A 72,089-nucleotide genomic window follows, 5' to 3' on the forward strand; every position below is an offset into this window, starting at 1 on the left:
AAAATCTGGTATATATATATATATATATAAATTGTGAATAAAGAAAGTCATGATCATGCTATAAGATAATTTTAACTATAGAGAAGATAAATTCCACTAGTAATGGGGCCAGGAGGTAGTACAGTGTGTAAGGTTTAAGTTAGGCATTTGACAGTCCCAGAGTTAGCACTACATTATTGAGAACTATATGGTCCCTTAGTACTGCTATACGTGGTTCTAGTGGCCCTTTATCATAATTGGGATGGCCTAAGTAATCTTTGGCAACATACTGCCCAAATAGTATTGCATATTCATAGTAGTTGGCCGAGAAACTCAATGAGGTGCAGTCCTCTGCAATGCTTAAGGGTTTGCCTTCCCTAAAAATCCAATAATTCTAATAGATATATGGAAACCAAAGTTGATTATTTCCATGATTCATAGTATAATCAAGGCTTATTTTTTCCACTTACCTTTTTAGCATCTAGAAAAATCTTTCACTTATAATAATATTATAGGGAATTTTTTGAAAACAGAATAGTCAAAACATTTTATGATAATTTCTAAACACATTGCTAACGGCATTTTATTATTAATCATTTTAAGTATAAAAATATTTAGTATTCAACATAGTACCAATTACAAAGTAAGACTTGAAATATTTTATTTATCATTCTGATTTATTCGTTCATTATAAAACTACATATATATTTATTAGTATATAAATTGATGGGTAAGATGCAAATATATGATCAATATAGTTTCTAATAAACAAAATTTATTATTTATACTGCTTGTAGACTATATTTTATAGATGATTATATATTTGTATATTTACTTGTAACACATTTAATGCTTCTTATAAGTAGATGTTTTGGGTCCATATGTAATAATTAAAATACTAAATTATAATATATGTTTTATTAATTAAACAGAATATATTATTTTATTAAACCAATAGTCATTAATCAACTAATTATCTATATTAGTTGACATAAATATATTTAATATAAAATATGAATATTTAGTAAAGACAATAAAACTGTACCTGTAAGTTTTAAATGAAATTTTTCCATGCCTTTAATATTTAGAATATAATAAAATTATTATTATTTTTATAAGCATGCATGTTATTTTATATTTAAATGTTTTGTAATATTGACAAAAATAGCAAATATAATTTTAAGCAATTTATAATGTAATTATGAGACAAATTTCTTATAAGATATATATATAAATCTTATAGCCAGTAATTAACATTGTAGAACATTTTTATATTTCTCACTGTTAATTTTATATCATGCTTATAACATCAATAAATATACAGATATTTGAACTATGGTGAAGGAGTACAATTCTTACTATCGGAAAAATGAAAACCACTTTATATTGGTGTTGGGAATTAGTTTGCTAAAGCCAACTCAAATGCAAATGTTGTTAAATACTTGTAATGTTAAACAACTGACATCAACTCTCTAGTCACTACCAGTCACTTATTATTGAAATTTCTATTAAAAAGACATTTAAAGGAACATACATCATGATACTCTAACTACTTTGGTGTTAGGTTATTTCAAGCCTCATAAAATAAATCACAAAGGGTTCCTTCAGTTTCTACTTTAGGGAAATGATTTTAGGAATTGGTAATATAGTTCAAATTTTCAGTCATAAAGCACAACAATAGCACATAAATTAAGAAACTAGATAATAATTTCATAGTACTTCACCAGGAAACTTCTTTAATAGGTACATGAAAACATGAACAATTATTACTTATTTTCTGGTAAATTAAAGAAAAAAGACAATGACATATAGCCTCACACAGCAAGAACTAAAACAAGTAAAATATATCAGAAGTAAGAAGTAATTGTGTAAGTACTTGATAGAGATGTGGGAAAAAAAGGAATATTTCTAATCTCCACTCGTCTTCCCCTGTCTCTAGAGAAATGACAATGACATTTGTAATGCTATTGAGATATATGACAATTCCTTTTTTTTTTTTTTTTGGTGTTTGGGCCACACCTGATGATGCTCAGGGGTTCCTCCTGGCTATGCACTCAGAAATCTCTCCCTGGCTTGGGCGACCATATGGGATGCCCACTGCTCTGGTCCCAAGATATAACAATCCTTACAAATGACTCTTACTGATCTAAAGTTTGATAGTCTAATTGGCGTTGTGTGTCACAGCAACAAAAAAGTAAAATTGTTCCTGCAAGGGTGCAGTTTAGGGTAGTAGTTGGGAAAATGGGAATATTGGTGGCAAAGAGATTACACAGATGGTGGAACTGGTGTTTGAACATCAAATGCCTGAAACAACTGTAATAATACCAACCTGGTGAACTACAGTATTTTAATAATAATATCAAAAAACAATATTTGCATTGTAATATCTAACATTTCTTGACCCTTAAAATGTTTTACTATGTTTGTTTTTTAGGTGTATGTAAGTGAGCAACTTACATACAGTATAATAATTATTATGTAACAAGAAATTTTAAATTGATTTCTAGTCAAAACAATTTCCTCAGTTTTCTACTATGGTTTAATATGAACATTAAGAAACATTTAAATGTCAACATCTTACTATGTAATTTAAGATTGAATTATATAAAGAAGTGAGTGCAATTATTAATTTAGAAATGTGAATGAAAAACGATATCACTAAGAGTCACATGATTAAAATAAAGGAAATTAAAGCTTCTAAAATATGAGAATAAAGATAAGACATACATATTGGTGTACATAAGAAAAAACAAAATTATACATATATGTAGGTTTTAATAACAAGTTTAGAATTTTTTACTCAGAATCCAAAATACTCTTTTCTCTGAGGAGGCAGACTATCCCAAGAGTTCTCAGGAGATTTATGTCTTCTGCATAAAATATCTCTCTTGAGGGATTTTAGACAGGATGAATGTGATGCTCTTGGAGGCAGAATATTGTCTTTTAGCCAATGCAGAGTATGTAGTTTATGATTATGAACTTTTTCACAAGAAAACAACAGAAGTAGCTTAGAGATCAGCATTGAGAAGAATTTCTTGAACTCAAACAGGTAGTATCACATACAGACATAGAGAAAGGTGCCAATCTCCCTTAACTCAAGTACACTGACAGAGGAACCAACAAACAGGCATTATACGGGGTACTTCATTGTGGATATGAGCAGAGGTGAGTAACCAGAGTTCAGAAGCAAGGAAATCACGGTGGTAATCAGAATGACGAAAATAAAATAAAATAAAATGTTGTATCTTACTTTAAGCTTTGTATTATGAAAAGCAAAAGAATGATGGTGATGTTTTTTCATAATATATTTATCCTGTGTCCAATGATAAGATTCTATAAAGCTAAAGCACATATGTTTTGGGGGCCACACCCAGTGATGCTCCTGTCTATGTGCTCAGAAATTGCTCCTGGCTTAAAGGACCAACTTGAAAGTTGAAGATCGAACCCAGGTCTGTCCTGGATCAGCAGTATGCATGGCAAATGCCCTACCTCTGTACTATTGTTTGGCCCCCTAAAGCACATATGTTCAGTTTGTTATTAAAATGTGATCATTTGAGTTTCAGAATCTCACTTAGTTCAAACCAAACCAAATCAAACCCTCTAGTTGTTATTTGAAAATAAAAATAATTTATGTTTTTATACATAACAGTCTTTTACAAAATGATACCAAAAAGGAGTCCTGAAAGTTCAATAATATGTTTCATAGCTAAATGTACTCTGTTGTAATATACATATCCAAAGAAACTCTTAGAGAAATTTCAATTTAGACCACATGGCAGGAACTCAATTCACATGGATTGTTATGGAGCTATTTCTATGCTATTAATAATCAGCAGGATTTTATTAAGGAATAAAATATTAACACTACATATTATCAGTGACTAACACAACTGGAAAATCTTTACAGTATTTTTGCTATTATGTATTCAAGGCATTTTTAAAAGTACCACACAAAATGTCATTTGTGAGTTCTGGATTCATATAAATTTGATACTATTATCAGCTAAAAAACTTTAAGATAAATTTCACTGGGGGCTTGAGAGATAGTACATTAGTAGATAGCATGTTACTAATCCAGGATGGATCCTTGAAACCACGTAGAGTCCCCTGAGCATCATCAGGAGTGATACCTGAGCTAAGAGCCTGAAGTAGGACCTGAGTACAGCTAGGTGTGATCTCAAAATAAACAAGCAAACAAAAATCCTAAAAGTTTGACTTTTCCTAAATTTCTGAGTGATTAAAAATGTGTGCTTGTTTAGGTTTAAAGGATCTGGTCTGGAATACCAAACTTATTTTTAATCAGAGTAAACAGAAGGTTTTCATGTAGATTTAAGAAAAATACATGTTGAATATGACATAGAATGGGTAATAATGAGCAATAACAGTCTAAAAATATCAATTTCACTATAAAATCTTGTTTATTTAGATAAACTTACATTTTTACAACACTTAAAAAGAAAGGTGGTAATGATTCACTGGTAAAATTGACATCGCATTAATGTATAGAGAATATCATAATTGTTGAGAATTTGGACACTGAACCTACCCAACTACATATACAATTAATCCAATGAAATTTGTTGTGTTTAAAATTTGATGCAGGATGATTTTATGTTACATATGTAGTGTTAAATATATTTTAACCCTAAATTAGAGTGTTACATTAATTATCAGGATCAAAATAAGATATTAAAATGATAAATGGGACAGAAAGATATTACAATGAGTAGGGCATTTGCCCTTGCAGGTGGAAGACCACATGTTCAATCAAGGGCACTACATATGGTACACAGAGCCTGCAAGGAGTGATCCCTGAGCACAGAATCAGAAATTAGCCCTAAGGATCTTGGAGTGTGGCTTTAAAAAAAAATGATAGAGAGGAAGGGAGGGAGGGAGTAGGAAGGAGGGAGGGAGAAACAGAGAGAGAGAGAGAGAGAGAGAGAGAGAGAGAGAGAGAGAGAGAGAGAGAGAGAGAGAGAGAGAGAGAGAGAGAGAGAGAGAGAGAGAGAGAGAGAGAGAGAGATGCTTTTTCTTCTGAAGGTTAAAAGAATTTTTGGTCAGGCAGCCTCAAAAATTTCTGATATAGTTCTTAGTCTTTGAAAGTACTTTCAGTTATTGATTTCTTTCTTTCCTTTTTGTTTGTTTGTTTATTTGTTTGTTTTTGTTTGGGGGCCACACCCGATGACGCTCAGGAGTACTCCTGGATATGCTGTCAGAAATCATTACTCCTGGCTTGGGGACCATATGAACTCCGGGGACCAAATCGATGTCCATCCTAGGTCAGCCTCTTGCAAGGCAAATGCCCTACTGCTGTGCTATCGCTCCGGCCCTTGAAATTTTCTTTTTATTACAATATTGTCTTTGAGTTTATACTAGGTATTTGTTTATCAGATAGTATTATCAGCGCAATAGACAATTGGGGTGAGATGTAATTTTAGAGAAAATGTCATATTCTACCTTCTACTCTTTGTTTATTCATATTTATTTACTTACATATTATTTATTTAGGGGCCACACCTGCAGTGCTCAGAGCTTAAACCTGGCTTTGTACTCAGGCTTCACTCCTGGTGGGTTCGGACTAGTATTGGGGTGCCAGGGTTCACTCCTGGATCAGCTGCGTGCAAAGAAAGCACTCTACCTGCTGTGCTATATTTTAGTCCCACTTTCTACATTTTAGGTAAATAACTTATTAGCCAAAAATAGCTCCTTAAAATTCATTTATCTTTATTTTATGCACTCTACAAAAACAACAATGATGCATCTCCATTGTTCTAGTTGCCAAGCCTACTCAAATTCACAGACTTCCTCCTTGTCTCCTCTCTTCATGGTCTTGGAACCACACTTAGATGCCTACACTATTGTTCATTTGGTCATCTGTATTGAACTGTCAAACTCCTGTTCTAAAAGAACACAAAACAAACACACACACTTTTTAAGTACTGATAATTAAGTAACACAAAGTGTCATATAGGAAAATAATTTAAAAACATTATCAGTTCTATATTTTCCTAAACATATAAAATTATTTCATAACTTTATTATTCAATTATTAAATTTTTATTTTAAAAAGTTTTAATTTAGTAACCATGAATTTCATGTTTATTTATGACTTTCAGGCATATAATATTCAAACACCAATTCCTTCACCAATGACCACTTCTCTCCACCAATATCTCATTCTCCTCACACACACACATGCATCCATTAGGCACTTTTTTTTTTAAAACTAGGCATTGTGTTTCACAGCTCTACTACTAATAGGAGATTTTTTAGGGAGCAAAATATTTGGTAGTGATAGGTGGTCACACCTGGTTCTGTTCTTAGCACAGTTATGCCTGGCAATGTTTGGGATACCAGATGAGTTGTAGTATTTCAAATGAGCTTGTAGCTGCTAGGCACTTTAACTTTTGTATTATTTCTCCTGGCCTTTAAATGAAAGTAGTACTCTCCAAATAAAATTTTTAAAGGGAATATAAACTGATTTTTAAATTCTAATAGTCTAATTATGTTTATATTTTCATGATATACATTTCTTACGTCATCTGAACATTAGCTGTGATTGTTAATGTAGTATGATAATAGCATCTAATAAGTTTGAATATTTGTAAAGGAGTTAACATAATTTGTTATTTGAAGTTTATTTCAAAGCTAGCTTCATAGAAGTAAAGCAAAAAATATGTATCTGTGTTAAGGAATATTATCAGTTCTAAAGGCAATTTTCATTACTATATCTCCAGTTAATTTGACTTCTGGGTTTCTAAAATAAGCTTTGCATTTCAACAGAGAATAAGCAAAAAATGTTGAATGTGTTAAAAATATGATAAATTTTGTAAGAATAAATTTATTAAATTATTTACTAAATTAATCAAAATTTAAAGACATTTATGTAGAAGAAATGGTAGAACATTTTATAGGATAAAAGCCTAGTATGTTAGGTACAAAATTGTTACTATTAAAAAATAATTTTGATTACTCGTTAACTTGTTACAATATAAAGATATATACCATGGCTGATGTTTAACTTAGAAGTTTTGGTGAATGAATAAGAAGAAAGATCTTGACAATTAAAGTTAAATATGACTTAAAACAATAATCACTATAAAATATTTAGCCTTAACATTGTTATTTTGAATATGACAGCATAATATTAGTTATATTTTAGAAATTTTACCTTCCAGTATCACAAATTATTTAGCTCTCAAATTCAAATTTTTAAAATGCAAAAGGCATTGTATTTTAGATTGTAAAATGTTGGAGACATATTTCATCAATTTATATTTTATACCACATTTTATATGGTAAATTTGAATTAATTAACTTATCTATTTATTTGTTTGCTTGTTTTTTGGGTCACACTCAGCAGTGCTTAAGGCTTACTCCTGGCTCTCCATTTAGGAATCACTCTTTGCAAGATTGGGGAGGCATATATGATGATAAGAATTGAACCCAAGTACAAGGAAACTGCCCTACCTTCTGTACTATCTGGCCCGGTCACAGTGCATTTTCAATATATTCATTTTTGGCCTCCTACTTTGTCTTTTTGGATCACACCCAGTTGTACACAGGTGTTACTCTTGGTTCTGCTCTTAGGGATCACTCACAGTGGTGTCATGCGAGATCATAAGGGAAGCAGGGGAAGTAAAAGCCAGGTCAACTGTATGCAAAACGAATGCCCTACACACTGTATTCTGTCTCCAGCCCCCTAATTATATTAAAATATATTTTCAAATAAATCCTATAATTCATTTTTAATAATCATAATATTTTATTATCTCTAGACACACATTTGATTCTAAGACAATTTCTATATACTTAAATGTACATATTTCTACAGTTTTATATTATTATACTATAATACATTTTAATAACTAGTAGTGATTAGTAGCTCAGCATGAGGATTTTAGATTCATAGTTGATCATATCCTTCAATCCATATTTATTATCAGCAAAATTTAATCATGCAAACAATTCTAGACTTAACTAATCTCATCACTTGTTAAAATTAAAATTGTTACTTTGACACTATAACAATAATAAAGCACAAAATATTTTCTATACATTTTTGTGTTTACGAATGCTCTCATTTTTCTTGAATAAGTCCCTAAGACTCAGTTGTGAATAATTCAAGATAATTTGTTACTGACAATGTTTGGGTATGTTTAATATTGACCATTCGCAGTTTCAATGTCTATTTTTTGATATCTAATATTTTGAGAATATTAACATCATCTAATTATTTTCCTTTTTCAAGTGGCAGTTTAGGTTTTACTCTTTGCCATTGTTTTTCTTTTTTCTGTTTTCAGCAACTACAGCAATAAAACACAGTAGAAATAAAATATACAAATATATATTATATATGTGGAGATTACAAGCCTTCATGAGTAATTCCTAAGCATATAGCCAGGAGTAACCCCTAAGCACCAATGGATGTGACTCAGAAACAAATAATAGAGATATAAAAGAAAACTATATGAATATATAAAGCATAAATATTAAAATATGTTGTTGAAGAAAATTTATGAAAACAGAAAATAATGCCTAGAAAGAAGAATGAAGATGTCCTTCATAAAGATCTTCATTATCATATACAAAATTTTTTCCAATTCCAATTCCTTTCCCACTTTCTTTAATATTTTCCCCCTCAAGAAAACTTTATTAAAGACACGACATTTCCCTCCTCACTCACCAACTATTTCCCCAGTAAAGCAGAACCCAAGATTTGTCTTCATAATATAAAAGATAAAGTTTAAATCTTCATTTGGATCATTTTTTTTCTTTCTCTTTTTTTAAAAATAATTTTATTGTGACCAAAGTGAATTACAAACTTTTCACAGTAACAGTATTATTTAAGGTACATGGTGACAATGCATCAGGGCCATTCTCACCAACAGTGTTGTCCTCCCTCCACCCCTACTTCCATCATGCATCCCATATCTCTCTCTCTAGTCTACCCCCAGTCTGTTAGTGTTAACTGCTCCTCACTGTGTATAGCTTGTTGTAAATTGAGTATTGATTCTGTTGTCATTGACATTCCTTAATGTTTTTGAGAAGTAACCTTTAACTTTTTGACCAGCCATGTACAGTATCTTGAAATTATGAAACTCAGATTGGTTACTAGGATGATTTTCAATTGACACTATAGTACACTGATGAGTTAGTACATTTAAAAAAAATTGGAGGATTATTTATCATTATACCAAACTACAAAAAGAATTATGGGTTTGCCTTCTGTATTCTCTTATAGTATATTAAATATGAAAGATTATAATTTAAAAACATATTTTGTATAAAATATTTATAAATTTAAAATATATTTAAAATATTTTTATTTGCATAACAAAAACAAAATGTTAATGCTCTGAAAATTTACTTAAATTATATTTATAAAAATTTAATTTGTATTTTTATATATAATGATATCTGCCTGCTGTATATTCCTTTATGTTTCTACAGAAATACTGAAGACATTGTTTTACAGGAGAACTCATCAGGATGTCTTCTGTCAATGACACTGACTCATATCCTTCTTTCTTCCTTCTATTGGGCATACCTGGTCTGGAATCTTTCCATGTCTGGATTGCATTTCCTTTCTTTGTTGTTTATCTAATAGCAGTTGTGGGGAATATCACAATTCTTTTTGTGATCAAAACTGAGCAAAGTCTTCATCAGCCTATGTTCTATTTTCTGGCTCTTCTCTCCTTTATTGATCTAGGACTCTCTACTTCTACCATACCCAAGATGCTTGGAATATTCTGGTTCAACCTTAGGGAGATAAGTTTTGAAGGATGCCTCATCCAAATGTTCTTTATCCACACCTACACTGGCATGGAATCTGTTGTACTCCTGGCCATGGCAATTGATCGCTTTGTAGCCATCTGTTACCCACTGAGATATACTACTATTCTCACCAACAAAGTTGTAGCCCTCATTACCTCTTTTGTAGTGGGGAGGCCTGTGCTTCTTGTTATTCCCTTTTGCCCTCTTCTAAAACGACTGCCTTTCTGTGGACATTATATTATACCACATACCTACTGTGAACATATGGGAATTGCCCGACTTGCCTGTGCCAGCATAAGAGTCAACATCATCTATGGTTTATTTACCATTGCTGCTCTCATCTTTGACTTAATCCTTATTGCCCTTTCCTATGCTCAGATACTCCGAGCTGTTTTCCGACTTCCTTCCAGAGATGCCAGACTCAAAGCACTTAGTACTTGTGGTTCGCATGTCTGTGTTATTTTAGCTTTTTATACACCTGCATTTTTTTCCTTTATGACTCACCGGTTTGGTAAAAATGTCCCTCGCTATATTCACATCCTTCTTGCCAATTTGTATGTGGTTATTCCTCCTTCTTTAAATCCAGTTATTTATGGGGTGCGAACAAAGCAAATACGGGACCGAGTTGTGAGGATATTGATTAAAAAAGAATGAATCTAGTGTATTCAGAATCTGATGCAGTTTATCAGAATAAACTTTAGATTTTAAGTTCTCAGGGTGAACAAAGCTTAGGTTACATAAAATATACCTAGGCACGATTTCAACCATTTGTAGAATCTAAACTCACATATCAGTGATTCATTTATATAATTTCCTACTTGGCGCACACATAGTTGATACTACCTGTTTTTGCTAAAGATTGAAGAAGTTTGTGGGACTGAGTAAAATATATAATGGAATTCTGAATGAGTAGGGACAAGGATATTCTCCCTATCAACAAGAAAAAATATGTACAGGAAGATTCTGAGGGCTAGGGTACAGCAATAGCAGTCAGGGTGCTTGCTTTGCGCACAACTGACAGGCTCAAACATAACCTCCCCCTATGGTCACCTGTTCTCTGCAAGGAGTATATTGCAAGGAGTAATCCTTGAGCATATCTGGATGCCTAAAGGTATTTCAAAAATTCCAAAAAGAAAAATTCTGATGATATGGAAATTTTCAGGAATTGGCTCATGCACTATATTTTGGAATCTATTCTCTTTGTTTATTAGTACAATTTTATGTAAATAATAATTTCAAATTTTATTCAGATTGTTGCTGCATGTTGCTATATTACTAATTTATCTATGAAAAATTGGGGTTGGAGCGGTGGTGTAGTTGTAGGGTGTTTACCTAGCATGGTAGTTCTCAAATAGTGGGACACGCTCCCCCTAAAGGGGGTGCGTTTGACCTCAGCAAACATGGTCATAAAAAGCTAAGCCCCGTGTTTATGTCTCTATATGTCTCTGGAGCTGAGAGTTGCTGTGTCCTGCTTCAAACCCCGCTTTGAAAAGCTATGCATTGCAAAATGTGCTCAGTGTAGCCATTAATCCAGACATCACCTCTGATTAAAAAATCAGCTCAAATTATTTTATATATTTTTATTTTGCAGGTTAAAGTTTCTTTTAATAAAGATAATATTTACAGTCATGTGGGAGGGGCACGAAAAATGTTTTCTTCTTCCTGGGGGTCATGACAGAAAATAATTGAGAAGCACTGACCTAGCATGAGGCTGACCTAGGACAGACTGCAGTTCGATCCCCCTGTTTCTAATATGGTTCCCCAAGCCAGGAGCTATTTCTGAGCGCATAGCCAGGAGTACCCCCTGAGCGTCACTGGGTGTGGCCCAAAAATCAAAAAACCAAAAGTTAATTTTGGTCCATGTTGCTAGTTTCATAATATTAATGCCATAGATGGGTAGCCATGAATTTAAGGTTTGTTATTAAATTCCCTCAAAACTCAGTAATGTAAGCACTAACAAGAGAAAATATATATACATCATACACTTCATGAACATATTTTTAATTAAAATGTTGCAATAGGCTTATGCTTAATTTACATATATGCTAAACAAAAAAAAACCTCTATCAGTGGGGCTGGAGTGATAGCACAGATGTAGGGCATTTGACTTGCACACGACGACATGGGACAGACCCAGGTTCAATCCCTGGCATCCCATATGGTCCCCCAAGCCTGCCAGGAGCAATTTCTCAGCACGGAGCTATTAGTAACCTCTGAGCACCACTGTGTGTGGCCTAAAAACCAATTTAAAAGAAAAGAAAAGAAAACTCAATCCATAAGAGTGGACAATACATTTTAATGATTTTTTACAAAAATATATATACAGATTAAAAATAACTTATTAACATTTTCAGTGCTCCTAGTAATTAGAAAATATACATTTACATTTCAAACATAATCAGAAAATTATGAGGTTCAGATGAGATGATAGAGCATCTTTATTCTTAACTATTTTAAAAATATTTTATTTATCAAAGCAGTTTTAAAGTGGAAACTATAGAAAATCTTTTACATCTAGCACTCTCCAGATAGTTTCCCCATTCTCCACATCCCCTTTTAGAGTGACATTTTGTTATAACTGATGAAACATTTTTGACAAATCTTTGTCACATAATGTAAATTTTTAAATTCTACATTGAGTACTCCATGAATTTGTACCAGTGTATCAGCTATTTTTACAACAAGACAATTGTCTTACTTACAATGACTTGCTATTATATTAGTAAGTACTGAAGTTGCATCAGTTCTAAAATATTGGTCTTAGCCTTAAACATTTTATAAGTCATTTGAAATGTTTTCTCTTTACATATAAACTCAAACATTATTTTAAAATATTACAAAACCTTCTGGGATTTTGATTTGTAAATATGGAGTATATGCATTTTTAAAAATCTAACATCTTGACAAAATTCTTCTCAGTGAGTATGAAGCAATTAGTTACATTCTTTGATAACTTTTTAAATATAGTTTTGTGCAAGCAACATGTTTTTTAAATAATATTTGGGCATTTATATTACTACTATAAACTGCATTTCTTTTAATATGTGTCCCACTTTTACATTATTTATTTCATATTTCTTTGTATGTTTATTCATCAGTATCTTGGAACATTAAAATTAATTATCTCAAACTAATATATCACTTATGTGATATACTATAATCACATAATTAATTAACTAATTAATTATAAATTCAAATTATGATCACAGAAAATCTTGTACATAAATATGTATTGCTGTAACAATCACCTACCCAAGATTATTTGATAGACATATGAATGTCCATATGACTCTTATTTGATTTAAAAAAATAAGCTGTTCAATGCATACCATATGCAGATGAAACTTAAAATGATATACTTTTTTTTGGGGGGGGGTTCAGCCACACCGGTTTGATGCTCAGGGGTTACTCCTGGCTAAGCGCTCAGAAATTGCCCCTGGCTTGCGGGGACCACATGGGACGCGGGGGGGGGGGGGGGATCGAATCACGGTCTGAGGTCCTTCCTTGGCTAGCGCTTGCAAGGCAGACACCTTACCTCTAGCACCAACTCGCCGGCCCCTAAAATGATATACTTAATAAAAGAAGCCTGAACCAGAAGGAAGGATTATAAAGGGCTAATGCATCTATACAAATTCCAGGGGAAAAATACTGATAAAACAGAATAAAGAGAAAAGAGAACTAAAATATTTTTATAGATATGTAGAAAAATTATATTTTTATCATGTCAATTTTCCCAATTTAATATGTAAAACAGACTATTTAAAACTGTGCACTTAAATTTGTTTAGTTTGCTTACATAAAGTTTTAAATATATTTTAAAATAATTCCCTAAGTATTTTTTTCCTAACTGTTAAAATAAGGCAAATATATAGAATTGCCTGGTGTTCTACATGACATAGCTTTGAAATATTTTTCCATATTGTGACTCTAAACTCCTTATCTGAGGGACTGACCAGTTGGTTGGTCATGTTCAAGTCAGCAGAGTTGCCATGATCATTCTCTATGTCTGGCGCTAGCCTGCGTTGTTTCCCCATTGTCACACTTCTATTGTGGGTTTTTCTACGTGTTGTGGTTGTATTCATTGGCTAAATGATGTGCATGGCTGGGAAGCAAAGCGGAGCGCTGCGCTCCTCTGGCTTCTTCCCTTTTGGGCGTGTAAATTCACTTCCAGGGAAGGCTCTAGGGAAGTCGAGCCATCTGCAGATGAGCCACACACAGGATGAAATCAGGCCAAAAATGCAGCACAGCACAGAAGACAGGCAGATAGGGGTGCTGGCTTCTGAGTTCCCAGAAATCCTTTAGAACTTTAATCCTAGTCTGAAATGGGTAATCCCCTCAGATGGTTGGGGCTTCTCATCCTCTTACTGACAAAGGTGAAAGAGCTTGAAGCCTCCAAAACCTTCACTGTGGTCTCCAGGGTCACCCAGAAAATTGACATTCACCTCTGAAGCAGGCAGGATCACTGGCAGGAACGATGATGAAATCCAGTCTCAGGCAGCTGAAAACAGCATGACCCAAGATGGCTTCTGCACCCTTCTGACTCCTGGCAGAAACCAGCAGGAATCAGTGTGTTTATGTCCCGACCCACCTCTGAAGCAGGCAGGATCACCAACAGGAAAGCTGATGAAATCCAGTCTCGGCACCTGGAAATCTTGTGGCCCAAGATGGCTTCTGAGCCCTTCTGACTACCAGCAGAAATCCTATCAAATTATTCTTAACATAGCATTGTCAAACAATTTGAATTTCTTTATTTCTTTCTGATTTTATAAACATGGAAATTTCAGGCACTTTTTTTCTCCCTAGGTCCTCTGCCTAAAATACTTTAATCAGGCATTGCCTTGTTATGCCTTATTTTTCTCCTCAAATATTTATTAATATATTATTAGTAAAGTAAAATTTTTCACAAAAATCCTTACTGAAAACATTTTATATGTAAGCAATTCTTGCATTTTCCATCAACTTTTCAGAATAGCACTGACTCTGTTATACAATATTGTGCATAAATCTTTAAATTAATAACTGTACTTCTTGCCAAACTACAATGAATCTATTATAGCCAAAATCTCCTGTAGATTAAAACTAAACTCTGTAAAAAATAAATTAATAGCTAATTTAGGATTGCATAAAATTAGAAAATTAACCAAGTAAAATAGAAAACAAATATTTAAAGAACATTTGTATCAAAAGTGTTTCATATTGCCTTTCCCTGTGTTCTTTGTTTTACTTGATTAGATTGTAAGCAACAAGGAAAAATATATAAGGTTTTGAATTCAACAAGACATTTAAGATTGTCCCCTTATTTTTTCAGTAAGAAGATAGATAAAGAGAAAGGTCACTATGAGGAGAAAAACAACAGGATGATCCTTCATTATTTCTAGATTTGACTGGATTTTATGATTCACTCAGGGAATAACACAAGTAACTAAAACTTCAAAACAGTTTAATTTTTCTGCAAGTTGCTGAGAAAAAGCAATATATACAATGACAGAGATAAACAGAAAATATAGAAACAGAAAATAAAATCTCACACACAGCACACCCTCATATGCACATGTGCACTCATTTCACACACTTGCAGATTACTTTCTTTCTCCCCAATTCCTACTTGGATCAAAGCCACGAATAGAACCAATGATGAAACTTCAGATACATGGTTACAATGAAGCAACACTGCTTTCTGACCATGGAGGTGTAAAATATAACTCAAGCTTAAGAGAACCTTCTTGAAGATCTTGATTAATTATTCATCTTGATATATGAATTAAGTCTATATATTAACTGATATGAATCATGAATTTATTATAAATTCACCTATGTGAATTCATACCTATGTTATTATGTAACTGAATAAACTTCAGAAAACAAGCAAAATCATGGAGAACTTTACTACAATACAAATGTCTCAATATCCTCAAATAGGTGACATAAATGTTGAGCAGATTCAAAGTTTCTATTACAACTACAACAGGAAGCAAGTAACTTCTAGCCTGAAGTTAGTTATTTACTAAATTGTCTGCAAAAATAACAGAAAACCAGATTATATTTATTAAATAATATAAATAGGTTCAAATTCAAGTGCTAATGATACACTTAAAATATAAAAGCAAGCATATTAGACAATGTCACAATAAATATGCAAATATTAAGGGAAAGGATGATGTACACCTCTCAATTTAAAGATCACTCAGATATCAAAATATTACATAAAGTTTTACAGAGTTCTTTTCCATTACTTGAGAATAAACATTATTGGAATTTGTGCAAAAGAGTCATCAACAGAGAAATAGAGAGTACAAAAGATGACCATTCTACAACTTAGTCTTAACATAAGAAATATATTTGATTAATCAAGGGCAGAGGAAGAAAAAATTATCAACTTTAAAAACGTGCTCATGAGGCAGTCTGGAATGGTAGATGAGGGAAAGTGGAGAAAACCTTAAAATATTGATGGACATTTTGACACTGATCCTGACCTGATGTTAGATAACTGTAATTCTGAAACTACTATGAATAACTTTAAAAATAATGCTATTTGGGGGCCAGCGTGGTGGCACTAGATGTAAGATGTCTGCCTTGCCAGTGGTAGCCTAGGACAGACCGAGGTTCGATCACCCGGTGTCCCATATGGTCCCCCAAACCAGAAGCAACTTCTGAGCGCATAGCCAGGAGTAACCCCTGAGCGTTACCTGATGTGGCCCCAAAACAAAAGAAACAAAAAAATGCTATTTTGATAAAAAAAAGAAAAATTATACAATCTGAAGAACTCAAGAAACAATAAAATGTTTTAATGTTTTTATGAAATAAGAAATATCAAATAGTGTCAGGAATATGGAGTTTAGATAAAAATCTCTAATGCTTATGAAACTGGATTACATAAGGATAAAATAATGTTATGTATGGCAACCTTGATTTTATTTCTGGCACCATATATGGTTCCTTGAACACCATCAGAAAAGATCCCTCAGCATAGAGGTAGGAGTAAGTCCTGAGTACTGTCAGATGTGACCTCAAACTAGAAGAACTAAAAAACAATTAAAAAATAATATTGAGTAGAAAAATATCTTTGATGAAACAATAATAAGGTGTTTTCAAATTAGTTAGAAGAAGCAATTTTAGAGATTTGTATTTTTGTGTGTATTGCTTGTAGCAAAATGTAACATGCTTATATGTATATGTGTATATATGTACATATACCTATGTCTCTTAGATTTTCTGCAAAGATTTGATATTTTATAACAGTGATGTTTAAATAATATTAGAATGTAAAAATAGTAAAATTGGATGAGTGTATCTTTTTCATATTTTATTTGAGTTGTAACAACTTTCACTGAAATCAATGACCTATAATAAAATACATGCCTCTTACTAAAATTTTAAATTAAGTTAAAATTTTAAACTATCATTAAAATTAATAAAAATAAAAGTGAAAAGTTTTAAACTAGAGAAATATTCTACAATACTCATACAGCTATTTTATATTATAAGCAAGAATTTGAAGATTAAATGAGAACGAGTATGTTGTGTATGTAAATATTTTAGGGGATTACTATGTTACTCACCCTAACCTGATTGGTGATTGTGCCCTACCCTAGGGTGTGACCTGGCATTCTGCCCCCACCCTAGGGTAGTACCTGATTCTGCTTCCACCATTGGTTGGTATCTGATCCCACCATTGGGTGGTACCTGATTCTGGTGGATAAAAACAAGAGTCTGTGGAAGGCCAGGGCTTTTGGGCTGGAACTGAAGCTGAGTCTTTGGACTTCAGTCTTGTCCTCCGAATAAAGCCAATATTTCCACGAGCCTGACTGTCTGCAAGCTGTTTACCCACCGTTTCACCTCAGAACCGTGGGGTAGACAGGGTGGCAGACACGTGCTCCGAGCTGGAAGAAAAAGGCCTCATCCTCCATCCCACCGTCAGTCAACCTCTTCAGGGACTGACTTGCTACACGAGTAAAGTAAAAAAGAAAGGAAATACTTTTGTGAAAGTGTTGAAATTTATTAAACATAGTGAAAAAATTATGTACACAAGAAACCTTATTTAAAAAACACAACCATTCCTGGGTGAGAACCACCTGAATTTGTAACTACCAGACCTTCTGGAAATGAAATTCTTTAATTTTTTTTGAAATTCCTATATATTAGTTCTTGGAGTTATTTTACATGAGAGATAATTGGAATATCAATAGTAAGTAAAAAATGGCAGAAATTATAATTGTATGTTTCAATTTTAGACTCATTGTTCCCAGATATTTAAATTATTAATAACTCTTGAAACAAAATATTATAGAAAAATTTTCTTCAGATTTACATCTGGTAATGTAATATCAATGGACTCAATATTTATAGTTATTATATTCTGATATTTTAATTTGAGAAGTTATATTAAAATAAATCCTAAACTGATTGTGAAAATTAGGATGCATGTACATATGCATATATACATAATACATATGATATATTACATATCAATATCCATACATATATAGACAATCTTCTACATCACTACCTTCAATCAATAGCAACTTTGCTCCTAATAGGATATTTGGCACTATAGATACACTATTAGCTACTAGCATACATACAGTAGAAATTAATTTAGTATGCTGCCAAGTCTCATGAATACACTATTCAGCCTTGTCAACAATGTACTGTTTGTCTGAGTATCATAATAATCTCATCATTAGAATATTATGCTTTAAAATAGTGTTCTTAACACAGATACTTTTTAATTATATTTTCTTATTGTCCATCATCCTGCAGTTGCACCCCCCAGTCACATGCTATGTCTCTTCTCCCATTTAGGAGTGTTTCATCCGGGGCCCCTCTTTGAGAAATGCTGCTTTAGAGTATTATCCAAAGATGAAATATAGTTAAACTAGTAAATAAAAAAATAAATACTAAAGTTATTCTACTCCATAAATTGGCAGGAGAAGAGAGATGAAGAATAATGGCATACGTACATTGTATGACAAACTCAGTAATGAACAACTTTGTAACTATGTTTCATGGTATTTAATTAGATTTATTTATAAATAAAACGGTATTTGAGAAAAATAAAATACAAAATAGTTTGTGAAATCAAACATCAAATTTGTAATGCTTATATTTTAACCACTATATTTGTTTGATTTTGGGCCTGGTTGCTGGCTTTGGGAACCATATGGAAAGCCAGGGATTGAACCCAGGTCTGGGTCATCCGCTTGCAAGGCAAATCCCCTACTGCTGTGCGATTACGCTGGCCCTCAACCACTATTGATTATATTAGATGGAATTGCTTTAAAATTATCAAATTATTTTATTTAAATTTTGGTTTTGAAGTCACCACTAACTATGCTCAGGGATTACATTTTATTCCTAGATAAGGTATCAAAGATTGCTCAATTTTATCCAACAAATGCCTTTACCCACTAAACTATTTTTTTGTTCTTCTAAAGTCACTAAATTGAAATAGAAAATAAGATCAGGTAGTATAAAAGAAAATTTAAACCACATAACGTATAAAAACTTTTACTTTAAACATAAATAGTAGAATATTTAAAAATATAGAAAATATATGTCAAGAAAACAGTATTTACAAGAGGCTCCTGGTGTGGAGATAATATGAAAAAAAATATAGTTCATTATTAGGCATAAGATCAAGGATAAAAATTGAAATTATAAAATTATAGGATAGTAGATTAATCAAACAATATGTAACTATGTAAGTGCACATGCCATTAAGTATATAACTTCAAATTAGTTGAAGCAAAAACAAAAGATGACAGAAAATATTTCTTAAGCCACGACTATATTAAATACTCCTCTCTTATTATTCAAATATATAAATGAAGAAAAAGGAGCAGTAACATAATTTGAGATCAAATTAAAATATAGATTAGAATTAAATATATAGTATATTTATTAAATTAAAACCAGTTATTTTTCTGTTAGTTCACTGTAATATATTTTATACCCATATTACTCATCAGATAAATGCCTATAAGATGTGTAATGAGTTTTAGATAATTGTCAAAATCAATGTCATAATTTTACCTTTCTCATTTAAGAATGTTTTCTCTTTATTTTGTTTTACTTTTTTTATAATGTTCAAGTTTATACTTGCAGTATGAGAACTATTTCACAATACATATTTCTCTTCAGTGGTGTTCCTAATTCTGTGCTACTCATTAATCATGTGACTGGCCTTGCATTATTTTTTCCTCTTTTTCCCAAATATTACAATTTTCTATTGGGGAGCCAGAGTGGTGGCACAAGCAGTAGGGCATTTGCCTTGCACGCACTGACCTAGGATGGACTGCAGTTCCATCCCCCGGTGTCCTTTATGGTCCTCCAAGCCAGGAGCAATTTCTGAGTGCATAGCCAGGAGTAACCCCTGAGTAACACCGGGTGTGGCCCTAAAACAAAAACAAAAAACAAAACAAACAAACAAAAAAGCAAATTTCTATGGGGTGAGAATACAAATTGTTCTTAATTATCTGCTTTTAAATTATATTAAAAAGACAATTCCAAATTATATTACTCCTTGTGTTATTATTTGGCTAATCTTATAATTGAACTAATAAAAGTCCATTATGAAATACTGAGAAAATAAATTAAAGAATGATTGATAATCAAATAATATTACCATTTTTATTATGCTTGAATTAGTGGCTAATGCTCTAAAATAATTAACTTAGTGTTTAGCATTGCTATATATGCTTTACATATTCTCATTTTAGAAAATTGTATACAATTCACAGGAATGGGAATGATAACAGAAATAAATGAGATTCAAATATCTGATTTGCTGATTCTAGAAATTTATATAAAAATTGTAAGATAATAGTTACAAGTAAAGAAGAAATGTAGAGACATATTTCTCAGTTGACTTTAGTATTAAATAATTGTAAAACACAATCTCGAATCTGTTTAGTCCTTACTCCATAGATAATAGGATTCAACATAGGGGGTACAAGCAAGTACATATTCGCCAGCAGAATATGAATGTGACGTGGTATCTGAGCACTAAAACGATGGGTGAGGAAGGAGAAAAGAGCAGGGATATAGAAGGTCAGAATGACACAAACATGGGATCCACAAGTGCTGAGAGTCTTCAACCTGGCATCTTTGGATGGTAGATTGAACACAGCACGAAATATATGTACATAGGACAAAGAGATGCATGTCACGTCAGTTCCAACAATAAACATGATAACTGCCAAACTATAAAGACTATTGATAGTAATGTCAGCACAAGCCAATTTCACCACAGCCATATGCTCACAGTATGTGTGAGGAACTACATTAGTCCGACAATATGGCCACATCCCAACTAAGAAAGGATGTGGTGTCATTAGCACTAACCCACGTAGAAGTGCCACTGCGCCGACCTGAATCACCACAGAATTTGTAAGAATAGATGTGTGTCTCAAAGGATTGCATATTGCCACATATCGGTCAAGAGCCATGGCCACCAGAAGCCCTGACTCCACTGCAGAGAAGGCGTGGATGAAAAACATCTGAGTGAGGCAGGCATGGAAATCAATTTTATGAGAGCTAAACCAGAATATACCCAACATCTTTGGAAGAGTGGAAGTAGATAAGATGAGGTCTGTAACAGCCAACATGGAAAGAAAATAAAACATAGGTTCATGGAGAACAGGTTTTGTTTTGATGATAAAAATGGTGAGTATGTTTCCCAAGAGGGCAACAACATACATTAGACTGAAAGGGATTGATATCCAAATGTGTAAATCTTCTAGGCCAGGTACACCCATCAAGATGAAGGTACTAGGATTGCTGAATTTAGTAGAGTTAAAGCCAAACATGACGGTTTTGGCTACTTGAAGGTATTTTTTCTCTCTTTATCTCCTTTGTTCCTGGAGTAGTTAAATGCATATATACTCTGACAAATATTCAACAGAAGTACTCAGTGAAAAAATACCCCAAGCAAATATATGATGGTTTAAGTCCTCCCAGGTGAGTTTTTCTTAAAAATAGCATATAAAGGGGGCCGGAGAGATAGCATGGACGTAGGGCGTTTGCCTTGCATGCAGAAGAACAGTGATTCGAATCCAGGCATCCCATATGTCCCCCGAGCCTCCCAGGAGCGATTTCTGAGCGTAGAGCCAGGAGTAACCCCTGAGCGCTGCCAGGTGTGACCCCAAAAAAAAATAAAATAAAATACAATAGCATACAGCACACTTTCAGCTACAAATCTCATTAAGTTCTAGTAGGGGAATAAACTGTTTTCTTTAGTTCAAAAACTTCCAAAATGTTCTTCTAATTTTAACTTTCCTAAATGGCAATAAGATCTAGACAATACAATCTCTTAATATATATAAATGGATCCTCACAGTATAAAGGAAGAAAACATTTTTAGCCTCCTAATATGACTAAGATTTCCTTCATTGAAGAGAACTACTCCATAAAATTTATAACATTGGAAACTTTTTGCAAGAGTTAAATTATAAATAAGTATTTGTGAAAGAAGTACAGGTGGGAACTATGTTACACACTTTCCATAATTCATTATAATGATAATACAATATAATTCATATAATTTTTAATAATCATCCATTAAAGTATAACACAATTATTTGAATATTTAAGACAGTAATAACAAACACCTGAAATGTTCACTTCTAATGTTCACTTTCTAGTATCCTTGGATATATATAACTTTAGGAAAATTATTTACACTTTCATAGTAACTCTTCAATAAGCAAATGCATTCAATATTTATCTGAGAAATATGTTTGCTATTTATATAATTATTTGTGCATAATTTATTTCTTCCAAGTAAACTAAAAAAGATGGGGTAAAACTTCACCATTGTTTCACTGTTATGTGTACTCAAGATAAAGTATTAACTTAAATTAGTTAAATTACATTACAGTTCATTTACTATAAAAAATTTCAGAAAGTACCCACAAACTATAGAACAAATATTTCATTTCATATTTTATTTCATTTCATAAATGTGATTCTATGGATTTTTGATCTAGCTTAGACAAAATACATAAAATGTCCAGAACTTTCAAACTACTATGTTGATGCCAAAATTTTCATTACAAAAGTAACCATAATATTACTATTTCAAGACTTAATTGATCTAATTGAATAAGTTGTCAGTTTCTTTATTTACCTGTCAACCATGAGTCAGTCCAGAAATGTCTCTACTATGTCTTTTTCAGATATGTTTCAGAAAACAGAAGTCTCAAGAATCACATTAGAAAACAGTTATGTAAATTAAGAATGGCTATGAAAATTCTCAATTTTTATTATTAAAGTCATTGAAATATCTTGATGTGTTTAAAAATTAATTTATATTAAATTTGCATACTTATCCTCAGTTTTATTAGACTGTTTTGTACAAATGATGCCATATTCCATTTATCATTGCTTTTCTCACTTTCTGGGCTTGAGCAAATATTGTTGAGCTGTTCTCTTCCCCAGATAAATTGTGTTGTATTGAATTAAATTCAGAGATTTAAATCCGTCCCTGTATGGAAAGATCACATAGGCTTTATAGTCCCTGTGGAGTTATACCTGTGTTCAACTCCAAAGTAGATATTTTATTACCTCTGGGAAGTGAAATTATGTTGAGGGAGTAGATGTTTTAGGTAATACATATAGGAAATTGGTAAAATAATTATTTCAATCAAATTATTTTTAATATTTTAAAAATGATAAGTCTCTGACTCTGAGAACAATTGTAGATTATACTCATATAGAGGACACAGGTGAAATGGTAACATAGGAATAAAGCAGAAGATAATTTGATACTGTCAAAGTTAACATCCATGACATATTTCTCTTTAATATATTATAAAAATTCAATTAAAATATTGGTACACATTTTAACACATACATATGAAATTAACATATTACAAAAGTCAACTGATCTCACAAATATAAAATTGCACATATACTGACTTTGATGCATTTCTGTATATGTTTAATATCATTGTATATTTTCACATGTGAAAATGTTTTTTTCAACAACTAATTCCTACCTTGTACTTAAATTCATATTTGGTTCATTAATAAAGAACAATGCTTAACACAACTTAGATACGGTTAATAATATTGCCAATTATTGAAGTGAAGCATTATAATTAACATTTTAATAATGTGCTACAAAGCAATTAAATGGAATAATATTTTCCTTAAAATTTGGATTTACTGCCATAAATTGACTCTTCTGGAAATTTCAAGTGGTAACTTTTATTAGGAATATAATATTGAGTATTATAAATAAGTTATCTAACTCTATGAATTAAGAAATAATCTGAAGTATTAAGAATATATAATAAAAATATTAATATGGAAATAAACTAACAGTACTAAAGTGACAGAGCTATTTAGGTTTAACTGGAAATAGTAAATAAGAGTATTAAATTAAATATATGAAAAGATTTTGCATTAAAATTTAGAGTATATATTCAATTGAAGAAACATGGTTTACTAGCCAGAGGGCGCTGGAGTTGGGAAAATTAAAAAAGCATGATTTACTTTTATTGAGCCCTTTACAAAGTAACTTAGTATTTTGAGTTTATTTTATATAAATAAGAAATAAAAATATTTTTAGGAAATGTAAGAGAGATGTTAATGCCATCCTAGATGAATAATTGAATGTCTGAGAGTACTATTATTTTCAGATGTATTATTTGGACCATATTTCATGAACAGAAAAAATAAATGAACAGAACAGTAAAGAACTATGGAATCTGTACAAGAGGAACAATTTAAGAATCACTTGTGTCTCTGAAGATCAGGAAGGCAAATTTAATAAGAACCATTAGTTAAAGAGGTAAATGAAGAACTAATGATATAGATGACTTTTTCAAAATTAAGCAGTGCAGAATTCCACATCTAAGAAGCCCAAAGATTTTAAATAAAATAAATAGGCCCAAAGGAAAAACTCCAAGACATGTTATAATCATCATGAAAGATTTCCAAGACAAAATATTGAAAGCAAAAAAGAAACTTGGATACAAAGCAAAAGTCCTTAAGATCTATAACTGATCTATCAAATGGGACTCTAAGCTAGAAGACAATGACAATATAAAAAAAAAATTCCCAGTGAAATAAATGTGTCACCTAAAACTCTATTCAAATAGTTATCGTTTAGATTTGAAGAAATGATACTGAACTTCTTATGGAGGCAAAATTTAGAAAATTTATAGCTTTGAAATCAGTTTTGAAAATGCATTAGATGAGCTTCTTTCATGTGTGTGTTCTTTTTTAAATAATATATTTATTTAAGCACTGTGATTACAAACATGTTTGTAGTTGGATTTCAGTTATAAATAATAATCACCCCCTTCACCAGTGCAATCTCACCACCAATGCCTCCCATTTCCCTCCTCTCCCACTCTTGCCTGTTTAGAGATAGGCATACTACGAGCTTCTTTAAAAGACAAAACGAACTTCTCTGTACTTTTCCATTGAGTATTGAGTTGGCATTTACTGATGACAATTTTGTTTGCACTCTACTAGATAAAAAAAGATGAGTTTAGGTCCCAAGACTGAGACATCATGGTGGTGTTGGACCCCTGTTTGTTACTTAATATTGCTATTTTGCTCGCCAGAGAGGGTCCCTCTTTAAGAACAGCCACTATACAGCTGCTCATTTATTCACATCTTCATATATCACTTTATAACTGTGATCTTACAATGACATTAAATCAAATATCTAGTTATCTAGTCACATGGTAACAGTTTCAGATTGAAAAAGTTATAATGAGAAAGCAATGCAGAATAATACTACATTTAGTAAATGAAGATGGTTATTTGTGAAGATGGCAAGGAATAACCAGTTATATAAAATTCTGATAAAGAAGACTATAGAAAGGAACTATTGAGATTATTTAAGGAGCTCAAAGAAATAAGAAATGGATAGCCAATAAAACACAAGGGAATATGAGAGAACAAATGGTGAAAGTACAATCAGAAATTACGTAAGTAGAGTTTAATAGATGAAATGAAAAACTCACTGGAAGGCCTCAGCAGTAAATATATAGTAACTGAGGAGAAAACTGTGAACTCCAATAAGGAGATAAAGAATATATCCAGACAATGGCAGAAGATGGAAATAAAACTCAAAATAAATGAACTGACAAATTAACTTTGACATGAATTCAAGAGAAACTTAATAAATTATCAAAGTATTAGAGTTCCTGAGTAAGGAAAGCACTCTAATGAAAAAGAAACTGTCATGAACATTTTTTTTAGAAGTTTCCAGAGCGGAGAAATGTATGCACTCAGATCCAGTAAGACAAAAGCGTATAAGCTAAAAGAGATCCAAACCAAAATATGCTAAAATATATCCTAATCTTACTTATGAAAACCATAGATATGAGACAATACTGAAAGAAATAATCAAAGAAGAAAATTATATACAAATTATATACAAAAGAGCATCTTTAAGACTTACAGCTTAAAAAAAAAAAGACATAGCTTAGTAACTGAATGATAGTACAGCAAATAGCATGCTTGCCTTTCATGTGGCTGACATATATTTGATCCCTGGCTCCTTGTATTGTTCCCAAAGCACCACTAAAAGATATATCTGTGTTTAGATCCAGAAGTAACCCCTAAATATTTCCAGGTGTGACCTCAATATACACACAAAACAAACAAACAAACAAATAAATAAATAAAAACAAATATTCAGTAAAGTTACCAAAAGAAATCCTTTGGGCCCAAAGAAATGCTGAAATATAGTGAAAAATTCACTAAAATAATTGTCTCTATAAGACTACTTTATCCGGGTCCGGAGAGATAGCACAGCGGCGTTTGCCTTGCAAGCAGCCAATCCAGGACCAAGGGTGGTTGGTTCAAATCCCGGTGTCCCATATGGTCCCCCGTGCCTGCCAGGAGCTATTTCTGAGCAGACAGCCAGGAGTAACCCCTGAGCAACACTGGGTGTGGCCCAAAAACAAACAAACAAAAAACAAACAAACAAATAAAAAGACTACTTTATCCAGGGAATCTATCTTTCATATTTGAAGAAACAATACATGGCTTCATGGGTAAACAACTTAGAATTTCATGGATACAAAATTATTTGTACAATTATGTACAAACATATGCCTAAATACCAATCATGAATAATTTGTAATTTCACAGTATCTAAATAAAATAATAGTGAAAAACAAACTAATAGACAGCCCTAATATAACATCTCAAAAATATTGTATGAATTTGGTAAATTAGATGGGGGAGGTATTGGAGGAGGGATTGGTGTTGAAACATGATATGCCTCAAACTCAATCATAAAGAACTGTAATTACATGGTGATTAAATGAAAAATAATCAGTTTACACCTAACTTACTAAATAATTATAGTGTTTCAATACTGAAATAACATTTAATATATTGTATGTTATATGTCTATTTAGATGTTCTTTTATAACTATGATTATAAAAGTCTTACTTATTAGTCTTTTACTTATTAACGAGGGTATTTAAGCATATTTATAATATTATATGTTATTATACCACTATGATGTAAAAAGTTGTTCACAAAAGAGTTGTTTCAGACATTAAATGTTCCAACACCAGTCCCTCCTCCGATGTGAACTTCCTATCAATGTCTCCAAAGTTCCATCTACCACCCAATCTTGCTCCCTTAGAAGACACAAATTTACTTCATAATGCTTGTTACAATATAAGGCAAATTGCATTATCAAAAACATATCAGTAATATTCAATTTGTGATCATTGTTATATCTTATTATGGTGTTATTAAAGTCATTGACAATATACTGGCCTTGCTAGTGCTACTCAAGTAGAAGTCTTCTGGGTTATTGATTTTGCTCACTGAGCTTGGTGGTTCTACTCAACATTCTCATCAAACTATCTGTGTTCATACTGGGTAGTCAGTATTATAAAATTTGGAGGTGTCACATGACAACAATATGGCCATACACTCCAGGAGCTAAGGAGTTGGAATGACTTGGAACCTCAGAAACTTGATGAGGTTCAGTTGTGGAGCTGGATCAGAGGATGTGGATTTTGGACTACTGGGCATCTGGGCAGAAACAGGAATATGCCATCTTTCATTGCCAGAAGGCCCCAGAGTTCTCAGTAATAAATTTTTAAAATATAAAGTCAATATTTGCTTATAAGACTGACTACCTTTTATACTTTTATAGGTCCATTTATATTTTTTGAATTTTTAATTATATGTATATATATATATATATTAGTTTTAGACTTCACTTGACTTGCTCAGGTCTTATTCCTGGCTCTGCACTAAGGGATCATTTCTATTTGTGCTCAGGCAACCATATAGTATACTAGAGATCAAATCATGGTTGGCTACATGCAAAGTAAACACCCTATCTGCTATACTATCTCTTCAGCCCTCCCTTAATATTTTCTTTATTATCTTTACTTGCTAAATTGTGTATTTGTAGGATTTATCTATAATAAGTAAGCTTTATAATCTATTAATTATCAAGTTATTTACACTATTGTCCTTTTAAATTTGCATACCTTTAAAAAGAAAAAGCTGCCATGTTTTAAACAAATTGATCAACGATATTGATTTACAGTTTGGCAGAATTTTAGGAGGCTAGCTTTATTCATCTTTAAAAATAAATTTTTAAATAATCTCCCTCAAATATAGGATATACATAAACATAATAGGAGGACCACAAATAGCTAAAGTAATTGAATTGGCCATTTTATTCCTGTCTAACTGAACTTATGGCTTGCTTTTCAATATGTTCCCCATTAAACTTGTATCTCACTTGTTTCTGTCTCTGCTTGTTTTTCCATTCTAGAGAAGCTTGTCTTCTCTCTTGAACACAAACTTTCTCTCTTTTTCTCTCCTCACATCTTTCTAAGTAAGTTTCAATAAAAACTAGCTCACTGAAAGAAAAATAAGCGGGCTTACACAAGGGAGTGGAATACTAATGGGGGAAGCAGGCACTCTTTTGATGAGTCAAGTGTTAGAATGTGTGTGCATAATTAGCAGTATTGTAAATTCTGGAACCTCAATAAAAGTAGTTAAAAAGAACAAGCTTTCAACTAATTAAAATTTTATAAAAATTAATATATGTTTATGCACAAGTGTTACTCTTCTAAGTAAATGTTACTTCTTTTTTTAAAATTATCTTTATTTAAACACCGTGATTACAAATATAATTGTACTTGTATGATTACAGTCATGTAAAGAACACCCCCCCTTCACCAGTGCAGGATTCCTACCACCAATTTCCCAGATCTACCTACTCCCCACCCCACCCACACCTGTACTTGAGACAGGCTTTCTTTTTCCCTCATTCATTCACATTGTTATGATAGTTTTCAGTGTAGTGATTTCTCTAACTGCACTTATCATTCTATGTGGTGAGCTTCATGTCATTAGCTGCACCTACATGGGAGAATGGGGGGAAGTAAGGGTTGGGACTGAGGCAGTAAAATATTAGAAATGAGCTTTGTAGGGCAGTATCAAGGTCCCAATACAAGATGGATATTATGGATATATAGAATATATGCACACAATACTATCAATATGAAAACAAAGAGAAAAAATTTTCACTGACTGTCCCAATATAAACCAGTGCTAGAACAGCCTGCCCTCCTCCCAGAGTGCATTCCCATTAGTGTAGGGAGAGATAGAGAAAAGCCTGTTGACCTCTACAGAGTCCACCTAGACCAGTGTTCAGGGAAAGACTGAAGTCCAGGGGAGAAAACCCTATACCTGGCAAGGGCTGGTCTCCAGAATCAAAGAGGAAACCGGGAGCCAGATATCTGCCCGCCCTCCTCCCCATGCACCTTCCCCCTGGAATACGGAAGGAGGGGGGAACCTGAGGACCACTAAGAGTCCACCTGAACCCACTTATGGCCATCTGAGCTGGCACCCAGGGAAGGCCTGGAGTCAGGGGAAAAAGACAAGGATGGCTGGGGGCCTGCCAAGCCTCCCAGCACTCCCCAGGCTAGGGAGAAAGGTTCTGGTATGGGGCCTCCCCAAACCCCATACCTGGCAAGAGCTGGTCTCCAGAATCAAAGAGGAAACCAGAAGCCAGATGTCTGCCGCCTTCCTCCCCATAAATGTTACTTCTTATAAGAACAAGATTAAATTATATTATGTTGTGATGCCTGAGACATAAACAATCTCCTCTATAGTAGGCCTTTCTTCATGTAGATAACAATCGCTAATTTCATAATTTTACTGAAAATAAACTGCTATTTACTTATCATTTATTTATAATTATACAACCTAAAATATAGTCACTGACATAGTGAAGAATAGTATCAATATATCATTATCTAAATGAAAGACTAAAATTTTTAAAACTAGTTTATTCCTGTGGCTGGAGTATTGATACAGTAAGCAAGCTGTTTGTACCCTTGATTGTGGTCCAACTGTGTGTAATTACTAGTATCCTGTATAGTCCTCTAAGCAAGTGATCTCTGAATGAAAAGCTGACCATCACTGAGTATGGCCCCAAAATAAAACAAAGAAAAATAAATACAAATAAATGAAAGTAGCATATTCCTAATATACTAAGAAAATCTTGTAGGATTTTTCTGAATATCACTAATATACTCATAAATAATATGCAAATATTTCTATTTAAAATAGATATATCAACACAAAATTTAGTTGTTATTTATAGAAAATGGATCTAGCAATAAGTAAAATTATGTTTTTTTATTTATTTTTATTTTTGTGGTCATCAGTATTCGATACTTTACAGATAGCATATATTGTTCATAAATAATGAAAAACTTTAATTATAAATTAAGTACTATTAATATTATAATTTCTACATATACTATGACCACAAACATGATTACCAATGGCTTGTTCATCATGACCAGGAAACCAGGAAATATCATAGTTTACATATGACCCTGATTATTATCGCTACAGAATTCACACAAATAATCCAATAATTGTTTACTTGTGTTTTCTATGAGTTAGACTGTTCTGTATAAACCTTTAGCTTTTTAAAATACCTGAATCAGTCATAAAAATGTCAATTATAAAAATTAATTACAATTTGAAATTAAATAAATCTTGTGTCAGTAAAAGGGATGTGGGGTTTTACTTTTATTGCTATTCAATAATAAATGGGTTAAAATGAGTTTCAGATACAAAGATCTCTAAGTTGCTAAGATTATCATATTTATTTCTATTTCTTTAGAAGGTTTTCATTCAACAATGAAAAAAAATGACCACGAAAAAGTAAAATTTATTTAAACAGAGAAATAATATCACCCCAAATAGTACAGATTAGAGAGATCTATATCTTTTTTATTAAATGTGTCCTTAAATATTTTATAAATTTTGAGGGGGCCAGAGAGATAGTGCAGTAGATAGGGCATTTGCTTGCAATCAACCAACTGGCTTTACTCTCTGACATCTCATATGGTCCTCTGAACAGTACCAGATGTGATTCTTAAGCACAGAGCTAGCAGTAATTTCTTACTACTGCCAGGTAGAGGTCATAACAAACAAACAAAAAACGCATAAAGATGTTGTGTAGGGCCAGAGCGATGGCGCAGTCATAGGGCGTTTGCCTTGCACTCAGCTGACCTAAGATGGACCGTGATTCAATCCCCCAGCGTCCCATATGGTCCTCAAGCCAGAAGCGATTTCTGAGCTCATAGCCAGGAATAACCCCTGAGAGTCATCGGGTGTGGTCCGAAAGCAAAAAAAAAAAAAAAAAAAAAAAAGAAAGAAAAAAGAAAAATAAGAAAAGTTGTGTATACATATATGTTTCTTTTTAACTAGAAAATAATTTATGGAAATGTATATTGTATCATGAAGATGATATATAGTTAATTATATATGATTTTCTGAAATCTGTTTTATGAAATCATGTTTCTTGATAATTTTGCTATATGGAAGGCATTAGCCCATGCAGTACCAATTTCATTCTCATTTTAATTTTTTAAGGATTTTCCATACTATTTCTTTGAGAAGCTGCAGTAATTTGCAACAACATTCAATAGTATCATTTGTAAGTATTCATCTTTTTTGTTTGTTCGGTTTTTGTTTGTTTGTTTTGGGGCCATACCCGGTGAAGCTCAGGGGTTACTCCTAACTATGTGCTCAGAAATCGCTCTTGACTTGGAGGACCATATGGGGATCGAACCGTGGTCCGTCCTAGGCTAGCGCTCACAAGGCAGATGCCTTACTGTTTATGCCAGTTTCGGCTGGCATCTGTAAGTATTCATCTTAAGAAATGAAAGACAGGGGACCGGAGCAATAACACTGCGGTAGGGCGTTTGCCTTGATCCGCGGCTAACCCAGGATGGACCTGGTTCGATCACTGGCATCTCATATGGTCCCCAGAGCCAGGAGCGATGTCTGAGCACATAGCCAGGAGTAACCCCTGAGTGTAACCGGTTGTGCCCCCACCCAAAAAACCCAAAACAAACAAAAACAATTGAAAGAGAGTAATTTGAAAGAAAATTTACATCTTTATGTTCAAAATATAGTCACAAATGACAAATATGGAATCCATTTAAATGTTTGCCAACAAATGAAGAAGGTGTCGAATATCTACATAATGAGAAGCAATTGCAATATTAAAGCAAATATTGTGTCTGTTGAGACAACATTGATAACTTTTTTGGGGAGTTGAGCCACACCCTGTGGTGCTCAGGGTTTTCTCCTGGCTCTGCTCTCAGAAGTTATTTCTGGAAGACTCCAGGACCATTAGGGATGGTGAGGCTCAAAACTAGGTTGGTCCCATGTAAGGAAACACTCTATCCACTGTGCTCCTACATTGATAACCTTTTAGAATATTGAGCTAAGTGAATTAAGTCATGAAGAAAATTTCATTTATAATGTATAATATAAGTAACATAAGCAAACAAACCAGGAAAACACAATCAAAATGAGAATTAGATTCTATAAAAATATTAGTGATTATGAGAAAGAGGGGTGAGTGAGAAGAATAGTTACATGCATTATTTTGCTAGTGAAAAGGCACTAACATATTGGTGCTGAGTACAATGAGATTCATATATACACAGAGCTGGAGAGCAGCAATCTTGATATTTTACAATTTTTCAGAGAAATGGAAAATTAGTAACATTTAATTGATAATGGAAATAAAAGGGCAAATTAAGAAATAAGATGTTCATAAGGTGTTAGAAGATTCCTAATTTGTACCTGGAAACTTTGAAGAGCATATGACTTTGTGTGTGTGGCTGGAGAGAGAACATAGCGGTAGGGCATTTGCCTTGCACACAGAAAATTCATGATGAATAGTGGTTTGAATCCTGGCATCCCATATAGTCCCCTGTGCCTTCCAAAAGTGATTTCTTGAGCCCAGAACCAGGAGTAATCCCTGAGGGCGACTAGGTGTGACCCAAAAACCAAAACAAACAAACAAAAAGACTGTGTGCGATTTAAAAAAATTAAAAGAAATTAAAGAAATCAGTACTAAAGAAATTAAAGAAATCAGTACTAAAATTCAAAATAAAAATGTTACTTATGAAATAAAGAATTGATATCAACTAAAATAAATTTCTTCTAAAAGGCGTTTAAGAAAAAAATAAATCTTCATAATTATTAAGCATCATATACTAATGAATAGAAATATGAATATAGAAATAAATGAGTTTTTATAAAAATTAAGTAGATAAAAGCAATGAGGTAGAATAGTATATTAAATGAAATGTAAAATTTACTACAAATGCTCAAAAGCATATGTTAGCTTGCATAAAAGCAAGGAATAAGTAAATTTATGCCAAGATAATAGTCAACCAAGTTAAAAAAACAGATAAAATGTTAAATAATATAATAAATATAATGAATTTCAAAAACCAGCAGGTAACCAAAATAAAATAAAACCAAGCAGTCCTTTATCTAAAATTTGATAAAGAAACAAACTTTTCTAGGATTAAAAAAAACACACTACAAGAAATCCTAGAATGAGAGTATTTAGAAGAAAGATAACATAAAATATACCAAATGTTGATCAAAATAGTCAACAATAATAAACAAGATAGCCTGTAAATCATTGGTAGAATTTTTAAAATAAATACACTTAACTAGATTATCACAGTTAAACTTTTGAAATCAAAGGACAAATATCAAAAGGAGCAAGAAACATTTTCAAACACATTTTATTGCTAAGAATTTTAGGAATCTCTCTCTAATTCTCTTGGTTTTAATGCCATAAATAATAGGATTCATCATAGGTGGAATTAGAAGATAGATGTTGGCTACCAAAATGTGGATGTGTGGAGCAACATGGTGGCCAAACCTGTGAGTGAGAAAAGAAAAAAATGCTGGTGTATAAAACACTAAGATGACCCACACATGGGAGACACATGTACTTAAAGTCTTGAGATGGGCAGCTTTGGATGGGACATTAAAGACAGTACGTAGAATAAGAGCATAGGAACAGATGATCAAAATGAAATCCAAGCCCCCTGTCAGGAATGCCACAATTAGGCTGTAGGATCTGTGGGTCTTAGTCTCATTGCAAACCAGCTTGATCAGAGCCATAAATTCACAGTACGTGTGAGAAATAATATTAGTTTTGCAGTAAGAAAGCCACCTCAGTAGAAAAGGGTGTGGACTAAGCAACACAGTGCCTCTGAAAACAACAGTCAAACCTAAACTGACAATAACTGTCGAAGTTAGGATAGTAGAATGTCTTAGTGGGATACAGATGGCTATGTAGCGGTCAAAAGCCATTGCCAAAATAAATCCGGATTCCATAGTAGACAGAGAATGGATAAGATACATTTGAGTGAGGCAGGCTTCAAAGTAGATCTTTCTATCATTGAACCAGAAAAGACTGAGGATCTTGGGGAGTGTTGAAGAAGTAAGTATCAAATCAGCCCCTGAGAGCATGCAGAGAAAGAGGTACATAGGTTCATGCAGTTTGTGGTCTGTCTTGATAATTATTAAAAGGGCAATATTTCCTATCAGCGAAAGTAAGTAGACAAAGAAGAATGGGATGGAAATCCATACGTGGAAAGCTTCCATTCCTGGAATGCCAAGTAGTAGGAAGGTGATAGGTTGAATATTGGTTCTATTATGAGCTGACATTGTCCAAACGGTAGCTAATTCATGACCCTGTCAAAATTAAAAATTGTAGTAAATAATTATATGTAACTATGCTTTCTTTAAAGGCATAAAGAGCTGCTGTATCAAAATATATACAATTGACTATAGCATGATTTCCTTGATAAAACTTTGTGATGCAATAAATACAAAGAAATGAACTTTTCTGAGTAAATAAAAAAAGTTCTAGTGAAAAGATGTCAACAAATTAGTGAAAACGTTTATTCTTTTTTAATCAAGCATCTATCATTATATTGCTTAATCCATCTAATCTACATTCTCTGCACTTTTTTAAATCAGGATTTACTTTTCATTTTGTTCAATATATCTTAGTACTTCTAGTAATATAGAAGTACTGTCTAATATATTATTGATTATAAAGATTTGTTCTTTCTACATTCTGAGACAGTAAAAAGGATAATAAAATCATAGTATTAAATATGCTATTTATTAATTAATGTGTTTTAAGACCTTCAAAATAACAAACTATATCTATAAGGAAATAAAATCTTAACAGTACTAAACAATTAATTCAATTAAATAAGACAATAGGATAAAGATGTTTAAACAAAACTAGATATTCTAAAAAGTTAAAAAAAAGAACCTTATATTCATGGAACCAGATAAACTACCAAGACATAATTTTTTAAATATTATCAAGTAAATAAATAAATGATAAAGAATTTATGTAGAGAATGTGGTGTTTAGACTACTAATATTTTGAATTTTGTAAATGATTATTATAATGTATCAAAAGATAGATGTTATATTATCCAGCAACTCTATACACTTAACTGATTTTGGTTTTCAGAGTCAACTTTAAATGCAATGTTAATTCTTATTTAACAGTTCAACAGAAAATCAATCTTTTTTTTTTTTTTTTTTTTTTTTTTTGGTTTTTGGGCCACACCCTGTGACGCTCAGGGGTTACTCCTGGCTATGCGCTCAGAAGTTGCTCCTGGCTTCTTGGGGGACCATATGGGACGCCGGGGGATCGAACCGCGGTCCGTCCTAGGCTAGCGCAGGCAAGGCAGGCACCTTACCTCCAGCACCACTGCCCGGCCCCAGAAAATCAATCTTGAAGTATGTAAATAACTGTTTTGAAATACAGTCTAACAATACTAAGTTTTAAAATCAACTATGTATTATTTTGATTTAAATATATGAAGTTTAACTCTGATGAGGCATTCTTTTGCTTTGAATAAAAACAAGTTTAAAAAATATCTTAGGGGCTAAAGAGAAATAGTACACCTGGTAGAGTACTTGATTTACAAGTAGAAATCTTGAGTTTAGTTGCCAGTATCCTATATGATCCCTCAGGAATCCTAAAGAGTGACTTTTGAGTACATAGCCAGGGATAATCCCTGATCATTGTTGTGTGTCACCCCAAGACAAATATAAATAAATAAATAAACTAATAAGGTTTAGTTTGAATAAAACCTAGTATAAAGAATCAAAGATGTTAACTATTTAATTCAAAACAACATTCAAAGACCAAGTTAACAAATGTTGTAAACAACTTATTCCTCTCTTATTGAATATTAAGTTTACACTATTTTACATTATATTTGTCATCTTAGGAAGTTGAATAATTTTCTAGATAGCCTTACTTATGACTTTTATCTACAGAGAAGTGGTCTAGAGTTCTGCATGAAACCTATATTCCAGGTTCCATCACTTTTTTGAGTTTTCTGTTTTGTGATGGGATGGGATTGGGGTCACACTCGGTGATGCTCAGGAGTTACTCCTAGCTTTGCACTCAAAAATTACCTTGTGGGTTGAGGACACTATATGGGCTACTAAAGATAGAACCTAGCCCAGCTATATGTACTGGGATTGCTACACCATAACTCCATACTTGATCATTCTATTTAATCATATCACCTCCCTTCCCATTTTAACTACAACTCTTATCTAGCTTGTTTTCTTACCTCTCCAATGTTATGGTCTCATTGCTCACTCAAAGGCATAGCTTAATATCAACTAAATAGCAACAGGTACAATTATATTTCTTATCCTGGGGGATCAGAAGTTTGCAAATAATAGATATGGCTTTTTCTCATGAGAATACAATTTTACTGGCAGAAAGTTTACTAAACTCTCTTGGTCTATTCAGGTAAAGTTTAGTTTTTGAAAGACAATAATTTTTGTAGTTTTCACTCCACCTGAGAGGTTATCTATAGACTTGAAGTCTTGTAAAAATTTATTTATTATATTCTTGGTATTGATAGACAGCTGATATAAATTAATACATTTCCCAGCAGGTATTATGAAATATGAAAATATCAAAGAATATCATTGAGGCATTTGTTTATGAGTTAATCAGGGTTACCAAATTCATCTCCTCCCAGGTAGAAACTCCCAAGAAAATAATTAAATCATCTTTAGTTCTAAAAATCATTGAAAGCTCCAGGGAATTTCTTAAACAAGCTGCAGTTGAACTAGGTTGATTGAGGACAGAATTGATGATATTTTCATATACAAGAATATCATTATTTGTACTTAACTTGAAATTCTACACAAAGACTACATTTTTCATATCATTGGTTTTTTTTTTTTTTTACCAATGGCCTTTGTTTAATCCTTCTCCTTCTTTGTTTTGAATTTCTGGAGGATTAAACTTTAGTAACTGTATTTTCTCAGATTACAAACTATCTTAATTTGTGCTGGGTCACAGGATTAGTGAATAGAAATGAAATGTTATATTTATTCTTATTTTTCAACCACTTAAACTGTTTTTATTTTATCGCTCTAGGTACTGATAAAGGGACTTATATTCTCATCATTAACTGAGAGACTCAAATCTCTTAAAAATAACTAAACTATTAGTATTTCTGTTTTTATACAAAATTGGTATGACTGCAGTTTTTAATTTTGAGGAGTTTTAACTGCTAAATATCTGGATTTTCAAGTTATACAATTTGTGTAAATAATTATTCTTATTAAATATGTCCTATGAATCTTAGTTAATAATTTTATGTTTATATTACATATTAATGGTGTAAAATATTACATATGTCATATTAAATTTGAATATTGTCTTTTTAATTATTTTGTTTTTGTTTTTGTTTTTTGTTTTGGGGCCACACCTGGTGACGCTAAAGGGTTACTCCTGGTTATGTGCTCAGAAATCACTCCTGGCCTGGGGGGATCATATTGGATACTGGGGGATTGAACCATGGTCTGCATAAGTCGGCTGTGTGCAAGGCAAATGCCTTACCACTGCTCCACCGCTCCAGCCCCTGTCTTTTAAATTTTTAATTAGATATTTTCCCCCTTGTTATTGAGACACCTGAATTTATAATACTGTTATATTAGTATTATGTATTCTTGCTTTCAACACCATACTCATTTACCAGTGTCTGTTCTCTTTCAACAATGTGTCTGGGATTCCTCCTGTGCACTTCCTTCCCACTCCACCTTTAAGTAGATAGATCAACTCTAGCAGTTCTGTACCTTTAGTCACATTTCTTTTTTACTATGGTTCTTGATATCAAACATATGAGAGTGCATATTTGTATTTGTTTATTTTCTTTTGACTAATGATGTTCCATAATAAAGTATAATTAGCTAATGTCAGTTGGTTGATATTAAATAATCATTGCCCTCCTAGTTAACTATTTTAGGTTTATGAAATTAAGGAAAATACACCATTGATTTCAACATCATACATATAATATGTGAAAAGCTTACAGCAAATATTTTACACAATGATGATAAACTTTTGTATTTTATGATTAAGCATATATCCAGTTTTTGTCACTTACATTAAATATAGTACTAAAGACCTATTTAAAATAATCAGATAATACAAAAAATGAAACACATTCCAATTTTGGAAGATAGCCAGGAGATAGTTTGGTGATAAGCTATTTACTTTGCATGAAAGTGAGTCTAATTCTATACCTGGCACTACATATGCTACTCTGAGTACATCAGTGTGATTCCTGTACATAGAGCCAGGAATAATCCCTGAGTACCAATAGATCTGGCAACACACACACACACACAAATTGGGGAAGCATATATAAAATTATTTCTGTTTATTGATGACATGATTTTATAAAGAGAAAATTATGGAAATTACATGCATATTTGCTAATGCAAAATTATCTTAAATTGAAGGAAAGAATCAGTATGCAAACATCCATTGTACATATTTATAAAATATATTTATACAAATGGAAGTATGATTTATTATTTATGAATTGAGACATAATGTTTTACATGTTTAACATTTGAGACTGAAAAGGTAGTTCTGAGATCAGGACACTTGCCTTGATCAAACTCGGGTTTGATCCCTGGAATCCCATATTGTCTACCAGGAGTGATCCCTGCATACAGAGCTAGAAGTTAGTCCTGAGCCCCCAAACCAAAAACGAACAAATTAACTTTAAATGTGCTTTTCTAAACCTAGGTGACAATAAGAAATGCTTTGGATCATCTGATAAAAAATAATAACATCAAAAAAACCAAATAAACAAATAGTATGAAATCTTCAAAATCTAAGAATAGAGAGTGAGGGGACAGTACAGAGGTAATGTGCTTTCCTTGCACATTATCAAACCACTAGAATATATATCTAAGTATAGAACTAGAAGTATGCACTGAAAACAAGAAGGTACAACTCCCCAAAGAAAACCCCTCACCAAAAAGAAAAATGGAAAAACAAAACTAAAAGTTCCATATGACCCAGAAAACTCATTTTTGGCATATGTCCCAAGGACACAAAAAATTAATTTTAAAAGGTACATTCACACCTATAAAATAGCAGTAATGCAAAAGCTGGAGAAGGTAACAACCCAAATGACCAACAATAGATGAATGGATAAAACAGCATTGTCATATATAAGCACAATCTACTATTATGATGCCTTGAAATAAAATGAATTCCTAAAAATTTTCTGCAATTTATAATGAACTAGAGCATCAGCTTAAGAAATAATAAATCTGAGAGAAAAGGATAACAAATAATCTCATACATCTATGAAATATAAATAAATGACCAAAGATAGATAATAAACAACAGTGAAAACCTTTGTTTCTAGATTACAAAACTGAGATTACCAAGAGGGAGAGAAGAGTATGAGTAAATGAAATGGTGGACTAGAAGAAAGACAAAGACAGCAAAAGGGGTTATAGTGATAGTACAGCAGATTGGACCTTTGCCTTTCATGCAGTCTACCTGGATTTTATTCCCAACATTTCATATTTTTTCCTGAGCTCCTCTAGAAGCAATTCCTGAGTGTAGAACCAGGAGTAATCTTGAGTATCACTGGGTGTGGCCCAAAATTAAATAGAAAAACATTACTGGAAGGTACTAGGAATTTTGTTGGTAATAAGATATGGTAAATGTATATACCTTTAATATAGATAATACCAGGATAAAGGACATTGACATATTTTATGGAATATACTCCACAGTTATCAATTCTTTTCTAGGAAGTAGCCCTAGCACTGGTTCATGCTTGTTTATCTGTTTGTTTTTTATTTGGTGGAGAGATCCTCCTAGGCAATGTTCAAAATATCCATAGATCACACAAAGTAATAATTGGATAACTTGATCAGATGTCTCAATGCAAGGACCTGAGTATACAGTGTTACTTAGGCCTGTAGTTTCTTTTAATTTTTTTGGTTTTGTTTTTGGGTCACACCCTGCAGTGCTCAGGGGTTACTCCTGGTTCTATGCTCAGAAATCGCTCCTGGCAGGCTTGGGGGACCATGTGGGATGCCGGGATTTGAACTACTGACCTTCTGTATGCAAGGCAAATGCCTTACCTCCATGCTATCTCTCTGGTTCCAGGCCTGTAGTTTCAAAGATTATCAAGTCCACCTTTGTAATGCTCAGTAATCACCAGGATCATAGTTGGCTGTGCAGGAAAATCCAATAAAGCTACAACCAGTGATAGTATGTAATGTGGAAGAAGTGAGGAGAGAACATTGAATAATGTCCCAAACCCAGAGTTTTATTCAGCTCCAGTTTCTTTTCCTTATGGAAAGCTCGCTTCTTTATTCTAAAAATGTATTCATTATTATTTATATTTACCTATATGTATAAATTATTTCAATTTAATTTTATTTGAGAATAGTTGTACTAAGCATTACCTATTCTAAAAAAATCGTAGACACATACATCAATTTAAAATTGTTTTAAACTGTTGACTATAATGCCCATTATTTTTCCCCTTGGAAATATTTGTCTATTATTTGTTTGTATTTTTCCTTCTTTCTATTCACTACTTAGAAATAAGCTGCAAAACAACACATATAATTAGAAAAAAGATAAACAATTTTACTATTATATTTATTATACAAAATGGCTGAAATAACTTTAATTAGAAAATTTAAAATTTAAAAACACATAGAAAAAAAACCTTTCAAGTGACAACCAAGACTGTGTATGGAAATAAGATGAGTTAGTTTCCACTAATACTTGAACCATTAATTTATCAATCTAAGATTATGAAACTTTGACCATTAGTGTTCTAAGAACATATTCCCTTATTTTCTTGGTCCTTACTCCATACACAATGGGGTTAAGAAAAGGGGGCACTAATAAATACATATTTGCAATAAAAATATGGATATGAGCAGGTATATTTTTTCCAAAACGGTGAGTAAAAATGGAAAAGCCAGCTGTGGAGTAGAAAACAAGAATAACACAAACATGAGATCCACATGTACCCAAAGCTTTAAAGCTAGCTTCACGGGATGGCAGGCGGAATACAGAGCGAAGGATAAAAGCATAAGAAACAGCAATAAGAATGGCATCACAAGAGCCAATAATAGAAGCCATACTGAGGCTGTAACTCTTTGTGGCTCCTATGTCCATACAGGCCAGCTTCACTATAGCCATAAATTCACAGTAGGTATGCGCAATGATGCGTGTTCTGCAGTAAGGTAGTTGTTTTAGTAAGATGGGGTGTGGGGAAAAGAATGTTACACCGCGGATCACCACAATAACACCTATTATGATGATGCGATTGTGAGTGAGAATGGTGGTATGGCGTAGTGGATGACAAATGGCCACATAACGATCAAAGGCCATAGCCAAAAAGAACCCAGATTCCAGTGCAGTAAAGCTATGAATAAAAAACATTTGGGTTAGGCAGGCATCGAAGGCAATGTCACGAGCTCCAAGCCAGAAAAGACACAGCATGCGGGGCAGCGTTGATGTGGAGAGGACCAGGTCAGTGACAGATAACATACATAGAAATAAAAACATAGGTTCATGGAGACTTCGCTCTGCCCTAACCACAGCCAAGATAGTCATATTCCCCACCACAGCTACCACATACATGGAACAAAAGGGAATCCCAATCCAGACATGAAGGTGCTCTAGTCCTGGGATTCCCAGCAGCAAAAATGTGATAGGAGATGGGCGAGACATGTTGAGAGGAGGCATGGTGTTCGGTGTTTTTCTTTGCTTTTTTATAAGTACTTCTCAAGATAAAGTTGGTATACCCACACAATCATATCCTAGAAGTGAATATTTGACCAGAAGAGCGATTAATGATGTTTTTCATTAGAACTAATGACCTTGAATATAAAAATTCACTAATGCTTTATTCTTTAAATTATTGCATTCAAAGTACAGAAAGATAATAACTATTTCAATTCATACTATATCAGAAAACTTTTTGGCTCACTTTAATTTTCAGTAAACTATTCATTCTGAAGTGATATTCCTCATTAAACCAGTATTTACTGAACTGTATAACACTGAAAGTAATCAAACCAAAAGTCTTCTTGAACATTTCAGGAGATAGTGAAAGAATCTTACATTCGGCAATGGTTTCTAAAACTCACAATGCTAATTATTGAAGAAATAAAAGTAAATGGTTTCTGTTTCTGTCTGGATATAATACCAAATTTAAGCATTATATTTAGGCAGAGTTACCTATCTCATTTTACATCTATCATTTTGACCTAAAATTAGCATATGTGTCTAATATAAAATTTTAAATATTCTGATATCTTTTCCTATTATCTATTTCTATATTCGTTCTAGGTATATGTTGTTCTTTGAAACAAGATTTATCCATATATCTAAATATATTAGTTATTCTTGGTTTTGTTTTAGATCACACCCATGCACAGAAATTACTTCTGAGGAATTGCTCCTGGTGGTGATCAGGAGGGTCAAATAGAATGCTACCTGCCTGGGTTGGCCATATGCAAGGAAAATGCCCTACCTACTGTACTAAAATTTCATCCCTGAAAAATATTTTTAAGGATGATACATTTCTTCATATAAAATAATATTCATTCTCTTCTTTCCAGGATCCAGTCCTTCATGTTTACTAGAAAAAGATTATTAAAGAATGAATATTTGACTTTTAAATTATTACATTTTAAATAATTTATTTTATTTTTTAAATTAATAAGGGAAAATATTTTCTGAGTAAAAGGAAGGATAAATTACCTAAAAATAAGATAAGTAGAGGCTGGAGCGGTGGCACACATGCTAAGGTATCTTCCTTGCAAACACTAGCCTAGGACAGATCTTGGTTCGATCCACCGGCATCCCTTATGGTCCCCCAAAACAGAAGTGATTTCTGAGAGCATAGCCAGTAATTCCTGAGCATCACTAGGTGTGGCCCAAAAACAAAACAAAAGGATAGGTAATAAAGCTGAGGTTATCAAACCAATCAATGAAAGCCTTACTGACACTAAAATCAAAATGTGAATATTTATGGCTTTGAGTCAGAGACTTGACTATAGATACATAGAAATATACATAATGTATTTTTCTCTCCACACATAAAGGGAGACATAGATACTAAAACTTTATTAGTAAGAATATTATAATGTAAGAAATGAAAATCTAGTGTTCTTATGTCTAAAATACACTCTCAGTTAAAATGACATTACAGGGTCAGAGAAATAGCATGGATGTCGGGTGTTTGCCTTTCATGCAGAAGGATGGTGGTTTGAATCCCGGCATCCTATATGGTCCCCTGAGTCTGCCAGGAGCGATTTCTGAACCTAGAGCCAGGAGTAACCACTGAGTGCTGCTGAGTGTGACCCCAAAACAAAACAATAAAAACAACAAAAGAGTCCTGTGGAGAGCCAGTAGTAAGCCTTGAGTAAGTCTATGTGTTAGCCAAAAGCCAAAAAAGAAAAAAAAAAAGGACATTAAAATGACATTACATGGGCTAAAAAGAAGTCCCATACATATATAATCACATAACCATAAAAAAATTTTATAGTCTATTCTCAAGTCAGAGGCATATGTATGTATATACATATATATACATATATACACATATATACATATACACACATATATATACATATATACACACATATATACATATATACACATATATACATATATACGTATATATATATATTGATTTTTGGATCACACCCGGCAGCGCTCTTGGTCACTCCTGTCTCCATGTTCAGAAATCACTTCTGGCAGGCTCGGGGGACCATACGGAATGCCAAGATTCGAACCACCCTCCTGCATGAAAGGCAAACGCCTTAACTCCATGCTATCTCTCCTGCCCCAGAGGCATATTTTTATTATAAAGTGATATACTTATATGTAGCATTTAGAAAAACTGCATGAAGTGATTCAATGGTTTACATGGAGGTTATCTAGAACATGGTTTGCTCCAGAGTATAGTGAAAAGAAAAGGAATTTAGTGGATGTTGAGATAGATAGTGAGATAGATATGAAATAATGAGGGTAGGAGGAAAGGGGACTCAAAAGTATTGGTGGTTTTAATAAAGAAAAAATTAAACAGTCAAACCATGGAATCAACAACATGAAAGCATAAGATCTTAAGTTTAACAACCAAACATATAAAAGGTGACTATTAGGATGACAGGATAGGTTGGGGGCGACAGGGTTGGTTGGGGAGGTATAGGATATTCTGGGAATATTGGTGGAGGGAAGTTGACACTGGTGGTGGGACTGGTGCTGAAACATTGTATGTCTAAAACTTAGCTATGAATAATTTTGAAATCATAAAGATTTATATAAAATATTTAATTATAATAGTGCATAGTTAATTCTAAACATTGCCAGAGAATTTTTATCTAGTTCACACACTCATAAGCACACTGGTTCTATATATACACAGTTATAAAATTGAGTCTATATTTGTGTTTAAATAACACAAAATTTATTTTTTGTGGCATCATTTCCCTGAAAATACAAACCTGGCAAGTATGGATATTGTAAGGTATTCTTGTTCTCTTGCTCCATCAATACATTCACAGTACATAATCTTTTCTCAAGCTAAGAAGTAATCCTCAGGGCTGGAGTGGTGGCGCAGGGCATAAGACTTCTTTCTGCCTTATGTGCGCTAGCCTAGGACAGACCTTGGTTCAATCCCCAGGCATCCCATATGGTCTCCCAAGCCAGGAGTGATTTCTGAGCACATAGTCAGAAGTAACTCCTGAGCATCATTGGGTATAGCCCAAAAACCATAACCAAAAAAAAAAAAAAAAAAAGAAGTAATCCACACTTCTATGATATTCTTAAAAAAGATCTTTGTCTCTTAGAATCTTGCCTTTTCTTCTTTTCATCCATAGAGGATAAAAAATATATATTTGCTTTTTATCTAAATGACTACAAGGTCAGGTCATTTAATTCTAAACTATTTATTTGAGAAATAAATATGCTGCTAAAATTATGTAGCCTCCATGTCCTTTAAAGTTTTTCTTATTCCAGTCATACTATCGATTTTCATTCCACTCTAGTTTCATAGTTAAAGTTTCTTTAACTTTGAAAGAAATTTATTCAGATCCTCAAAGCACCCTAAACATATAGCTCCTATGTATATCAGCTTCAATGTGAAAGCTCAGAGGATAAGCAGGAATATTTCACATAAACGGGTCCTTATGGACTCATTGGAAGAAGGTGGAGTTTGTTATTGGTGAAAATTAAAATCTTTCTAATTTCAGGTAAATTAGCTAGTGAATTCCCTTAGGTTTAGAGATACAGACTTAATTATCCTTTCATATTTTATATAATTAACCAACTACTTAAGTCTAAGTTGTTGAGAAATCAGATGATATACTATTATAGAGTATATTCAAATCCCAGCATCACATATGGTCCCCTGTGTCTACCATGAGCGATTTCTGAGCACCGAGCCAAGAGTAACCCTTGAGCACCACCGAATGTGACCTAAAAACAATAACAACAAAAAAACACAAAAGAAAAAAAACAAAAAGCATTAACACTACTGTAAACTATTTTACCTAAAATATATATTATATATTTATATCTTATTTATTTATATAATAAATATATAATATTTAATATTATTTATATAATAGTGAGGGTAGCAGACAAGGAAACTCAGAAGTATTGGTGGTTTTAATAAAGAAAAAACTAAGCAGTCAACCCATGGAATCAAAAGCATAAGATCTTAAGTTTAACAACCAAACTTATAAAAGGTGACTATTAGGATGACAGGATAGGTTGGGGGTGACAGGGTTGGTTGTATATATATTATATATGTATTATAAGTATATAATATATATATATATATTATTCCAGCATAGAAAACATTTTAAGCCTCCTTATTAGGGTTTTATTCATGTCTAGTGATTTTTCTTTAATAGATTGGAAATGTTCTTCTTAACCTTATATTAGCAATATCTTACACATTACATCTGATATGTGACAGTATCATTCTTGAGCATGTAGAATTAGAAGAGAAGGTAATTCTTGCCAACTCCTCTGTACAAAGATATTTCATTTAATCATGGCATAATTATTCACATCCTGTTTTTTAATAAATATTTTAGTTAACCTGGCTTGGTTCTGAGAGTGTATTGCATGTACCAACTGTTGGTGTATGTGTTTTGCCTTGGGGTCTGATGAAAAGGAGGATCATTGGTAAGATTTGGTAAATTGGTAAGAACCAGAGTGAAGAAACTGGAGAGATAGTGCAGCATAAATGGCCCCTGCTTTGTAAAAAGGCTGCTTTGATCCCTGGCACCCCAAATGTATGGTCTCATGAATCCACCGGGAATGATTTGTGAGCACAGAACCAGAGGAAATGATTGAACACTTCTGGGTCTGGCTTGAAAATCAAAACAAACAGAATGAAGCAATTCATTGTGAAGACTCTAAAATTACTGGGAAAGAAAATTGTATAGATGATATTTTAAAAACTTATAGTTGTTCAAGCTATCAAGTTATATATTATATATGTATATATATATATATATACATGACAGTTTGTCAAGTTGAAAAAGAAGTTTCCTTTATAGACAACACAATTGTTGGTCACTATGTGAACTGGGGATTAGATAGGTGGCAGCCAAGAAAGGAGAATGAATACACCACTTTAGACCTAGAAAATTTTAAGGGTGATTAAAGTCTTCCTTTTGTGCCTGTGTGTTATAGACCTTACATCTCACCAGCTCCACATAGCAGTCATCAAGTTGCACTAATAGCAATATTCAGCATAATTAATTGTCCTTAACACCTGATTTCTCAGAGTACTGATGCAGGGAACTTGGTAAAATGGGAAGCAAGGTTCAGAACTTGGAATTATTTTCAAAGAATTCAGATTGTTCTTTATACTTCCTTATTTATTTGTATGATAAATGCAAATAAACAATCTGGTAATAGAGCTTTTGGATGATCTGAAAATATTTAATTAGCTCTCTAAAATTTATTAAAATTGTATATATTCTGAGGAAATAAAAATTATGGTGCTAATTTGGTTATACCAGAAGACTGTAAGAAACTAAAAGACCATACCAATGTCTAGAGGGTCCACAGTATCAAATAACCACTTGGCTGGTTTATAGTATATTCTGCACTTGGCTGAAATAAAAACTGACTTCAGAAATTATGTTTGTCTTGTAACTTATTAGTAAAAATGTCCAAAATCCTCACCTCAAAGAAGAATCAATATATCTCCCATGATTCTTTCAATACAACACATTAAAGGATTCCTATGCAGAAACAAGACTTAAATAGACTACAAACTAGGATAAAGAAAGGGCTGAAGAAATGACTTGGAAGAATAGTAATAAAAAGCCAGCAGAAAATAAAATCAATAAGACTTTTTAAATGATAGAACTTAGTAAATAATTACCATTTATTCGCATTCTGTTTACTTAGAATTATGAAACATCAGTCAATTCAGAATTTCAAATAATAACATGCTATAAATTTGTAACAAAATTTACATACAATATAAAATGAACAGTAAAGTGCTAATATTATGTTAAATGTAGTCCTTTTGCTTGAGATAATATACCTTGTGCGTCATATGTAAGATATATACAAAAAATTGGGAAGATGGTCAAATACCTGGGGCCAGAGTTTTATGAGATTATATGTTCTAAACTCTGGCCTTTCACATAGCCCATCTGGCATAGCCCTGGCATCTCTTATATGTCCCGAGTCCCATTCAGAGTTATCCCTAAAAGTAGATCCAAAAATAAGCACTGAGTACTTACTCAAAATATTACTTAAAACAAAGCAAAAACAACAGATACACGTGTTGAGCCCAAGGCTACTACTAATTCATCCTACCACTACCTCACCACTATACTACCTCCTGAGCCACTTGCTTAGGGGATGACAGGTTGAGGTTCATGCTTTGAACGAAATGGACAGGTAAAATCACTGGAATCATATCCCCCCCTTTCTCTGTAACTAAATACACAGACCACACATCCTATTTTTCCCCTTAACAGAACACAAATACTGTTTTCCCCTAAGTAGAGCAAACAGAGCACATATCCTGTTTTCCTCTTCAGAGAGCACACATCCTATTTTCTATTAAACACACAGAGCATACACCCTATAAATATTCCACTTTCACCAAAATAGAGTTATTTCTTTCAAAGTAGCTTGTGGTTTGGGATCTGTAAGTGCTCTCCTCTCCCAATATCCAACATCACCAGCCTTATCTAATCTGGCACTCAAACAGGGACCTGAGAACAGAGACCCCCATCATAGGGACAAAAATGGTGAGTGGGGTAACAAGATTTTTGGGCACTGGGGAGATAACAAAACTAGAGAGTAGAACAAGCACATCTTTCATCCTACCAAAAGGACAAGATGGTTCTCTCCTAGATCATCTCAATAGTGGTCCTTTTGTACCAGACTGAAGATGCCATGACTTTTAACAGAGTATCAGTGTGCATGGCCCTCCTCCTTAGCTGCTTCATGCTGCTGTGGTGAATTTACCAACAGTTTTCTCACTGGAATGAATGTGCTACACCCTTTATTGATTTGATTCTTAATTTTTTATGTAGAACCAGAGATCATATTCCCCAGAAGCAGCTCCTATCCTGCTTTAAAATGGTCTCTGTAATTAATCATTTGTTCCCCAACAAGGTACCTTAGATACCAAAATTTGTAAAAGGGTTAAGGACAATATTTAAAGGGTACCTAAGAAGAGGATTCAGGTTCCTCCACAATTTTTGGTAACTTGATATAGTGTTAATTACATCATCCAACTTTTGGATTATAGTCCTAGAGAAGAGGATCCAACTGAGAATACCACCCCTTCAGTTCCCCCTTACCCACACCTCCAAAAATGATTCTCCCATGCACATGTCTTGAGAAGGGAAGTATGCCTTCCCATTCTCAATCTAAAGGTCTTCCAGGGGGCTATAATTTATTGTACACTACTGGGGGTCAAACTGGAGAGACCCCCATCTACCAAGTATAAATTTACCTCCAGTACCTCAGAGGAGGAAGATGTATATGATGAGCCTGCTACCTGATACCACCTCTTCATATTGAGTATAAAAATGGCTTATTTGGACTGCTTCCCCCAAGTAAAGCTTATGGTTAAAACCCTCATTGGTTCATAAATGGTCTATTCAACCTCAGCCTCATGAACTTTGCCTCCTCTTCCCCATTCATCTTGATTGTAATCACCTTCCATCTTAGAGGCTTTAAAATGGACTCACTCAATAAATTTAAAAAGGCCTGTGCTTCTTACAGGCTTATGTCTCTGTACTTACGTGAATATTTTACAGGCTGGAATAAAACTACACTTTGGACCCCCAAGGATTTTCATGTAGTTGCTAAAACATGTCTATGCCATTATATATATTATATATATTTATATATTTATATACATATACATATATATGTATATATATATACAATGGAAAATATGGTTCTCTGACAAGGTCAAGACAATGCCAAGTATTAGGATGTTCTGGAAAAGAATTTTCAGGGGTTTGATTGACTTATGAGATACCATTTGGTGAGGAAGAGCAGGAAGACAGAAAAAAGCAACCTACCTTGCCTACACACTGTTTTAGTTCATGTTCGTGTGGCAGTGTTGGAACTTGGGAAAAGATTGATATAGCTGCTGAAATTAAGGAAGTTATAAAAATTATTTTCAGGAAGATTCTTAGCCATATGCAGAATTTATTGGTAAATTGACAATATAATTCAGAGACAGGTTAAGTGTAAAGAGCCTTAACAATACTCACTAAAGCAATTGATTTTTGAGAATGCCAATGAGGATTGCCAGGCTATCATATGCCCCATCAGAGAAAAGGAGTACATTAAGGAGTACTTAAAGACATATTAGAATGTTGGCTCTATTAAACACCAGTCACATATTAATGCTATTGAGGCCTATAAAGTTCTTAGGAAACCTCAGAATAATTGTTTCAATTGCAGTAAATCTGGCCACTTCTGCAGAATTTGAACCCCTCTCAACCTTGTTCCTTTTGATTTGTTTGTTTGTTTTTGGGTCACACCGGGTAGCACTCAGGGGTTACTCCTGGATCTACCCTCAAATCGCTTCTGGCAGGCTTGGCGGACCATATGGGATACCGGGATTTGAACCACCGTCCTTCTGCATGACAGGCAAATGCCCTACCTCCATGCTTTCTCTCTAGCCCTCAACCTTGTTCCTTGGATAGCACCACTTGGACCTCTTCTGAGGTGCAGCAGAGGAGCCACTGGTGAAGAGATTGCCACTATGCCTCTGAGAGAGAGACGAACAGCAGGCCTCACAAGCTCAGGATAAATGTTTTAATTGTGTTAAATTGCACCATTTCCACAGGGAATGCAGGACCCTCCTGGCTCTGCCCCTCAAGACCACCAATTGAATTTTGTCTGCTATGTGATGTGGGAAACCATTAGAAAAGAGGTTGCATCTATAATCCTGTCTTGGAAAAATGGAGAAGGGGCCAATCCCAGACCTCGCAGAATCAACGGAAATTTCTGACTATTACCCCCCGCCCTTCACCATATGGGCTTACAGAGTTACAATCAATAGATTCACATCAACCCACACCTTAGGGAGTGCTGATTTGTATGTTTCCTTCCCAAACACCATTACAATAGCACAAAAACCAGTGTATCTACAAATTAAAACCTGGTATAAAACGGTCAATCCACTAGAAATTATAGTTGTACTCCTAGGAAAAAGCAGTCTGACTTTTAAGGAAATGACTCTCTATGTTGAAGTAATTGACTCTGATTATACTGGAAAATAGCAATTATCATCTTGGTACCAATTTTTGTATGTTTGAAAAGGAAGACCACTTGTCCCAAAACCTTTTATTATGCCTGGCCAATCCACTTGCCCCAGGACTGGAGGTTTTGGTTATACTAATTCCCTGGTGGCCTATGTCACTGATACTGCAGAGGATGATGCCAATTCTTAACTCTTGATATTCATGGGAAGGGGTTTAAGAGAATGATTAACACAGGATACAATATTTCTATCATGTTTCCCAGTACTGTCCCCACAACTGAGCCTTGTAAATAATATATTAGGAACTGCTCAGTGTTTTCTTCCTCTGTTTGACAAAAAGCCAGAGAGCTAAAATGCATTGACCCAGAGAGCTTACAATCACCTTCCAGACATATATAACCTCCCATAACCCTGAATCTATGAGGTGGAGATTTCCACCAACAGTGGCATGCTCAGTTTATGGTACCTTCTCCAGTCCCTTCTCTGGCCCTAGTCAGAGGACATACCTTTTTAATTGGAGCTGTTATGGCTTAGTGTCCACAACCCCTCCACACTCAGTGGAAGTCTTACAATCCTATGTGGACACCACAGTGGCCTGTAAAAAGATAAAGTTAAGGGCGTTGGTAAATTTGGTGGACAAACAACTTAAATTTGGGCATATTGAGACTTTATTTTCAGAACGAAATTCTTTTCTATTTAAATTTTTATTTAACTTTATTTTTTGCTTGTTTGGACCACACCTGGTGATGCTCATGGTTTCTCCTGGTTATGCACTCAGAAATCGCTCCTGGCCAGGGGGACCATATGGGGCACCAGGGGATCTAACTGCAGTCCATCCTACATTAGTGTGTGCAAGGCAAACTGCCTACCACTTGTGCCACTGCTTAGGGCCCTGGAATTTTTTTTTTATACTAAAAGAAATCTAGCAAGTGGCAGCTGTTATTTGACTTTCAGAATGTTTATTTTACTATGATTCCCCTAGGGACCCTCCACCCCAGCCATCCCTCCCCTGTAGCAATTCCTAAAGACTGGCTGCTTATTGTGATTAACTTTAAAGACTCTTTATAACATCTCTTTTCACCCAAATGACCAACAATGATTTGCATTTTTCATTTCCTCCTTGAACAATGTACAGGTTTCAATGAACTGCTTTACTACATGAAATGACTAACTCCCCAACCATATATCAATATTTTGTTGATGTTGTTTAACATTTTTTTTGTACAAGTTTTCCCATGCTTATATTATTTACTATACGGTTGATATCTTGCTGTGTATTCTAGTTACAAGGAGCTTCAGAGATTATATAAGGATATAATAACATGCTTCCAGTGGCTGAATTACAGTTTGCAACTGAGAAAACTCAGAATGCTACCCCTGTGTGAATACTTGGTTATGTTCTTGAGTGTGTTCCCAGAAAATTTCCATCTACTTGGAAAGACCCCAAAACTCTTAATAATTTTCAAAAATGTTGGGAGACATTAATTGTGTCAGTCTGTCCCATACCCATCAGCATACTCATCTCAGAACTTGGTAACTTGTTTCTCTCCCTTGAAGAGGCCTCAACCCTGGAAAAAACAGGCATTTAACCCCTGAGGCTCAGAAGGAGTTGGGATTTTTATGGACTGGTTCTAGAAGTCATATTTCTCCAGGTTTTCTTCTAAAGAAAAATTAAGTTTATTTTTTCGCTGTAACTCAGTAGTCCACCTCAGTAGTCCACCTCAGTAGCAATTGCACAGCTATCAGATCCTCTATAATGAAGTCCATTCACACATTAAACAGCCTCTCACCCTCTTGACATATTTGGAGTAAATGGCATCTCTTGAACTTTAAGAAAGGTTGCAAGCTCATGATTTATTGGGATATGACTCTCATGTTATTATTCTTCTCATTTTTTAATGAAATAAATTGTCAAAAAACAAAAACAAAACAAAACAAAAAAAAAAGAAATTGTCTCCTGTATGACCCTCAGTGATACTTTTCAAAGATCTGTAGCTCATTTCTCAGTAGAACTTTACTCCCACTAACTGACTGGGAAAGCTCGCTAGCTTTTTTTTCATAAGGAGATCTTTGTAACCTCTTCTAGCATTCACTCCTCCTCCATTCCTAATGCTCTGGTGTATTACACTGACAGCTCCTCCTAAAGGATAGGTTAGATAGTTGGGCCTTCTGTGACCACAACAGTGTATACTAACTACAATTCTATTCAACAAGTGAAACTCACCACTTTGATTTATATACTCTCCCAAGGGTCAGGCCCATAAAACATGACGAGTGACTCAGTCTATGTGTCATTGCTCTCCAATGCCCATAAGCATATGGTTCAAGATTTATTCAGCAATTACAAGCTCTTTTAAAAAAGCTCTCTTAAACTATTTTCATTACTCATGTATATTGACCCATGGTTCAATTAAAAAAACTGCTGATCACTTAGTGGGACCTATTATTACCTCAACTATCTAAGAGCATTAGACTCCTTGCACAAAAGCTGTCACTTTCATGTACATTAATTAGTACATACTATTAAGACAAGCCAGGAAAATTATTCATACTTGTTCTGTCTCTGTTCCTTTACATTGTATCCCCCATGTGACCATAGCTAACCCTTGAGGTCTGAAAATAACAAATTATGGCAAATTAATATTACACATGTAACTTTTTTTTCCAGATAAACCTTTCCTTCACATACTCACTGAAACTATTATTTTATATGGGTTGTCCCTATGACTTCTGAAAGATCTAAGGGTGTATCTTCCTTTTTCTTACAAGGTTTTTCTATAATGTGCATTAACCATAACATCAAAATTGATAATGTCCCAGCTTATTCTAGTAAAACTTTTCAATCATTCTGTAATTAATGGAAAATCAAATGCGTTGCTGGTATTCCCTATAATTCTCAGGGACAATGTATCATTGAATGTGCTCACAGAATCTTCAAAATACAATTATTAAAAAAATGGCCAGACTAAAGAGATAGCACAATGGTAGGGTTTTTGTCCTGCATAAAGTGGACTCAGGATGGATGTGGGTTCAATAAAGCAGCACCCCATATCGTCCCTCAAGCCAGGAGTAATTTCTGAGTCCAGAAGCTGGGTGTGCCCCCCCAACAGAGAGAATATAACCCTACTTTATTTCTTATCCCTAAAATTATTCTCTTTAAAAATTTTAAAATATCCTCAAGGAGAAATTTTAGAAAGGGCTCTCTCTGGAACAGTGACACAGAGATAAAGTCTAATAACTGGTTCTTGGTAGTCTTAGTAAATGTTTTACAAAGTCAGTGATACTTGATTTTGTATATCCAAAGACAGCTTGTTTATTTATAGAACTGATTTAATGTTTTGTATTCAAGAAGAGTACAATTTTGTCCTGCTAGGAGTGAGACTGTTTAACAACTTATTTTCAAATTAAGTATATCTGAAAAAGGCCCAATATTTTCGTTCAGAGAAGTCTATAGAAAAGGAATTTAGATACTCTAGACTCAAATTACAGTGTTCTTGGACTTTAACTCTGGGTCACTGTTCCAGAGAGAGCCCCTTCTAAAACAGCAAACTGCTCTAACCTTCCAAGAATAGAGAAGATCCTTTGTTGCTCCAACACCTGATCATTTTAAATGGCATTCTTCTGTCTAATTAATATGATCTTTTTTAATCTCTGACCAAAATCAACTGATTACCTTTAACCCCATTAAATTTAAGGTAGTTGAAAATCTTTACCTAAGGCTTCTGTCTCTTTGAGTCCTAAACTCATATATTTGATATGGAATTCACTGACTATCTGGATGGGGCAAAGAATCTGGAAATAAAATTAAAATTGTTTAGCTAAAAGACTTAATTAAACTTTTTCACAATCTTTGGAATTCCTTAGTTTTTTTGTGATATGTATAAAGACAAGGACATGGAAAAAAGGTTATTTGTTATATAAGAAAGCATTTCCATAAGATTATCTCTGCCTGTTGTCCCACTACTACCTTCCAGGTGGGGGCACTGTTGAGAGCCTAATAAAAAGTTTGAGAGTTAGGTGCTTGGGGGCTTTTGGTAGAGTTTACTAGCTGGCTCCAGGTGTTTTTGGAGCTGGCAGTAGGCTGACAAAGGACTCTACATCTGACTTTCTTACCCCTTAACTCTCCTGTCTGTGTGGATTATTTGCTGCAGATGAATATTACCAAGATCTCCTCCCCCTAAGGGGTTAGGAGAATGGGAATAAATTTCTCATTCTGGGAGCTTCTTGAGGATTCATCGATAACCAATCAAGATGTAAATGGGCCCCAACAAATGGCACTCGAACATTGATTTGAACCCTACACCGAGAAGACCACAATGATGGTGAGATTTTGTTTTTGTGTTTAATTTTGGCTCTATTCGGCTGGAGTGAGCCCAAAATTTTGGGCCACATGGCATTTGATTCAAAGATGGCCAAGAGTGAGAGGGATGGCCAAGAGTGAGAGGGAAGATGAAAGCTTGGATCATCTCCATCCAAGGCCCAGACTAAAATATTGCTGCAAAAGGTCCTTTTTCCAAGAACCTCAGCCTCCTCAGAGATTGATGGAGAGCCCTGATTGGAAAAGGACGAGAAAAAAAGACTTTATTGAGTGCAGACTGATTTCTGATTATGACCTTCAGCTTGGATTTGGAATTTGAATTTGAAACTTTGAACTTTGGACTCAGATGACCCTAGTTGCTTTCAGCACTCAGACAGCATCTGTAGTGATGGAAAACTGCGGAACTAGCAAAGGCAGAGGGTTGTGGCTCAATTTCTCATTGAGAAACACCTGACTGCTCTCTCCTTCCTGACATTGACTGCAGAAAGGTGAGAGGTGGAGACTGCATCACCTGAGCAGGCAAACCAGCATTGGCTGAGATGCACGTCTGAGTGCCCTGACAAGCTGCAGCTTTGGAAATCTGAACCGGGCAAGTGGAACAGTGCTCTAGGCTCCCGCCCAGACTCGACTATGGGTGTCAGGGATTCAGTGGAAGTAAAGTCACATGGTGAGCGGCCTAGGAGAAGCCCAGCCTCTGGACAGTTTGGTGTTGGGATAAAATGGGAGACCCCACAGACTTTTCATGTTTGGACAATTGGTGTTGGTGATGGTATTAAAAAAATTTTTTTAAAAGGGAGAAAAACAGTGAAACTCAAATGAAAAATTTGATTTAAAACCACCTGCTAACTTTGGTTTAAGTGTATCTCTTTAAGTAATTTTCTTGCTGACTTAAAAGTGCTTTATAGTTTTCCATAGTTAATGTTTCCAATTGCATAATGTTTTACTGTGTATTTTAATGTAGTAGCCTGTTTTCAAAATATATGTTCTGTATAGATGTTCTTGTAATTTTGTTTAGGGAAAAGTTAATAGGAACAAGAAAGTTCCAGGAAAAATTGTTTGGTTAAATAGCATTAAGATGTATAGGATAAGGAAGTTCCAGAATAATGCTTGGTTAAATGAGCATTAAGAAATTTTAAGTTACAGGTATATTTTGCAGAAAAGTTATGTTTATGGAAAAGGCTGATATTTTAATTTTACACCTTAAACTTTGTTGCTATGGGAATATTAAGGTTCCCACCTTTGACTGGCAGAAGTCAGAAATACAAAGGATTATTAATCTTCTCATTAATTATTCAGGGAGGGGAGATGCCACCCCACCCCCATCTTCCTCTGTAACCTTACCTGATGGTAAAATATTCCTATTTCTGGTCCTTGGTAGATTACAAAAGGATTACCTCAGGAGCAGGAAGGGAATTGATAAAGAGATTAAGCTGGAGATGGAGGAAGAAGCAGCAGAAGGAGAGATGGCAGAAAGAGGTTAAGATGACAGGGCTGACTATGGAACCAGCTTAAATGGTTTTAAAATTTAGGAGCCGCATGCTGTGGCTAGTGCCTGAATAAAGATGATATCTTCTGAAACCTGTCTGTGGATCCTTTTCTCTCAGCTATCCTGAACCCTCAGACCCGCCAGCTGGCAAAAGTTGCAGGAGCGTGGTCCGAGCTGGAAGAGAAAGGCCTCACCCTCTATCCATCTCATCCATCATCCAGTCACATCCAAGACTGTTAAACTACAGTTATTGTTTGAGAACAATGAATGTAAAATTTAACTTAAATATTTTTATAGTTATCTCTAACCTCATAAACCGTAATTCCTAGGAATATAAAATAACAGTAATAGGTTTAAAATTTCTTTACTATTCCTTTGGTAGAGGCCACTAGAGCATCCTCTCCCTGTGTCTTATAGAACATTAACAACTTCTCTCAGAGCAGGAGAACTGATATGTAAATTTTCATTGTCTTAGAGCAGCATACTAAACTATACTTGCCTTTCTATTGCCAAAACCTCTCTTCTTTTTTTTATTTATTTAAAGAAAACATATCACACAGTTGAGACAATTGATCATAATACATTTGTTTCAGGAAGAACAAAGGCAAAGCTATTAAAAATAGAAAGACTAACAAGATGGAATAAAAAGAAAAGGTTCAGTAGCAAGTATATTTTTGAAAATCATTGAATGACCAATTAACTCATTAAAGGCCCAACAAGTTTAATAAGCTTTTCTTCTCTCTCTTTTTTAAGGATAAGAGTTAAAGAAGTACAGTAAAAACGGTGTTAGAGTGGCAATTGTTGTTTGCATAGCCCAACAAAATATGGAAGACATAGAAAGGAAAGCCTTAGCCTAAATACAAGGAGAACTTACCCCTGAAGTTTTCTGGCATAAGACCAACTCTAGGCTCCAGGCATACTAGATTGTCCTCTCAAGTCATTCTCTGGGTTTTTCTTTATCCTGTAACACTTAAATATTCTTTAGCTAATCCTAATTTCTTCTTCTTTTTTTGGTTTTTGGGCCACACCTGGTGACACTCAGGGGTTACTCCTGGGTATGCACTCAGAAATCGCTCCTAATTCAGGCCCCTAATCTCAATTTCTGTGGAAATTTCCACTTCTCAAATTGAGCCACATTGATTCCCCAAGTCCCCAAATCCCATATAACTCCTTAAAGCTCTATTAGTGGTTATGTTTCCCTTAGGATTCCATGAACTAAAAAAATCTTTCTCACCTATGGATAAAATAAACTTCGGTAGCCTTCAGAAAAACGTCTCCAGTTTAAACATAGATTTCATGGAAGAAACCAAAGCTATGAGAGTCAATTAATAATGGGAAAATTGAATTGCCCTATGAACTTGAGTAAGTACTGTATTGAGGAGAATTGTTTAGGGAGAGGAGACAACAGTTAACTTTTGAATTAAAATTAGAGAAGTAAAAGTTATATTTTGTTTTTGTGAGAACAGTAGGTTTTAATGAAGTGAATAAAATTAGAACAATAGGAAAAAGTAAAAAGAAATGAAATCCATATGGGTATTTTAGTATTTCAATAAGGAGTACCTGATAATTGATGAGGAGGAGACATAAATAGAAAACAGAAACAAGAAAAAAATTATGGTTTGATGATTCAAAGTAGTAGTAGTAGTATTAGATCAGAACAAAGAACTGAAATGTGTCTAAAAATGTATGGTTGTATAAACATGAAAAAGCCATAGTATATAGATAGAGATTGGAAGAAATAAAACATAAAATGTATCTGCCTATTTTCCCACAAATTAGAAAGAAAAATATTAAGTTTTTATATATTGCTAATATTTTTTCAGGAGGGCAGATGAATTTGTTTTGATTAGGTATATTTGAGTAAAAATGAAGGATAATAAGTCATTTTATTGGCAGTGGTATTGGGTACATTAGGGGTATATTAACTTTGTCCATTGATATTATTATAACAAAAAAAATTTTAGGGGCTGGAGCGGTGGTGCAAGTGGTAGGGCGTTTGCCTTGCCCACACTAGCCTACAGCTAACTGCTGTTCAATCCTCTGGTGTCCCATATGGTCCCCCAAGCCAGGAGTGATTTCTGAGCACATAGCCAGGAGTAACCCTTGAGCATCACTGGATGTGGCCCCCCCAAAAAACAAAAAAAAAATTAAAAATATAGTTTAGTGGTGCATTAGGGGCCTAAATAAAGGAGTACTGTGTGAGGTAAAACAGACATTTCTATACTCTATTGTGTTTTCAAGATCTCCTAACATATATTTTATGTGATTTTATTTTATCTAAAAATGTGTAATAATAATTCTGTTCACTTACTTGTTATAATTCTTTCTCAGCAGAAATACAAAAATGGAATTGGAGAGATAGTATAACAGGTATGGCTCTTGCCTTGCCATTGAACCTGAACTGGTGTTCAACTGCCATCTCACATGGTTTCCTGAACACCACCTGGAATAATTCCTGAGGCAAAGCATAGAGCAACTCCTGAGCATTGCTGGGTATAACCCCAAAACAGAAACATGAAAACATACAAAATATAGTTTTACTAATTTTCCCTTTAATTTTCACCTTAGAAAGTTTTATTCCTTTCTTGGTTTATTAATTGATTGTTTATGTGCTTTAAGTGTCCTATAAGGTCACAAATTTAAAGGACTAGCTTGATCATCTACTATTTTTTAAAAATATTCTTCAAATGTTTCTCTTTCTTATTAGGAACATTTAAATCAATTATAATTAAATAATAAAGAACAGGCTAGAGGACTATGACTATTAGTTAAATTAAATAACAAAACAATAGATAATTTCCTTTCTATATCCTGCAATTACAGGTCCACAACTGTTCCCTAAAACAATATATTTATTGCATATATTCTCTCTCCTTTTATGCTAGCTCTGTATAGTTAAAACTTTTAATTTAATGTCTGTATCTTAGTTTTCTTCTACGCTTAACTTTTTGATATAGAAATGGGAAAAGAGAGAACATGTTCAAATAAAGCATGAAATAAATTTTAGAAGAAGTCAGATGTACTGTTAGAGATACTGATTTTTACTTGTAAAAATGTTACACAGTCTTAGAGCAAAGGTCATTTATATATACAACCATTATTATAATCCTAGTATGTGTGGAATATTTTGTAAGATGCAGGCTTTATGAATAAAGTATATATTTCAGTAGAAGATACAAAAGCTTTGGAATCAGGAACTTGGATTCTAAAGATAATACGTTTTATTTTATCTAATGATGTTTTTTTAATATCAGACAATACTTGATTACATGACATAATCTTTATTGATTTCAGTAGATACCTAATAGCTAAGCTATAATAAAAAGTGCACAAATTAGTTAATGGAGTTTAAAAACAATCTCAAACATTAGGAATAGAAATTTAAAGAATCTTACAGAGAATTTGATCTTCATTTAATAGATAAAACTTTCCAGTAACAGTCAAGTGAATTTTATGAACTAATCATAAAATCATATGGGAAGGACACAGATTGTTCAACAGCAGGGCTTTTAGGAACAGACCTTAGATGTGCATCAGAATGAATTGTCTGAAGAAACTAATCATATTGTTGTTTATGATTTTTGTGGCTCAGGAAAATATGGTGATAGGCTTAAGACTGAGACTGTCAAGTGCTATCCAAGTTAGCCTTATAAATACAAGAGTCTTATAGATGAATACATGATGAGAATTTCCATGGCACTATGCTAAAATCGATAGTAAATTTTTTACGGTAACTATTTTATCTCAAATATGTTAAAGCCTTTAAGATTTAGTCTCTTATATATAACATGTTTTTCTTTTGATGTTTTAGGTACGGTATATTACAGTACAAATATTACAAAAGTAATAAATTCAAATTTACAAAGACCACATTCACAGATAGAAGAATTAGAAAATAATTTATAAGTTTCAATGCCTAATAAAGGCATAAAGAAGAATTAGAAATAGAAGAAATAAAATTATTCACAAATCAATATTATATCTGGAATAATGAACCTACATAAGTTAAACAATTAAGCCTAATTAAGCATATATTCAATTTTGTGGCAATATATAGTGGGTAATATTTTGGATTGTCTCAGATCAAAAAGAAAACAAAATAACTGCATGAATTCTGTGTATTACATTTTCTGACATTTATTCTATCAACTTTCCTCCAAAAGACTTTGTTAGATGAAAATCAATGTTTAACAAAAATAGGATCTGGGATTTATCCTTATATAATATCTGGGCAGGAGATACTGTACAGAAGGTAGGGTATTTGCCTTTTGTTGTGACCCAATATTGATTTTGGACATCTAAAATTATCCCCTGTGTGCACCAGGAGAAAGTCTTGAGTAGAGTATCAGGAGTAACCCCAGAGCACCATGTGATATGAAAACCAAATATATATATATATGTATATATGTATGTATGTATAAAGAGAGAGATGATAGATAGATAAATAGATAGATAGATAGCTACCACAAATATCAATGGTAGGTAAGTTATGAATCAAAATTTAATTTAAATAAAAAACTACCAAAAATAGAAGAAAATATAGATGGAAAAATATAACAACAAATTATGTAAGAACAATTTATGGATGTTTCAAAATGCAATTAAATAATAAAGATAAACATATTACTAAACAAATCCACAGACCATTTAAAAGATTAAGGTTTGTTTTTTATTAAATGTGAATACTTTTTACAATTGTTTTCCAAACTATATTAGCTCTAACTAAATTAATTAATTACAACAATAAATATTAGAGAACACTGCCATCTCACTTAATAATGCAATATTTTTCTTCTAGGAGTTTTTATTTATGTAATTAGAAAATGGCTACATGGTATAACTTCTTTGGAAGCTCTAATTCAAGTATTGAATCTACTATATTCTTCCTCATTGGGATACCTGGCTATGAGGATTTTCATCAACTAATTTCCATTCCTTTCTGTGTGCTGTACATGATTGGCATTTTAGGAAACAGCACAATTCTGCATGTCATCTACATTGACAAGAGTCTTCATGAGCCCATGTATTACTTCTTGTCCATGCTGTCCCTCATTGACATGGGCATGTCTATCTCTACACTACCCACAGTACTGAGAGTCTTATGGTTTGATGCGAGGGAGATTGAGATGAACACCTGTATAGTTCAAATGTATTTTATTCACACCTTTTCTCTGATGGAGTCAGCTATGCTTCTAGCCATGGCTTTTGATAGGTATGTTGCCATATGTGATCCTTTGAGATATTCCAGCAAACTTACTCCAAAGCGTATTATCTACATAGGAGTCATCACTGTCGTCAGATGCTCTATTGTTGCTCCTGTAGTTATTGCTCGCATTCCTACATTTTCTTTCTGCCACTCCCATGTTCTCTCCCATTCTTTCTGCTTGCATCCAGATATCATCAGGTTGGCCTGTTCTGATATTTCTTTCAATGTTCTGTATGGCTTGTTTATTATTGCTTCTTATTGGGGCGTAGATTCTCTAGGAATCTTTATTTCTTATGCTTTTATCCTTCACTCTGTGTTAAGCATATCATCTCAAGGAGGGAAGCTCAAAGCTCTTAACACATGTGTTTCCCACATTTGTGCTGTGCTCATTCTATATGTGCCAATGATAGGGCTATCACTAGTACACCGCTATGCAAAGCATTCTTCCCCCATTATTCATATAACCATGGCCAATGTTTATCTGCTAGTTCCACCAGTACTCAATCCAATTATTTATAGCATAAAGACAAAGAAGATCCGCCAAGGGCTCCTCAGGATATTATCAGGCAAGAAAATTGGCCTTACCCATAATTAGCATTATATTCCTTATTATTTTCATTAATACAAATATTTTTCACATTAAAGATGTCCAGGCAGATGCATATGTATATTTTTTCATTTTGTTTTGTGGTTGTTGTTGTTGATCACACCCAGTGACACTTAGGGGTTACTCCTGGCTGAGCTCAAAAATTGCTCCTGGCTTGGGGGATCTTATGGGATGCGGGGGATTCAATCCAGGTCCATCCTGGGTGAGCTGCATGTGAGGCAAATGCCCTACCTCTGTGCTATCGCTCAGGCCCCTGTTTTGGTAAGCAGGATTTTAGAGCCTCTTTCTTTTTTTTTTTTTGGTTTTTTTGGGCCACACCCGGTGGTGCTCAGGGGTTTCTCCTGGCTGCCTGCTCAGAAATAGCTCCTGGCAGGCACGGGGGACCATATGGGACACCGGGATTCAAACCAACCACCTTTGGTCCTGGATCGGCTGCTTGCAAGGCAAACGCCGCTGTGCTATCTCTCCGGGCCCTAGAGCCTCTTTCTTGATTACTTTTATGATACAAGGTTATGCTCTTACTACCAAGCTCAGGATTCTTGTTTTTTTAAAGGTACTAGAATAGTTGTGGGAGCTGTGTTTCTGATTATATTTGAATTGTATGAGTGGTAGGTCTGCATCAAGAGAATTTTCCTGGTCTTAAAGAGACATAAAATATACCGATACCAGATGGGTTTGGGTCTGGGCAGCATGTCCTGGCCTCATAGCTGCTAGACATCCTAAGGATGATGTTTTTGGGATTTGGGTGACTGTGCAGAATGGTGAAATACATATTTCTAATACTTTCATATTTTGTATTTAGGTTATTTATTCTTTGTATCTAAAAGTTAATAGCTACTATGCTATACTGATTTTATTGGTAGTATTGAGTAGATCTTGTTTCTGCACAAAACTAGTTGCAAAACCCACTACTTTGAAAAATAAAAATGTATCTTGACATATATCAATATAACGGATGAAATTATAAAAATGTCCAGGTAGAATGATAGTGAATTGGGTAGGGCACTTCCTATGCATTGTGGCTGATGTTTGTTCTATTCATGGTATTCCATATTGTCTCCTGCAGTGATTACTGAGCTTAAAGCAGGGTATAACTCCTGAGTAGTATTGGTGTGGCACAAATGTATTAGGTATGTAATGGTTAGAAATTCATGTTATAATTAATGCATAATTATTTCATAAAATTTAATAAATTTTGTTTGTTCCTTCATGGAAAATATGCCTTTGTTTCAATTGTTGTTTTCTAGGTTTAAAGTATTTCAGTATTCTTACACAAGAAGACTTGGAGGATGTTCACTCATAAAAATTTCTTTTTATATCTGTTCCAATTAGTTTAGAGAAGTTTAGAATTTGAAGTAATTTAGTTCAGTTGCCAGTTATGATACAAAAACAAAGCAAACAACAACAAAAATTACAGAAATATTGCAGGGTCAGACCTCTTTGCAATGACAGGGTGTTAATTTTTTGCACCCATAAAAATTAAACAAATAAAAAATTAAAAATAAACTAGTAATAGATTTTGTGTTTGACTACCATGTACTGGATAACTTAACTAGTTATCAAAACACTTTTTTTGTAAAAAATTATGGAATTAAACCCTCGTATTAATTTTTCTGGTGCTAATATTGGTAGCCCAAGATTACAAGAGGCTAAAAGACCATACTGAAATCTTCTCAGGATCAAGAGTAACAAATGACAAATGAGTTGGTTTAGAATATGTTCTACATATGACTTCTATAAAAGGGAAGATTTTTTTAAAAGTTATGTTTCTGTTGAATAACTATTTTGTAAGTGTTCTGTGAAAATTTTCCTTAAAATTAAGAAAAAATGAAAAGCTCTTAATAAAATTTTAAAATTTACAATAAATACATTAATTTAAATTTTAAAATAATAATTTAAAAGAACTTAATACTAATAATAACCCCTCAATACAAAAACAATAAAAATATTTCCTATAGTACTCTTTGTGCAACTCATTGAAATATTTCTATGCAAAAACAAGAGTTTAGCAAACTGCAAGCTAGAAAAATAAAGGGTTGACTCAAATAAAGAATGAGAAGACCAGTAAAAAAATCAGAAAAATTATATATATATTTTTGCCACTTCTTTTTTTTTAACTTTTTTTATTTTTTTGTGGTTTTTGGGTCACACCTGGCAGTGCTCAGGGATTACCCCTGGCTCCATGCTCAGAAATTGCTCCTGGCAGGCAGGGGACCATATGGGACACCGGGATTCGAACCGATGACCTTCTGCATGAAAGGCAAATGCCTTACCTCCATGCTATCTCTCCAGCCCCTAAATTTTAAGTTTTTTTTTTCTTTTTTTTTTATATATTATTTAAACACCTTGATTACATACATGATTGTGTTTGGGTTTCTGTCATGTTAGGAACACCACCCATCACCAGTGCAACATTCCCATCACCAATGTCCCAGATCTCCCTCCTACCCACCCAAACCCCACCTGTACTCTAGACAGGCTTTCTATTTCCCTTGTACATTCTCATTATTAGGATAGTTCAAAATGTAGTTATTTCTCTAACTAAACTCATCCCTGTTTGTGGTTAGCTTCATGAGGTGAGCTGTAACTTCCAGATCTTTTCTCTTTTGTGTCTGAAAAATTATTATTGCAAGAATGTCTTTCATTTTTCTTAAAACCCATAGATGAGTGAGACCATTCTGCGTTTTTTTCTCTCTCTCTGACTTATTTCACTCAGCAAAATAGATTCCGTGTACATCCATGTATAGGAAAATTTCATGACTTCATCTCTCCTGAGAGCTGCATAATATTCCATTGTGTATATGTACCACAGTTTCTTTAGCCATTTGTCTGTTGAAGGGCATCTTGGTTGTTTCCAGAGTCTTGCTATGAAATAGTGCTGCAATGAATATAGGTGTAAGGAAGGGATTTTTTTGTGTTCTTAGGGTATATTCCTAGGAGTGGTATAGCTGGATCGTATGGGAGCCCGATTTCCAGTTTTTGGAGGAATCTCCATATTGCTTTCCATAAAGGTTGAACTAGATGGCATTCCCAACAGCAGTGGATAAGACTACAGGTATATTCAAGGAGGAAACTGCACTCTTCAAGCAAGTGAAAGCAGAGATTAACGGATGGGAATATATTAAGCTGAGAAGCTTCTGCACCTCAAAGGAAATAGCACCCAGGATACAAGAGCCACCCACTGAGTGGGAGAAACTATTCACCCAAAACCCATCACATAAGGGGCTAATCTCCAAAATATACAAGGCACTGACAGAACTTTACAAGAAAAAAACATCTAATCCCATCAAAAATGGGGAGAAGAAATGGACAGACAGTTTGACAAAGAAGAAATACAAATGGCCAAAAGACACATGAAAAAAAAATGTTCCACATCACTAATCATCAGGGAGATGCAAATCTAAACAAATATGACGTACCACCTCACACCACAGAGATTGGCACACATCACACACATCACAAAGAATGAGAACAAACAGTTTGGCAGGGATGTGGAGAGAAAACTTATATTTTTAATAATTTTAAATATATCAGTTTACCATGAATTACCAACTAACAGCCTAGATTATAATAGGCATGTTTTAAATTTTGGTTATTGAAATTTGGGTCTCATAATATCATTGTTGTTGACCCTGGCTTGTATATTTGTTCTGTCCTTTATTAATACCAACAATGCACCTAGACCTTTTAACAAGTATTCCATTATTTCATATATCTCATTTCCTCCACCACTCAATTTCTTTCCTTCTCTTCACTATATTCTGGGGCCTACGGTATTCTAGACAACCCCAATTTAACTCACTGCTTTTCTTCATGCAATTATTATAAATACCACATATAAGTTATATCATCTTGTATTTAGGTTTCTCCTTCTGGCTTACTCCACTTAACAAAATATATTCCTGTTCCACCCATGTTGTAGAAATTGCATGACAACATTATTCCTTAAAGCCATGTATATGTACCACAGCTTCATGATCTACTTCTCTGTTGTTGGACATATAGGTTGATTACAATTTTTAGTTATTAACTAAGAACTTTTCTTTAAAATAATTTTTATTATGACTAAAGTGAAATACAAATGTTCCACAGAAATATTTAAGATACATAGTGACAATGAAGCAGGGCCATTTTCACCACCAGTCCCTTAACCCCTGTTCCCAGCATACATCACATATCTGGCAACTTTGCTCCTGGACTGTTAGTGTTACAGGTTTCCTCTGTGTATAGCTTGTTGTATGTTGGGTATCCTGATTCTGTTGTCATTAACTTAGGGTTTGGTATTTAAGTCTGGTCATCTTTTATTTCCACTCAACTTTAATATTCTAGCTAGCCTGTCAGGCAGGTAGCAAGAGAATGGGAATAGGTGATTAGGCTAAAAGAAAAGATTGGGGGGTTGGTCTGCAAAGAACCACAAGTTTATTGTTCTAAGTTCATCTTTTTTTGTTTGTCTGTTTGTTTTTGGTTTTGGTTTTTTGGGTCACACCCGGCAGCACTCAGGGGTTACCCCTGGCTTTTATGCTCAGAAATCGCCTCTGGCAGGCACAGGGGACCATATGGGATGCCAGGACTTGAACCACTGTCCTTCTGCATGAAAGGCAAACGCCTTACCTCCATGTTATCTCTCCGGCCCCCTAAGTTCATCTTTTAAGGCAGAGGTTACATATTGTGATTACAGAAGGATCACATGTTAGGATTACATAAACCATGAATGTTTACATTTTTCCATCTCATCTTAAGTCCATATAAGGTCATAATGTATTCACTACAAGCCTACTTTCTGGAGTGTTCTGTGCTTCACCAAGTAAGGGCAGAACAGAGAGAAAGCTATGACTTGCTATTAGAGCTATGTCTTTCTGCACCATTTGTCACACCAGACCCCTTTTGTCTTAAAGCAGCTCCTTCTGCATGTCCAGGCAGCTCCCAACACATATGACTGTTTGCCCCTGGTACCATCCATTTTTTCACCTCAATTTATGAGGAAGAATAAGATAATTTAAGTTTTGTGATTCTACTGCAGAAAGAGAAAAAAAAAGGAAATCTGGAGGAGTTTGTCTAGAGCAAAAATATCAATTTAAAAGAAGAAAGAAAAAAAGAAAAACAAAGCACACACACAAAAAAAGAGAAGCAATGACAAAAAACCCCACAACAGCAACAACAACAAAAACTGCAAAACAACAACCAGAAGAAAGAAAAGAAAGGAAGGACTGTTGGTGTGGCAAAGTTTTGTGTTTCTTTTTTGTTTGTTTATTTTTTTCATAGGCACAGAAAATTTTGGGGAAATTAGAAAAGGAATTCCCTTGGCCTAAGAGATACAGGATTTCTTCACCCTTGAAGCATACTGTCATGGGAACAATTACAAGCTCCATACACACTCATTATCAAACCCCCAGGTCTTTTTATGGTGCCAGGAAACTTTCCGCTCAATTGTGGATGACAAAATCAGTCCTCTGTAGCTAGTGATCTGGGTATTTGCACAGGTCATAGGACAGAGTCTAGGATAGAGATTTTCTTTATGGTATTATACGTTGTGCTCTGTCATGGTTATTGTAATCAGTCCTCTGTAATTAGTGATCTTGGTATTTGCACAGACAGAGCATAGGATAGAATCTTGCATTCTGGTTCCAGAAGTTCTGCTCTGTCACGGTTGTCAAAGTCAGACATCTGAAATTACAGATCTTGGTTTTTGTACAAATCCTAGGTAGAAACCTAGGCTAGGATCTTTCTTATTGGTTTCAGGAAGAGCTCTGCCCAGTTTTTAACTAAAGTCATTGTTAATTGAGTTTTAGGCATATTCCAACATGAAATATTTCAACATCAATAATTTCAACAAGAAATACCACCACTAATATCAACTCCCATCACCAGTTCTCCCATAATTCATTATTTACCACCTCCCAAACATTCTTCCCCACCTTCTGACTGCCACCTTGGCAGACACATTACACTTTTGTGATTTCAGCTTAGATATAATATTTTTAGTTGTTGAGTCTATAGTTGGATATGTAGCTATACATATCCTCCACTATCCTCAATATAAGAGAAGGCCAGATCCTCATTTCCCATCACTTATCATTTTAATCTTTTTTATCTACACTGATTTTTTTAAGCAAAATTAGTGAAAGAGGCTAATTTTTACTCCATTTCATGTTTTAAGATTCTTTTAAAAATTAACTGTCTATAAATATTAAATTTTATCACTGCATATATTACCCAGTGATTAAAGAGCATAACTTTCTTCCAGGACCAGCCAGTTTTAATCATCATATAGCTTTATAATACAATAACATGTCAGGTAATGGGATATTTCTGCATTTCTTATACTTTCTTATACTCTTACTTTGGCTATTCTGTAAATAATTTAAAACATTGTATTAGATATCTTGAAACTTTAAAAAAATATACATTGTTTAAAGCAATATCAAATGCAGAGAATTAAGTTAAATATTTAACTTGTAATCTAATAAAATTAAAATAATAAGGATTAAATTTTTAGGTGAAAGCTAGTGTAAGTAAAGTATCTGTGAACTATATATGGAAGAAGAAAGTGTGCTGAAAATAGATTTTAGATCAACTAGTGATAGAAAATACTAAAAACAATAAGTAAATTCATTAATATTTGTGATGTGATAATGCTTTTTGAAATGAAACAAGAGATTTACATAATGTGAATATAGAAAAATATGAAAGTAAGCAGAAAAATTATAAAAATAATTAATTTGTAAGATATTTATAGAAATGTGTAATGTGACAGAAACATCAATGAAAATAAAAACTATTAAATAATTTTAGAATTTATCATATAAATAAATATTTATAAAAAGAAAACACTAGAGAGGCCAGAGCAATAGCACAGCAGTAGGATGTTTGCCTTGCATGTAGATGATCTAGGATGGACCTTGATCCATCCTGATCCCCTGGTGTCCCATATGGTTCTCTGAGCCAGGAGCGATTTCTGAGTGCATATCCAGGAGTAACCTATTAGTGTCACAAGGTGTAGACCAAAAAGCAAAAAAAAAAAAAAAAAAAAAAAAAAGAACTAGAGTCAGAGAGAGAGGGCGGGGGGTTTTGTTTGCCTTAGACATGGCCAATCCAGGTTCAATTCCTGGTATCCTATGTGGTCCCCCGAGGCTGGAGCCTTAGGAGTGATTTCTAAGCACAGAGCCTGGAATAACCACTGAGCATAAGCAGGTGTGGACCCTAAACAAAATAATAAGAGTAGACTAAAGGAACTATACTTCTGTACAGTTAGCTCAATGCAAAAAATATGTAGGCAGAATGGAAGTAGTTGTGCATCATATAAGCAAATTTTATCAAATAAGTTATTGGGCACATGAGTATAGCAGCTCACCAGCCTGTGAATCAATGTGAAAGGCTGAGGTGCAGTGCTTCTAGAACCTATTATGCTTTGTATAACCCAGAGAAACTTGGGATGTTCAGGATAACACTCAGTGATGCTAGAAGATCAGGTCGTACTGAGGATTGAAGGATTGTTAGGTAAGGTAGGCTATGCTCTTTAACATCTATGAATCTTTCCTTCCTAGTAGATATTTGTGAAATCAAGTTCATAGGTATATGATGATGCATTACATTATACTTACACAAAACTTTCATATTTATTGAAAATATCCCATTTGTAAAATCTGGTTTATAGGTATAGGATGATGCACTATACTCACAAAACTTTCATATGTATTGATATGATCCCATTAGACAGGATTAAAATCATTATGTTCATAACAAACAAAATAATCTATGTGTTTATTTTATTGAAAAATACTTTTGTTACTGCTTGGACCCAAAGACTGCTAACCAATACTAGCTTTTAGCATAGATTTAACTTAAATTTGATTTTGATTTCACTAGGATTAGATGTTCTCAGAATTTTTCTTGTACTCTCATTTATTTAATATTGATTTGCTACTCTATCTGCATCTGAATTTTCTATAATTCCAAAGAATTTTCAACTATGAGGATTTTTAGCATAGATTTAAGTTAAATCTTTTTTCTGAACCATCCTGTTTCCTCTGATTAATAAGTGTACTGTCTCTCTTCATAAGCCTCAATTATCTAGTAATGAAAACTACATTTTGGATGAAGTTTAGATTTAAAACTAATAAGAAAACAAGGTTGTGGTATTAATCTGTATAGATATTGTGAAGTGGTGTCTAGATAGCCTCTAAAGACCCACTTGTCCCAGCAACTCTAAATGTATACATTTTCACATCACCATCTAATAAAAATAATTTACAACTGAATCTATGTTCTAAACTTGTCAAATGAGTTATCTTAGGATGGATGTGTGATTGCTTTTATATTCCTTTACATTGCATTATTTACCCAGCAGTAGATGCAAACAAGTAAGGCTATATTGGCTAGTAAGGCTATATCGGCTACTGAAAATCCTCAAAGTTGAAAATTCATAGGAATTATAGAAAATTCAGTTGTAGTTAGAGTGATAAATTAATATTAAATAAATGAGAGTACAAAAAGAATTCTGAGCACATCCAATCCCAGTTCAGTCAGAAAGTTAAAATCATTTGACAATTTCAAAAGGACAAATGTAAAGATATAATTATGAGGGTTTTTCTAGTGGGAATATATAGATTATAAACTGCATATTATAGCTGTTAAAAGAAACAGTTTTCCTTTTTTACCTCTTGAAAAATCTCCATATCAAATAATCAATATTTTCATTCATAACTACATCAAAGTCTACTTTCTCTGAATGACCCAACACAATCTCAAAGGAACAATCAATGGAGAGAGAAAGCAATAGAGAAAAAAATAACTATTCAGCAACAATATGAATGTTAGATAATGTTGTGAACCCATACTATCAAGTTGCCATGGGTTCTGCATGAATGCAAGTAATTTATAGATAAAAGGAACAGATGAAGACCAGAGAAATGGCTAATGAACCCTAAACACCACGTGTATATCTTTAAGCATACCTAAGAATGTTTAACATACTGTTGGTGTACATCCCAGAAAGAAAAGGACATAGAAGCATATTTATTTATTATTATTATTGTTTTTGTTTTTTGTATCACACCAGCAGTGTCTAGGAGTTACTGCTGGCTCTACACTCAGAAGTAGCTCCTGGCAGGCACAGAGGACCATATGGGATGCTGGGATTCAAATTACCATTTTTCCTGGATTAGCTGCATGCAAGGCAAACACCCTACTGCTGTGCTACCTCTCTGGCTCCAGAAGCATATTTATTTCAAAGTGGGTT

At 33.7% G+C, this 72,089-nt stretch overlaps 5 protein-coding genes across 5 annotated transcripts; 2 read left to right on the plus strand and 3 right to left on the minus strand.

Moving 5' to 3' along the window:
- The first annotated feature begins 9,468 nt into the window (after positions 1-9,468).
- On the plus strand, positions 9,469-10,410 carry LOC126018324 (olfactory receptor 52E4-like). The gene has a single exon (XM_049780477.1). It carries the CDS (start codon positions 9,472-9,474, stop codon positions 10,408-10,410), a length of 939 nt encoding a protein of 312 aa, XP_049636434.1. The 5' UTR covers positions 9,469-9,471.
- A 10,205-nt stretch (positions 10,411-20,615) lies between these two features.
- On the minus strand, positions 20,616-21,563 carry LOC126018222 (olfactory receptor 52E2-like). The gene has a single exon (XM_049780368.1). The coding sequence runs from the start codon at positions 21,561-21,563 to the stop codon at positions 20,616-20,618; it is 948 nt and encodes a 315-aa protein (XP_049636325.1).
- Positions 21,564-33,832: 12,269 nt separating this feature from the next.
- LOC126018456 (olfactory receptor 52K2-like) lies at positions 33,833-34,777 on the minus strand. Its single transcript, XM_049780591.1, has one exon. The coding sequence runs from the start codon at positions 34,775-34,777 to the stop codon at positions 33,833-33,835; it is 945 nt and encodes a 314-aa protein (XP_049636548.1).
- Positions 34,778-41,252: 6,475 nt separating this feature from the next.
- On the minus strand, positions 41,253-42,197 carry LOC126018240 (olfactory receptor 52D1-like). Its single transcript, XM_049780384.1, has one exon. The coding sequence runs from the start codon at positions 42,195-42,197 to the stop codon at positions 41,253-41,255; it is 945 nt and encodes a 314-aa protein (XP_049636341.1).
- A 19,664-nt stretch (positions 42,198-61,861) lies between these two features.
- On the plus strand, positions 61,862-62,839 carry LOC126018457 (olfactory receptor 51G1-like). Its single transcript, XM_049780592.1, has one exon. The coding sequence runs from the start codon at positions 61,862-61,864 to the stop codon at positions 62,837-62,839; it is 978 nt and encodes a 325-aa protein (XP_049636549.1).
- The last annotated feature ends 9,250 nt before the right edge of the window (positions 62,840-72,089 follow it).

The sequence above is a fragment of the Suncus etruscus genome, chromosome 9 (genome assembly GCF_024139225.1).
Source record: "Suncus etruscus isolate mSunEtr1 chromosome 9, mSunEtr1.pri.cur, whole genome shotgun sequence".
NCBI classification, from domain to species: Eukaryota; Metazoa; Chordata; class Mammalia; order Eulipotyphla; family Soricidae; genus Suncus; species Suncus etruscus.

Coding starts and splice junctions, on each gene's coding strand:
- LOC126018456 (XM_049780591.1), bottom strand. CDS start 34,777: ATGTCAGCTCATAATAGAACCAATATTCAACCTATCACCTTCCTACTA.
- LOC126018240 (XM_049780384.1), bottom strand. CDS start 42,197: ATGCCTCCTCTCAACATGTCTCGCCCATCTCCTATCACATTTTTGCTG.
- LOC126018324 (XM_049780477.1), top strand. CDS start 9,472: ATGTCTTCTGTCAATGACACTGACTCATATCCTTCTTTCTTCCTTCTA.
- LOC126018457 (XM_049780592.1), top strand. CDS start 61,862: ATGGCTACATGGTATAACTTCTTTGGAAGCTCTAATTCAAGTATTGAA.
- LOC126018222 (XM_049780368.1), bottom strand. CDS start 21,563: ATGTTTGGCTTTAACTCTACTAAATTCAGCAATCCTAGTACCTTCATC.